Here is a 70185-nt window from a genome sequence, read left to right as displayed (position 1 = left end):
AGGTGTGCTACCTCCGCCTTACTGGTGGGAACGCGCAATATCCTGGCAAAACGTGACTTTCTTTGCAGCAGATGTTGAGATCACAAAGTACCATATAATGCAAAGAGGAAAAATTCTCAGATACCAAGTAAAACCACCGTAGACAGCAATCTGAAAATCAGAAGTCATCCTCAGCCATCCCTCTAGCCTTTAGGTAACAGGCTCTCCAATACCTGTAAAGTTTTAGAATCCACAGATTTTAGGTTTTCCACTGATACCTTCCTAGAGAAGCAAAGAATTAATCAAAAGTAATGTGTATGTAATATTTAAGGCTGAAATGAGAAAAGTAGGCTTGGACTCCACCAGAACCCTATATGGTTTGGTTCAGAACAAATGGAGACTTCAAAACCTCCTGTGCCCCCCTGACGGTGGCAGTCCCAGCATGGCCACCCTCTGGGGACTTTGCAAGGACTCGCTGCATCACCATAGGGCTGGGCCAGCGCGAATCCTAATTTAATCTTGCCACCTAGTGTCAGCATCCTTTTTTCACTACATCCATGTTTCCTCTGAAAGCTAATTTCTGAGAACTCTGCTCCCTACTGCATGGAAGCTGGTGAAAGAGAGAGTGTGTGTAAAAGAAGGGGGAGAGAGAGAGAGAGAGAGGAGAGATGGGTGGGGAGGAAGGTGAGAAGGTTCCAGGAACAGGGGAGGGCAAAAGAAGAAAGGAATGTGAGCTCCAAATCCTCTGTGCTTAGAGGCTGAGAGTAGATTTCAGTAAGAAATGAAATATCAGGAACCTTTTAATTAGAAAATGGAAGTGGGAAACAGGCTCATCTGAATGCCTGTTTAGAAAACTGGAAATAAAAAGTTTCACGTGCAAGAGCTTAAACCTTGGGGGGGGAAGATTTGCCCCCAAATCTTTAACAACCACCCCCCCCCTCAGTATCAAGTATTTGTTAAATTGACATGGCACAGATTTCTCGATTACAAGGGCAAAGCGGAACTGAAAGGCATCGTAAAATCCATCAGAATCCTGCCCAAAGCGTTCATTCTTTTCCAACTTAATTTATGCCATGCAATTCTGTATTGGGGAAATCAAGCAGAAAGCCCTTTTCTTGTCCTTCCTCCTCCTGCTCTTCTTTCCTCTACTTTTTTCTTCCTCTTCTCTCTCCATCTTCTTCTCCTTCTCCCCCCCCCCACGTTGGTCCCTCTCCCCCTCTCCCTTTCAAAGCTGAGCTAACGGGAGACTGTTTAACTTCAGTGTTTCTATAGGAGTCTGTTGTAGTTTAACTCCTGCACACCAGTAGCTGAGATGAACAAAGGAGAGACTCGAGGTCCAACTATTCATCCTTTCTTTGCACTTTAATTTTCATTGATTGGGAAGACAAGGGGAGCCCTTAGGGATTCAGGCTGAAGGGGGATGACACGCCTTTAGACGCCATCAGCCCCCTAGCCAGCCATCTGCTCCAAACCAAATGGCGTTTTTTCACTCCCTAACTGCATGTCTGTATACTCCGCAACTAAGCGCTCTGAACCCCCTAAATGCAGGAGGGAGCTTAAGCTAGGGTGTGTTAAATAGACTTGCCTCCGTGTTGGCTGTAGCAGCCAGATTCCCTCCTCCCCACACACCATAAATCCTCACCTTGCTCATTAGGAAAAAGCAGGAAACTTTCTTTTAAATACTTTTTGATGTCTCAGCAAATATACTGTACAAAGTGAGGCTCATTAGGGCTTAGAAGGCACCCAATATATCAGATATAGGAGTGGAGAGAGGGATTTGTCGCCTGGTGTTGGTGTTTTATTTTTGCCAGGCGTGCAGAGCTCATAGCCTGAAAGACCCAGTGCCCAGAGTAGACTCAGTTGTGTAATCAGAAGCATGGCCACAACAGCTACAGCTGAGTTCTCTGTTTGCTGGAGACCCTGATTATTTTATCCACCATTTTATTAGGCCATGTAGGAATAAAAACACACAACCATCATTTTATCAAATTAAATACACCCATTCTCAGCAGTGAGTGTGACCTGCTCCTGTGGTCACCCAAGCCTGTTTCCATCCTCTTTGCCCAAAGAAAGGTTGTGTTCCTGAGGTATGTGTGTGGTTCGAGGTTGTGGCTGGGGGGAGGGGGGTCTGGGCAGATTGCAATAAACAATGGCCAGAATAGGCTCCAGACTCTAAGCCAGCCCCAGGTTCAGTTTTCTGTGTAAACAAGTCTGGAGACTTGAGTGGGGTTTGTGTTTTCTTAGACCAACTGAATACTGTATACCCAACAGAGAGGTTCTCTTATTCCTAAGAAGAATTAAGGTCCTTGTTCAGAACAAGAAAATAAAAAAACTTCCAGGCAGCAAATCTGGTGTTGATCAAACATGCCAGCTTACTTGAAAAAGAAGAAGGGACCCTAAAGCAAGTTTATTAATTGGTGTTAGTGTCACATCTCCCACCAACACATCGGTCTGCCCGTTCTCCATTGGTCACAGATTTGGAATCCTGCAGCGAGTAAAGTGGTAAGGAACTGGCCCACTTGGTGTGCATATAGGAAGCTCTTACAGATACCTGCGGATAAAACCCCACTGGTACCGGCTGGCTATTAGGGATATTTCCTTACTTCTTAAGGACTGAACCCCAGAGGAACATTTACAAGACACACTGACTCGAATGAATACACGGTGTGTCAGCACCTGATTAACTTATGTACGGATCGCTCTATCGAAGATACATGCTAACCCCAAGCCGTCCATTCGTCCACGGCAGGAAAGCGGGACAGATCTAACCTCTGTTCAGACACCGAGGCTTCCCTCTTGCTGCGGATAAATGCTAGGCGGCACACCCATTATGGCCCCACAGCTCAACCTCCCCTGCCCTCCCTGGGGCATTTCCCTCGGAGGAGGGCCGGCCCCCAGGCACTCAGGACCGCGACTGGTGACCGGCAGGTTCGCGTGGGGTGGAGGGTGCGGGGGACCGGAGGACTGAGCCCAGGGAAGAATTTGTGGGCCTGATGCCTCCCCTCGGGTCTCCCTTCCACCCACCGGGCACAGACACCCACGGCGAGGGGAGGAAGCATGGCCCGGCCACGTGGTCTGGAGCGGGGACCCCGCGCCCTGGGGCGCAGCGCGGGCCTGGGTTGCGGAGGCATGCGCTGGTTTGCATGAGAAAGGCGGTCGCGTGGCTCAGCTGGCGGCGCGGAGGCCGCTCCTCCGACCCCGGGATCATCTGCCCGGCGGTCCGCGCTCATCTCCATGACAAAGCGCTGTTTACCTGGCGCGGCTCCGGGCGCCTTTGTCCGGATCGGATGACCGCGCAGCTGCTCCGCGCGCCGGCCGGAGCGGCCCCCGACTGAACGCACTGGGCCTGGCGCTCTGGAGGGCTGCCTGGAGGGGGTGCGGCACGGGTGGGCGTTCTGGAGGGCTGCCTGGAGGGGGCGGCGGTGGCAGGCAGGGCACTCGCCGCAGGGGCGTGCGCGCCGGGTTGGGAGGGCAAGTCGGCGGGTCACCCGGTGCCGCCGGGAGTGAGGCGGCGGCGGGGGGGGGGGTGTCCAGATCACCTGCACAGAGGCACGGCCGCACCTGGGAGTCTCAAGCTCGTGACCGTGTCAGACAATGAGGATGAGAAAGAAAGGGCGGCGAGGGAGACGCGGGCCCTCCCGAGGCCTCGTTCCGGGACGCGCCCCACCCGGCGGTCGCGGGCACCTGTCGCCGGTCCGGGCACCCGTCAATCAACCGGTCCGCGGGGCGGGGCGCGGGCCGGGCCGGAACCGCCTGGACGCCGCCCCGCCCCGCCCGCGTGTCCCCGCCGGACCCGAGCAGCCCTGCGCGACTGCGCCGTCCTCCCCTGCCTCCCACCTCCTTTCTGCGAGCATCTGCCCGCAGAGGAACAGATGTGGGCACCTGCGGTGACAGGCTGCATATGTTCCATCCTATTCACAGGCATTCAGACGTGGCTACAATGAGCGGCCTTTGTGCGCACAGTCACTAAATATATTAATCTGCACTCCCCAGAGCACCGGGCTGTTTAATTTTTCACTAGCAATAACATCTGATCTAATCCTTAAATCGGCTCCCAAAAGCCTGCCCTCCCGCCCTCCTTTTTTCCCTCTTTCTCCCCACCCCCCATCCCGAAAAACGTGTGAAGCTATTCAACCTTCCACCTGTTGCCTGCTGAACTGGGCGTGGGTTCCTGCAACATCTGATGTTGGTCGGGGCAGGGGGTGGAGGTGGGGGGCGACGGCGGGAGCGACCATGCAGGGACGCTTCTGGGCCACATGGGCACCGCGAGGGCATGTGTATCAGAAGGAAAATAAACACAACGTGCGAGGGTGGCTCCCGAATGTTGTGCAAACAAAGAACGATGATTATTAAACAGCTTCCAAAGCAGCCCTGCATACCCGTCCTCTCTGTGGAAACGCCTTAAAAATGTACAAGTTCCCATTTATCTTTTTGTTTATTAAACTCTGGTGGTTATTACAGACACCGCTCAATAGGCCACACAGCCAAAAGGTAACATAAATCTCAGATGTAAGACTGAGATTTTTTTTAGCAATTTTGTTGCATGACTCTTTTATCTTAGCATCTCGTATTCTGTTTTGGTTTGTTTTCAGCCACAATGAATCCCTTAGTGCCATTGTGGGTGTCACAATGCAGACGGACATCAGGCTGTGAATGAAGACAGAGGCAGTTTAAACAAACCAAGCTCTTTCTTTCCTTCCCATCCATTGTACTATGAAAGGACCTTCTGCATTCGGCTGCTAGGAGACGGCTTTGCAAAGCCCTTCTCCAATAAATGGGCTGGAGGGAAAGGGACCCCAATAAACAGCCTAAGTATTGGAGAAAAAAGGGGGACAAATTTGGGCAAGTGGTTTTTCACCTTCACATCAACATGTTTCCTAATCTCAAAATGTAGGACATACTTTCCAGCTTTTCAAGAGTTTCCTCCCTTTTTGCCATTTGAATTCTTACTCCCTCCCCTCCACCACCTCCCAGGAAACACAGAATGGGGACAGCGCTGGCTCACCATCAAAATCTGTTTTCAAAGTGGGTCTCTGTGTTAGGAAAATGGGGTAGGAGGTGCGGGGCTGTTTATCAGTCATCATCACTGATAACTAATGACTGTAAAGTGCTCTCAAAATGGATACAGGGTGGGGGGTGGAGTGTTGCTAAGGAGGTAGGGGCCTGGTTAAGAGTTTGTATACTTAAGGAACAATCATAAGCTATGATTTTTGTGGTGGTTGGAACTGTTCCTATTAACACTAGTAGGTTAACTGAAGCAATAAACACGGCTGTTTTCAGGTGAAGGGCCCAGCCTGAGGATGTTAGGAATGGTCCACAACCTGCACTTCTCAGGGGCCAGAAATGAGTGCTGGGCCACTACCCACCTGACCACACTCAAGGCAAGTAGGGAAACCACGGCTGGCTAATCTCAGTCACAGTTCACAGCTGGGGCCAGGGTCAGATCCAAAGCATGCGGCAACGAGAAGGCCAGTTCATTTACCTTTTATTCATCCATCCACCCGCTGCTCAAGGGGCTAGAGGTCCCAAGTGACATCAGACTGCTTCCTGCCACTAGGTGAGTTGTACAAGCAGAGAAGCGTTCCTTGGCCTTTTATTTTCAGAAAGAGTTTGTGTAGGACTAATACGTCTTTCTTCAGTGTTTGAACAGAATTCATCAGTGAGACCACTCGCACCTGGAGTTTTCTTTGTTGGAGGTTTTTACTTACAAATTCAACTTAAATACAGGGTTTAGGAAACACAGGGTTACTCAGATTTTCTGTTTCTTTGATCAGGTTTGGTAACTTGTATGGTTCAAGGAATTTCGTCTCACCTAAGGTTTTTTTTCATTTTTCAGTTTCATTAGGTAGAATTGTTACAGTTTGACTGCACATATACAATATATTGCATGAAAATGCATGTACACAATATACTGCACATATTTTTAAAATTTACATATATGCATTATTCATTGTTTCTAAGAACATTTAGAGCTTTAGCTTTTTAAACTTACATAGTTATCAAAGGAATAAAGCGAACCACAAAATAAGAAAAATTCAAAGATACATCATCTCACCTAAAGTTGTTCACATAGCTTCCTTTTAACTCCTTCAGTGTAAGTAAAATCTGTGATACGGTCTTCCATCCTCAGCATGCATAATCTCTGTCTCCAATCTTTTTATCATGCTCAACACAGCTATAGGGTTATCAGTTTAATTGATCTTACCAAAGAATAGTCTTCTTTCAAGAATCTCCATCCCCCACTTCCTGTTGTCTAACATCAGAAAATACTAATGTCATATAATTTATCTAGTTTCTAGTGGTTTCGAATGGAATGACAAGTTCTGGAGGAATTACTCTTTCATGGGCAGAAGCTGAAACAGGATAATTTTGGCTGCAAGTAATAGAAAACCCTAATTCAGTACTCTTAACTGTAAGGAAAAGACATCTTCTCAGGGAATGAGGAGACAGAGTGGTCTTACTGTTAATTTTGGCTCTACGGTTTCAAGGCACAAGGTGCCCTCCATCTTTATGCCCCAGCATTCCTGCCTTACTGGCCTTGAACATGGGTTAGCTCTCTCTAGTGACTGCATGAAGCCTGAAGGGCCCAAGAAGTCACAGACAGAAGGACGACCAGTAGAGGAAGAGGGGCAATTTCTCTACGTGACACTCTTCAGCAATAAAACAATTCTGTAATATTTAATGTGGATTAACCATGTAGAACTTAGTATGTTTTAATGGCTGTGGGTTTTTTCCTTTCCCAATTTTTGGGAAACACTTTCATCTCCCTTAATTCCCAACTTCTCCCTACTTTCAACTTACAGGTTTTTTTCCCCTTCCTTTCTTTTCTTTCCTGGTTTGCTCTTCTATATAAATCCTTCCTCCCCTGGTTTTGGATTCTGCCCCAAACTGATGAATCTGATGTGTACAATAGGCCACAAGAAGGTCTCTCTAGGTGGTGTGCAGCAGGAGGTGGGGAAGATGTGAATGGTCACACGTAAACTTCTTCGTTCCTTTTACACTGATTTCTATGTCCAACTTTGTTTTTAGTCTCCCAGGAAAGAGACCTGGGAGTAATCTTTGGCTTTTCCTTTCCTTCACTGTCATGTACTGCAGTAGTAAAAAAAATTTTAAGGAGCCTTTAGAATTTAGACAGACTTGAGTTTGAGTAACAGTTGTGCCATTTACTAGCACTTGTACTAGTTACTTAATCATTTTAAAACTTAAAATGAAAAATTTTACTTTTATCAAAGTAATATACTTACAGATTTAAAAAGTCAAATAGTACTGCTAGATTTATTTTAAAAAATAGCAATTGCCCACACCATGCTTTCAAACTCCCAATTCCTTCCTCTATGTTTAACTCTTAGCTACTTTCTTTGAAATTCGCTCTATTTTTTTTAAGAGTTTATAATGCTGTCTTTCTTTTCCAGTTGTGTATATTGTCTATGGCCTTCCTAACTCTAGAAGATGATATAACACTTCCACCTGATTTCCCAGACCCAGACAAGATCACCTCTCATTTTTCAAAAATAGTGATAGCATCTTTTGATTAAATTACTGTCCAGTATTTACTTTATTAAAATTATGGAGTCATTATTCACAGCTGAGGCATATGCTACAATTGTATTTTATTTTTTGTACAGTTTTGTCTTTACTAATTTATTGCTTATTTACTACATACCTATTACATACTGTCACCAAAGACATTGAAGATCTCCTTTTAAAATACTCAAACACATCAGGCATTCCATGGACTCACTTTTCCCTGGAGATGCATCTCCAGAAGGCCTCCGCCCCAAGCTAGTTGGTATCCTGCTTTCATCCTGGGACTTCTCACCTCTCTCTTCTCTTGGACTCCCTGCTGTCTGGGTCCTAAATATTCCTTTTACTTGACTTCTTAGTTTTGGAGAAGAATATCCTCCAGCAGACTTCTGAGATAAGTATTTTGTAGTTAATATTTTTCAGTTGTGTATCTGAAAAATATTTTTACTCTACCCTCACATTTAAAACTAATATTTTGATTTCATGTTAGAATTATTTTCTTCAGAATTTTGAAATTTAGTGCTCCACTGAACTCATTTTCCTGGAATTATATTGAGAATTTCCAGGCCATTCTGATTTCCAGTTCTTAAATGTGACCTTTTTCTCTATGGAAACTCTTTAAGATCCTTTCTCTATCCCTGGTATCCTGACACTTTGTGACAATGTGCCTTCATGTGGCTCTTCACAGGTTTGCTGTGCAGGGCATTTGGTGGGCCCTTTCCATGTGAGAACACATCTTTTAGATCTAGGAACTTTTCTTGAATTACTGCTTGAGTAATTTCCTCTTCATTTTCTCTGTTCTCTTCCCTGTAACTCTTATTTTTCAGATGTTCAACTTCTTAATCTTCTAATTTTCTTATGTTTCCTCTTTCTCCATTTCTTTTTCTTTTTGTTCTATTATCTGAGAGATATAATCAAATTTATCTTCTTTTATCAATTTTTAAGTTTAAGTTATTGCTTTTTCAATTTTCAAGAGCTTTATTTTCTGAATGTTCTTTTATATACCTATTTCTTCCTCTTTCACTGATATAATATGATCTTCAGAGACTGCAGATAATAAAGTTTTAATAACATTTTTTCCTCTTCTTAGTTTGTTTGTTTTATCCCTCGTCTTCCTCAAATGTCTGTTGATCCTTGGTCATCTGTGTCTATTTAGGAGGGAGCAGAAGTACTCACTGGAAGCTCTGTGGGGTGGAGCCAGGTGCCGTCCAGTGGCAGGCCAGCGGGGGCTCTGGTTGGCCTGCCCAGCTGCCTCCACAGTCTGGCGGGCAGTCTGTCACTGCTCTAAAGTCAGGTCCCTGGGTGCACCCTCACACCACCTGAATCCTGACTGTCATCTCTTTCCCAGCTTTGTTCCTTCCACCTGTTAGTCCTTCGTCTTCTAATCTTGTCTCAGATCCTACCCTCCTTCCAGGCTCAGCTCTCACATTGTCTCCTTGCTGCCTTCTTCATACACATGTTATAAACCTTACTCTCACTGGTTCTGTGATATTTAAGGCATGTTAGTCTGTCTCCCCAAACCCCACATGTGCTCAAGACTAGGGACCATTTCACATACTTGTTGGTCTGATCCTATGGCACCCAACGAGTATTAGGTACTGAGCAGTTTATTGATTTTAGAAAAAAAAATTACAGCAGGAAACGAAAGTCTTATATACAGAATGGAGCGATTCCTTCCCAAATTGTTTAATACACACAAATCGTGTCACTTCAGTTTGGCAATGCTTTTTGAGTGCTTGATCTGCAAGAGATTCTGAAGGAACAACATCTGGCCGTCTTACCTCCCTGATTAAAGCCTCTAGCTCCCTGCGGCTTCCAGCAGGCTTCCTGAGATATGTCTTGTGTAAAGGCAGGTTTTGAGACACATTTAAGCAACCCGATATTATTAATTGAAGTTTGTCAAATATTTACATTAAAAAGTAAGCTAGATTGGTCTCAGAGTTACTTTTCTGTTACCACACTTGGCTACCAAAATGTCCTCTTGGTTAGAAAAGGGTGGCTTTGTGGCTACAGGAATGGGAACCGTGCGTCACCTGAAGCCTCCCTTATCTCCCGCCCAAGGGAGCATGTCCTTAATGTGAACCTTACTGGTCTTAAAAGCAGCTGCAGAAACAAGGTCGAGACGGTGGCTTCCAGAGTCCGAACTCCTTAAGGGGAGTCGGAGACCCTGCATGATCGGGTGGCACGCGGCCTCGCTCCCTCCCCCGCCGCCGCTGCCAGTCCGCGGTTCCCACGCCGGGCTCCAGGCTGGCGGGCCCGCCCACTCACAACCGTGGGCTCCGGGCGGTCATCGCAGCCGTGCTAACGAGGCTCCTCGGTACCTCGTGCTCGCCGCTCCGCCGCGTTCTCGGCAAGCGCGGCCTGGGACGCGCCGTCGTAATTGCAACCGACAGACGACGAAGCCCCGGGTCGAGGCTGGATAACGCACCAAGGTCACTCGACTGGAAAGTGCCCCCGCTCAGCCCCCCACCGCCTGCCCTGCGGCAGGAACGCCCTTCGGGGACCGGGCTTCGGGACGAGCCCGCCGCGCCCGCTGGGCGCTCCTCGGCCGACCTCCGGGGTCAGGGTCCCTGCCCGCGCGCGCCCCGCTCACCGCCCGATCGCAGCTCCGGGCGCCTGCTGGAGCCGAGCCCCGCGCGACCCCGGCCTCAGTAGCAGCGCGCGGTTTCCCAGGCAACGGGCGCGGCACCTGAGGGAGCCGGCGCCCCCCGGCGCCTGCGCATCTCGTCCGCCGGCGCCTCCGGCCCAGGCAGCGCAGGCCCCGCCCCCAGCACGGGCCGGGCAGTCGCGCGAGCGGAAGCACCCGACCGGAAGCGGAAGTGCGCGGCGTCTGCGGCGGGCTGAGGGCGGCGCGGGCGAGTCTTCGGCTGGCCGTGCTGGCGCATCTCTAGGTAGGGCCGGGCCTCCGGGGCCAGGGCGTCCGGGCCCGCTCTCGGCCGTCGCCTCGGCGCGGCTGGCTGCGCTCGTGGTGCTGCGCCGTCGCGGTCCTGGGACGCGTCTCCCTGACTGCCCGACCCCGCAGCCCTGCTCCCTGCCCGCTCCGCCTGGCCAGACCGCACCCCACCTCCCCCGGCGAGAGATGTGCAGTTCCGGGACGGCCGCGCGGCTGCTCCGCCCGTCCCCGAGGAGGTGTCCTCCAACCCCTGCGCTTGCGTCTCCGAACTTGTCTCTGGGGGTGTCCTGAGCCGGGGCCCCAGCAACCCGCAAGCACTGGGCCCTCGGGGAAGGAGAGGCCGAGGGGGGTGGTGGTGACGTGAGGCTTACAGACGGGACGGTTTGTCCAAGTCAGCCGAGGAGGGGCCAGAAGTTCCTATACAGGAGGGGTATTCAAGCTGAGTTTCGGCTAAGCGGGAGTTGGGAGGTGCTGAGGGGCAGGAGGCCGTTCATTCCTACAGAGGGAACAGAAGGTTTAAGACGTACGGGTTTGAGGCAGTCTGACTTTCGGGGGAAAGTGTCGCTTAGAGATGAGGATGGCAGGAAGCTCAAGAGAACTGGGAGCGAGGATGTGATGCTCAGACGTGGATGTTAGAAGAGTCAGTCTGGCAGGTGTAGGGACGTCTTTTGGCTTGAGCATCTGAGTAGATAAGTCAGGGTGAGAAACACGGATGGGAGGCAGGTCTGCAGCATCTATTCCTCACCACTCACCTCCCACATGTGTCCTGCTACTTAGTCTACAGCTGTGTTCTGTGGTTCTTCCGTGTCCAGTGTCGTCCTTTTGTTTTGTCCTCTGTCTTTCCTGAACCGTGGCTTTCCATGTACATGTGCTCTTTGACCTGCCCAGGTTTGGACCTTGCTGTTTGGAGCTCTGCACCACCACAGCCCTCACACATTCTCTCTGTGTTGATTTCCCCATCACCCCATCTCTGCCCTAAGCTCTGCCATGGTGGTTCCCCCCACGGTACCATTCCTCCATCTGCATAACTCCAGTTGTGCACTGCTTACTGGTTGTGTTCATAGAAAACAGTGGAAACGCCTTGGCTGCGTTGGGTCCCGACTGCTCATCTCCACACATACCATTTCTTGACCACTTGACCTCCCAGTTTGTGTAGTTTCTAACCACTTAACCTGCCACTTCTGGCCCACAGTTTTCTCATCTGAACTGAGAAGACTACAGTAGGTGATGTCTGAGGTCACTTATAGTTTTTACTCTCTGGGTTCTGCCCCCTCCCTGAGCCTGCATCTGGGTGTCATTTATGGGGCAGGTTTACCGTAAAGCTAGGGAAGTTCAGGCTTCAGGGTCCTCACTTCCACAGGTGCCTTCCCAGGCACTGGGAAGGACTTCAGTGCCCTTATGTTTATTATTTTGTATTTTTTTAAAAAAGGGATTTTGAATTATTTAAGTTTCAAGCCCTGTGCTACTTGGATCCTATGAAATTGGCAGTTAGTCATATCCTGCTGTCTTGGTTTCTGGGTTCTTGTCCTTCAGCCTTTCCTCTTACCACCTCTGGCTCCTCCTCCTTGTTTGTACTTGTTATTGAGGGTTGAAGAGAAGACATGAGTGAATGGAGCTGGTCAGATTCCTGCTGTAACCTGGCTTTAGTTTTCTCTTGAGTCAGGAAGAGTCAGAGATTGGCAGCCCAGCCCAGTGGGCAGAGCCTTGCGACAGTGTGTGTTTGATTTGTTCACCACTGGGCATCTGCCTCCTTCAAGAAGAGGTGGGTAGTAAGGAAAGAAGGGAAGTCCACTTAACTGAGATCATAAAAGCAAGTCTTACCTCCATGGAAACTAGGGTCGTGGAAATTCATTCAGAGGAATTAATTGCACCCTTATTAGCTTGCAAGTCAGGCATCCTTTACACTATCAGTTATTTTCTCAGAGCTTTGTAACAGGTGTAAAAAACTTTTCATTTTCATTTGCTTTTAGAAGCAAATTCCTGTTTCTTTGTATGGTGTTCTGTGGGAAGAATCTTCAAAGAGATAAAACATGTTATCTAATGTTGAAATTAATTATGTAAGTATAGTAAGATATTTCTTAAGGATTTTATAGTAGTAGTTTAGAATTCACCAAATTGACAGGGAAATCATTTTATTTTTACAAATAAGGAAATCAGTGATGTGCAAAGAGAGTAAATGGTTTGTCTTCAGACAGTAAATCAAGGTCATTGTTAGTCAAAAAACCCCAGCTCCTAAGCACCTTTTTCCTTAAAAACAAGTATGACTCAAGTAAGGAGGAATCCATTTAAGAGAACTCCTACTGTAGAACACTTACTGTAACTTGGACCAAAGCTGTCCTTCCACATACCTGTCCAGCTGCACACCTGCGTGCATGCTGGAACCTGAAAGAACACACCAGAGGTGGGTGAGGTTCCCCTCAGTACTTTAGCTAAAGAGTTAACTCAGTACAGGTTCATGTACGTTATTGTGAGTCATATAAAATGGTTGCCAACCAGGACAACAGGACAGTGACTGAACAGCAGAGTTTTGTGGATAGTTTAGTTTTGGGTTTTTGCCCATTAAGCACCAGGATCTCCCATTTAAGATAGAAATCTTTCTAAAATAGAGCATTTCCCTGCTCTCTTAATAGAATGTGCTAGATATGATACGCTTTCCCTCACTGTCTCAAGCAAACATTTTAAACGTAGTTTGTTGTGTTGAGATGCAGACAGTGTCAGGGCTCGTTGAGGCATGTACAGCTGTTTCCCCCAGTATGGCCTCAGTTCTCCTGTCCCTTTGCTTCCCCCAGTCACCTGTCTCAGGTCTCACCCCTACCCCTGTCTGTCTGCCCACGCCTGCCTCCAGTGACTTCTTACTTTTCTTTACTGTGGACTTAGGAGCTAAATGTAGAACTATGTAGAAGAAGAATTTACAGATGATAAATTAGAGCCTAAGAAGTCTCTTGTGAATAGAATTTTTCAGCTTTAACTCATGAATTTTAAAATTTATATTGGAGTTTTGTTCTGTATTCTGGATACATGAGGCACACAGTTTTATAGGTCACAGGCATTTTCTTTTTCTTTGTTCGGTGGCAGTGGTTTTCATGCTGTGCTTCACTGCCCTGGAAGGGTTTGTAGAGCTGCACTGGGGCAGGGGAAGCCCAGGGCCCAGCCTTCAGGGTTGCTCCTTCGATCTGACAATCTTGTCAGGGCCCTTGGCCCAGGAGGAGGAGCACTCGGGGCTAAGACACCGCCTACAAGCCGGTTCTGCCTCACGATTAGGTCTTCCCAGCACACGTGCCGGCAGCTACCAGGTCACTCTGAAGTGCCCAGTGTTGAGGGTGGGGTCCCCTAGTGAGGGGAACTGGCTTTGGAGGCAGGTGGATTCAAGTCCAGGTTTTGCTGTTACTGCCTGAGACTGCAGGCAGGTGACCTAGCAGCACACGTGGCCGCCCAGCAGCCGGTTCTTCCTGCCTCCTTGGCTGGCAGGAGTGCCTCCCAGTGGAGTCTGAGCGAAACTGGATGATGTGCAGGGGGATGGGAGGGGGTGTCTGCTGCGGGGCTTGCAGAGTAAACTTAGTCTCAGGGTACAGCTCGGGGCATTGCGAAATGTGTATGCACACCCCAGGTGTCCTTTCCTGAGGGACCTTGAGCCTCCACTCCCTTGTTCAAGGTACATGTCTTGGGGACTTTGTCTTGTTCGTTGATGTGTCCACAGGGCCTGGAGCGCAGCAAACACTAGACGAATGTTTCCTAAGTGATTTTGGTCTCACGCCTTTGGCATAGCTGGGGCAGGGGGTGGCGGGGCATGTGGAAGAGGGGCTCTACCCTCCTTTAAAGGTCTTTTGTGGCAGAAAACAGGGCTTTGCGCCCCTCGTCTTGGGGCTCTTCCCACCATGCACCGTACACGGTTTCTGAATCTGGGTGTCAGTGGTCATGGTCAGACTGTGTTCTGGAGGATCCTCCAGGGTGCCTTGAGTCTGAGTGTCAGGACTGTCACAGGCGTTCTGTCTCTCGTTTGACTAAACTTCTTCGAAGTGGTAGTGTTAAAGAAAAACATGACTGACAACTTGCTGAGACAGTGAGAAAGACTTCATTCAAGACTTGCATGGGGAGATTGACAGCCTCCGGTAGAGTGAAGGTCAGTGAGAGTCAGGGTTGGGTGGGGATTACTCTGATCATCACGGCAATCAGATTTCAAGGGTGGGATTTTCTGTGAAACTGAGCAGGAATCTTGCTGAAATTGGTGGGGATGAACTTGGCATTCAAGGTGGAGGCCTGTGGGCAGGAGGGCCTAGGACCCTGACTAAAGTGTGGTCAAGGAGAGCATCTGGGTCAGTAGTCCCAGAGTCCTGTATGGAGGCCGTGTGGGGCCTGGGCACAGTCTGAGTGCGGCCACCCTTGGTTTACCGGCTCCCCTGGTTGGCTGCACATTCACGAGTTCCTGGTAGTTGTGAGCATGGCTGTGTCTGTGCACTGGCCCAGGACACGTGTTCATCTCTTGGAATTTTCAGTCCCTCTTGTCACCCTGCTGTGTTGAAAGGTCCCTGTAAGTTCCTGTTTTTAGGTGGGTTAGCAGAGAGGAGAGGAGAGAGTCCGTGCCAGCATATGTTACCCCTGAAAGAACAGTCACCGGAAACTCAGAAATGAAGCAAGGGAACAAGAGGACTGTGTGCTTGTTGCTGAATCCTGGGCCCTTGTTTAAGAGATTCACCCAGGATTATCCAGTTTTCTAACAGAGTGTACCTCCCTGTTCTACTTGCTATTTACTCTTGATTAGAGCCCAAGCACTGTGATACATGTTAATTTGTAGACTTTGTCTTGTGGAGACGAATTATTCCTGTCTGGTAAAGTTATATCCCAAGGTTATGGTTTTATTACTCTGTAAGACATTAACACGATTTGTCTCCAGTTTACAAAAGGTCATTTTGGTCAGCCAGCTCTTCACATGCGCTCTGGACCAGCTTCCCATCTTACAGCCCCCTCATTAACTTATGCTTGCTGAACGTTCTGCTTTGACACTGGTGGGGTGCTGGGTGTGCCTGAGGTGGCCACAACTGCTGGTACTGATTGTCCTGCAAACACTGCTCCCCAGGGGAGGTGTGCCCTGGGCTGGCCCTGGTCCACTGTCCCTGTGTCCAGAGTGACTCAGCCCTTCTCTCTGGTAGGCGATGTGCATATGTTTTTGCTGAAGCCTGCCTCTCTCCCTTTCTCCAGGGGTTTGTTGATTGAGAGATTGTGGTAAAGGACCTTCTGTCTGGGTTTCTCTTTGCCCTTCTCTCCACGTCCTCATTCCCTGGTAACTCAGTTGGCAGGGATGGGTCTGGTGTGAGGAGAGTGAGCCATTCCTGGGCGTGCGGCCACTGCCAGCGCTACAGGCCCCAGCCATACTTGTGTGCCTGCGGCTGTGCCTTCATGGGCCTCCTGCGCTGATGCCGCTTCCCATGCCAGTTTGTCAGCTCCTTGAGGGTAGACGGTTCTTGGTCCTCTTTCTTTGCCCGCAGTTGATTCCCAGTTTCTCTTTATACACCTGCCCTTTGATGCCTTCATTCACTCATAAATAACTTGCTGGGCCCCTCACATGCCAGACACTGTGCTGGGTGCTAGGACGTGACAGACAGTGGTGTCACCTGCCCTGAGTCCCACATCAAAGTGGGTGGCCCCCCCCAGACTGTATTTTGGACAGTAGGGCTCCTGCCTGAAGAGACATAACTTTTGTTTTCTTTCTGAACAATTATCTAGATAAGGAAAATTTCCTGTATAACTTGCAGCTGTGATAAGTGAAATATTATATAAGTATATAATTTTATAGTGTATGTTTATGTAATATATAATATATAACATATATGTGTTTGTGATCATCTTAAAAATTACCTTTAGAGAATGTAAAGCCTCAGTGTATGCTCTTGCACTAAAAGGCTTAAAAAGCCAGAGGAAAATTTAAAAAGGTAATGCCACAGATTTGTCTTTTTAAGCGTTTTATTTCACACCACACTAACTGCGTTGATGGTGGGCTGTGTGAGTATCTGGTGCTGTGAGGAGCTGAGATACCAGAAGGCATCCTCTGTTGCCCCGAGCTCCCAAATCTGTGCCTGTCCGAATTTTTCTTTGTAGATGCCATAGAAGAGGGCATTGTGACGTAACATTCCTGAGGTAATTTGTGATTCAGGCTGTGAGGAAATGGCAGTGTGAAAGGCAGGAAAAACAGTACATGTTTTAAAAATAGTGAGCTTTTCACTACTGGGGTAAGAAAAAGGAGGAAAAACATTTGAATAAAATCAAAGCGGAGGCTGAACCCAAATTCTTGCAAAATAAAGAGGAGAGTGTTTCAAGAAACTCAGTGTTGTCACTTGCAGTTTTAGTAGAAAAACGCTTGAAACAAAAATGTCTTTTTATCGTGAGGGAAGGCAGCCAACACAACTGTGGCAGAGCCGCTAGGCAAAACGGGCCCAGGTCTGCGGGGCTGGGCGTGCAGGCCGGCTCCGTGGTGGGAGGGCCCCGTGCGGAGAGGAGCAGGGCTCCACTCAGCACGGAAACAGTCAGGCTCTACGTGGCTGAGAGGTACCTTGAGTCCACTCAGCGTCCACAAACATTGCTGCTTTTTTTTTTAATCCATTTTGGTTTTTTGTCTTTTCTGACAACCCTTTGAGTTCTGACACATATCCCCTTTCCAAACCATGCCCAGAGGGCCCAACTGGAGAACGGCCTTATGGTTGAGAAGATCATGTTATGAAGTCCACTTTCTGCTTCAGAAACATACCTTCCTTGGTAATGTTCCCAAGATAAACCCAATACTAGTAATAGGCCTACAGTGGTTTGGGGGGTATGGATTTGTGTATTCCATTATATGTAATAATTTAATGAGCACACCTCTCTAAATTTCAACATAAATGCTCTTTATGTCCACTCAATTTTTATATTTTTTAAAAATTATTTTTGGCTGCCAAACAGATTTCAAAATCTACTATTAGGGGTCAGTGTCATTAACAGGGAGTACAGTCTTAAAAGGTAATCTGCAGGGGTGTCTTTGCTCGACCATAGTTTATTTACAATTTCTTCATTTGTGAAGTAGAGCTTATAGTTTTTTACCCACAGAGCTGTCTTAAAGATTGGAGATCGTGTGCATTGAGTGCCAGCTCTGTCTGGTAGGAAGTGGGCTCACTTGGCAGCTGGTGGCTGCCTTCAGTCTTCAGCCTGGGGAAGGCACCGTTCTTGCACTGCTGTTTGCATAATGGGGTTTTTTTGTTTTGTTGTAACAGAGGACATGAAGCCCTGATGACTCCTAAAGAAAATCAGAGTGAAAAGAATAGGCATTAAGATAAAGGCTTCTGATCACTGATGGATGTTATTACCTGTATTATGTCTTTTATTACACGTGAGGACATCTTCCTTATTGTATAAAGGACTCTGCCTAGATTTTCCCCAGATTTTCAATTGTAATTCTAAACTCTTGTTTATTTTTACATTTTAGAATGGGTGGTTTTCCATTCAAAGTCAGTGACCATCTCAAATGTTGTGGACATTTTCATGTAGTTTTCTTTTTAACACGTTTACTGAGATGTATTTGACACTCAGGAAAGAATACATATGTACAGTGAACAGTTTGAAATGTTTAGCACGTATTCACCCGTGAAACCATCCCCACGACGAAGGTAGCGAACATGTGTACCGCCCTGTCTCCACCAATTCCCTCCCGCCCTACCCGACAGCCCTGGTCTCTGCCCTGCAGTCAGCTCAGCGCTCAGTGAGGTGCACTTTACATGAATGGACTCATACAGCGTGCACTCCTTTTTCATCCGACTTCTTTCACTCAGCAAGGTTATTTTGAAAAACATCCATGTTGCATGTATCAATCTGTGTTTTAGTTTTGCTAAAATTAGCTTCAGTTTGAGCTCCTAGATGGGGAGTATTACTTCTTTGAAACTGTTAACCTGTTTTCGAATTTTGTTGAATGATAACCTCTGTGAAGCTCTTAAGAGAGTGCTGGGCCATGTTGTCCTGTGAAGTCCACTTAATCACCTCACATGTAGGTGACGTCCCTGGTGTGTGTCCACGGAAGACTTCAGGCTCCTGGCCAGCAGCGTACGCCATGACACGCTGGAGACAGAGACTGAATGTCAAATACTGTCTGGGATTTGCTTTGAAAGTTGCTGTAAGTGTCACGGTAACTCCATAATTACTAATTTACTTTCCTTTCCAGACCCTTCCAGGAGTTTCATTATGGGCGTGAGAGGCTTGCAGGGGTTTGTGGGAAGTAGCTGCCCACATGTCTGCACTGCGGTAAACTTCAAAGAGCTGGCGGAGCGCCACCGGAGCGAGCATCCCGGATGCACTCCCACCGTCGTGGTGGACGCCATGTGTTGCCTCAGATACTGGTACACGCCAGACTCTTGGATCTGTGGTGGCCAATGGCGAGAGTACTTTTCCTCTTTGCGAGAATTTGTGAAAACTTTTACAACTGCTGGCATCAAGTTGATATTCTTCTTTGATGGCATGGTGGAACAGAACAAGAGAGATGAGTGGGTGAAGCGAAGACTCAAGAACAACAGGGAGATAGCCAGGATTTTTCATTACGTCAAGTCCCACAAGGAGCAGCCTGGCAGGAACATGTTCTTTATCCCCTCGGGGCTGGCCATATTTACGCGGTTTGCTCTGAAGACCCTGGGTCAGGAGACTCTGTGTTCATTACAGGAGGCCGACTACGAGGTGGCTTCCTATGGCCTCCAGAACCACTGTCTCGGGATTCTTGGAGAGGACACAGACTACTTAATTTACAACACCTGTCCCTACTTCTCAATCAGCGAGCTGTGCCTGGAGAGCCTGGACACCATCATGCTGTGCCGGGAGAAGCTCTGCCAGAGCCTGGGGCTCAGCCTGTGCGACCTGCCTCTCCTGGCCTGCCTGCTGGGCAACGACATCATCCCGGAGGGCATGTTTGAAAGCTTTCGCTACAAGTGCTTGTCTTCCTACACCTCCGTCAGAGAGAACTTCGACAAAAAAGGTAACATCATCTTAGCTGTAGCAGACCACATATCTAAAGTTCTTCACTTGCATCAAGGTGAGAAAAAACTAGAAGAGATGTTACCTTTGGGACCAAATAGAGCTCTTTTCTACAAAGGAGTTGCATCGTATATTTTGCCAGGACAGAAATCTCCATGGTTTTTCCAGAAACCTAAAGGTGTAGTAACTTTGAACAAGCAGGTAGTATCCATGTGTACAGACCCTGACTCCAATCAGAAATTACTTATCGGTACAGACTCTGAATTTAACCTAGAAGCACCCATGTGTACAGACCCTGACTCCAAGCAGGAAGTTCTCATATGTACAGATCCTGAATCCACGCAAGAAGCTTCCATTTGTACACACCCTGAAATTAAACAAGAAGACCCCATGGATACGGAGCCTGAAATCAAGCAACAAGTAACCATGGTTTCAGATCCTGAAATCTTAAAGGTATGTAGGTGTGCCCACCCAAATCTGATAGATGCCATGATTGAAGACGTATCCATTGATGGATTTGTCAGTGAATATTTATTGACGACCTGCAAGGTTGAGACACTGTGGTAGACACAGAACAGAGCCCTGGGAATCTGGCCAGGAAGTATGACTTCATACTTGTGAAAACTCACCTGGTAAACTGTTCTGCATTGTTGCTGGATTGTTAAGGGGAGAGGGCTGTTGCTGTGGAGGGTGAGGTCACCATGGGCTGGGTTACAGAGAGACATTCCCAGAAGCTGGTGAGCTGGAGCCAGACCTCATGGGGCCTGAGATTTGCTTCAGAGGGCACAGGCTCAGGGCTGTGGGAACGCTGAAAGTGTGGCGTTTGGAACCTGTGTCACTGGGGACAAGGGCCAAACAGTAGGCGGGAGCATGGAGTCTGAAGGGTCAAGTAGGGAGAAAAAAATGGAAAAGACAGACCACGGCCAGATTGTGAACACTATTAAATGCCATGCTGGGAGTTTGGATATAATCCTGAAGGGAAGGTAGAGCCTCAGGTTTTGACGGAGCCCCTGCCGAATAGCCAGCTGTTGCGTGCAGGTTCCGGCTGGGTGCACTTCGTGTGTTGTCTCCTTTAACCTGCTCGCTGTCCTTGGGTTAGAGAGAAGGTGCGTGTCCACGTGACTGTCCATCTCAGCAAGTGCGCAGCCACTCATGACTTACCCACAGACTTTCCATTGTTCCTGGCTTTCATCTAGTTACCCAAATTACAAATCTAGGAACCATGTCTCCTGTCTTGTGGCTCTGATCTCTTCAGTGGCTCTTACACTTGTGTGGATTACTGTGGTCACCTCTGAGAGCTCTTCCTAAACAGGCTTTTGCCTTTTGCAGTCCGTCTGTCATGCTACATGCAGAATTCGAGCCCTTCATTTGCACTTCACAGCTCAGGAGGGAGTCCCCCATGGCAGCTGCCTGGCACTCCCTGCAGCCCCAGCTCTGTCTGCCCCTCACCTTGTCCAGGCCTTGCACGCACTCTCTTCCCCTCAGTGGCTTTCTGCCCCTCCTGCTGGTTAGTGCTAGCTGGCTCTTCTGTCACACACTCAGAGGAGCCCCGACTGCCCACCATGTGTGTCTGACATTTGCAGCACACCTCCCTGGAGCTTCATGTTTGATTCTTGTCTTTCCTGCTAGACTAGGGCCGCTCTGCAAGGCCGGACCTGTCTCTCCTTGTCACTGCCCAGCCCTGGTCCTGTCACACTGTCTGTCTTGTAGTGGCCGCAGGTTAGATCTCAGGGGGTGTTCCTGGCTCTGGCATCTTTAGATTCTCTTCTCAGTGACGTCCTCCCTCCCTTTGCACAGCTGCAAGTGTTCTTCTGTCTGAATTAGCCTTTCACCTCTTTGTTCCATACGTTGTAGCAGACGAGCCACTTAACTGACAGGAACTTGCAGAAGAGGTAGAATGTGACGCATGTTTTGAGAGAGTTACAGGTGAAAAAGTCTTATCAAGTGAAGAAATTATTCCACCTGGAAGCATTCTTAACTGCTTCTTAGGAGGAAAAGAGTCTGGGTGTGAAGGTGGAGGAAGGTTAGCAGTGGACCTCTGTGGGGACATCCTGACAGGTGGTAGGAAACAGCAGACAGGACAGTGGGGGAGGAGGGAGGAGGTGGGTGCCGGCAGAGACCCAGGGGTCGTCTTTGTAGGAGAGTGGAAAGGGGTGCAGAGAATGGATGGAGGAGGACCAGTCTGGACTTGGCCCACGTGTGTTCAGTGTTGCTGTGCAGGTGGGGGAGGAGCACTAGTTTAGTATTGACCGCGCAGAGACGGCTCTCCAGCAGCACAGCTTTCTGAAGAAGTTTGTAATCTTCAAAGGGCTTTCCTCACGTTGTCTCCTATAGGCATCACACAGTTCCATGCCCTTGTCTCCTCTCACATGAGGACAGAGGAGTGAAAAGATCAAGTGACATTGTCTGCAGTCCCACAACTAGTACTTGGCAGACCCCGGCTTTAAACCCAAGCCTCTGATGCTTTACAAGACCACAGCCGTCTTCCCTGCTGGCCCAGAAGTTTGCTGGCACGTGGAGAGGCAGCACGCCGTGTCAGCAGTCTGGGAGCAGGAGAGTGAAGACCACCCTGCCCCCAGGACTCGCAGCCTCTGTAGCCGTCTGCTTGAAGGACAGGCCGTGGAAGGGTGCCCCAGGCAGGGGGCACTGGCAGAGTTGGGGAGGCAGGCAGGGAGGCTCTGGCAACAGGTGGGCAGGGTCTGCTCTTCAGCCAGCCCAGGACTTACTGAACTCACAAACTCATCAGTCACTTGCCACATTCATAGCACCACACAGGCCCTCTCTGCTCATTTCTGGGCACTTCCTGTCTGGGCGCTTGCTCATGACCTCTGCCTGCATTAGCCATACCCACCCGCCGTCCCCACCTGGGCTGTTGTGCAGGTGGCCATCCCAGCTGTCTTGCCCAGGCTCCTGCAGGGGAAGTTCTGACAGGTTAGGTCCGACCACAGGGGTGGCACGTGTAGTTGGGAAGAGTTTAGGACTTAGTTTTCATGCTCATTAAGGAGCTATTGGCTGGCTTTAATTAAGCAGAGGTATGATGAGGTCAGGTGTTTGTATTTGAAATGTTGTGCGCACTGCAGAGAATGGGCTAATGGGGCTGTTGCAGAAACCCAGGTACAGACAGAGGAGCTGGGACCAGGAAAGTGGCGGCGGGACTAGAGCAGAAGCAGCAGACTCAAGCAGTGTTTCGGGAGTGACGCTGGTGCACAGCAAGCCTTGCTGTGGAGGTGAGCTCCCCTGTGCTCAGACCTGGGCCAGGGGGGCTGCCGTGAGCCGCACAGGAGGAGGAGGGCTTCCCAGGGACCACCTGATGGTTAGGGTTAGATGGGCCGGGTCTGCTGCTGGAGATGTGGGTGCCAAGAGGTAGAAGTCTCGGGAAGTCGTCTGCCGTCTGTGGAATGGGAGCCTCTCAAGCAGGAGAAATGATGCACTGAGGAGTGAGGGGCGGTCGGGGGGATGGGAGAACGAGGTGAGAAGCACCCCAACAAAAGCCCAAGAAGGCAGGTGCGAGACTGAAGAACCGAGCAGGGTGTCCAGTGCTGTGGAGGAACTGAGGCTGGACTGGGAGTGGGGCAGGAGGTGTGGGTGGCCTTGGAGAGCTGTTGTCGCCCGGGGGCCTGGAGGGGGTCAGGTGATAGGGGTTTCGGGAGCAGAGTCTGGGGATGAAAAGGCAGGAGCTGGGCTGGGGTTGCTCTTTCGGGGGGTTTGGCAGGAAGAGGCCGGCTGGGAAGAGGCTGTCTGTGGGGAAAGGAGGGCGGGCTGTGCCGGCGGCCGTGTGCTGTCCCAGGGTCCCATTTGCTGAACTTCGTGGTATCTTTGAGAGCAACTTTGGAATTTCTTAAGTTCCCCTTAAACTTTTCCTTTTAAATTTTTCTCCTTGGAGCCTTCTGGCCCCGTTAGTAGGTCACCATAATGTATGTATTTTGACCACACATGGTCTCCTTAGAAATCCTTAGGGGCGGAGCAGCGCCCGCAGCCGTTGGTGTCTCCTCCAGAGTTACAGGCTAGGATGCGTTGAATGCTCACTTTAAAATGTTCAGATGAGGCGAATATGTTAAGATTTTTCCAAGTGTAGATTTCTGTATAATACTTGCAGTTAAGCACAGAGGTAAAATGTGCTGAGATGACGAGCTAATTAATGAATTAAAACTAATTTTGCAGGACTTTTCTGAAAACCCAGTGTACACCAAGAAAAGAATGTTACATATCAAATTCTCTACAGTTGTCAAAATTGGAGATTTCTTGGTACAATTAATATAATTTATTGTAACTTTATAGATAAATTTGTCAAAACACCAATTCTTTTGAAACAGAGAATATGACATGTAAGAGGGAATAGGAAAATAAGTTAGAAGGTACTCTGCCCTGAGAGGGTCATGAAATACCTGACTGTATTGTTCCTGGCAGATTTTGCATCAAAAGGGGCATCGTGGAGAAATAGGGCACTTCTGGTGGTCTTTGCTGGGTTAGAGCTTCGAGTCAGAACTCTTAATGCTTACTGACCCCAAAGCTGCTGGTTTGTCTCTGTCCTGGTGTAAGTATTGGTGATGAGATAGACCCTCTGAGCAAACGCCTGTTGACCCTCAGTGTGCGCCAAGCCTCGTGTGTTAACTCATTCAGGCCTAGCAGTGTAGTGAGGCGGCACCTTAGGGGGAGAGAGGCGAAGGGACCAAGAACCGGGTGTGTGGTAACGAGTCGGCGTGGCTGGAGCGGCCTTGCTGTGGGGGAGTCACAGGACACTGGGGTTTTGATGCTCCAGGTTATCCTTGTAGTGCGTTTAAGTGCCTGTTGTGGTAGACTGATTTAAATTCTGAAGAGTAGTCCAGATGACTATTCCTGCAGTAGTAAGAATGTTCTTCACAGGAAAATAAAACCTGTAGCTCGGTGACTGTAGCCTTCTGATCTTAACTACTGATGGAATGAGAAGGTGGTTCAGTTTAAATCGTGCATCTGATGACCTGCTGCGTGCAGACAGGGTGCTGCATCCAGGGCAGAAAGAAATGAGTGCTCAGCGCGTGGATTTTGCTCAGTAAAAACTATTGAGGAAGTGAATGAATGTGATACAGTTTCTAATCCCAGGGGGTTTATGGTTTAATAGGAGAGGTGAGGCAGATAGCCAGTGCAAGGTATGTGTGAGTTGAGCCCCATCAACCAGGGAGGATGATAGGCTCTATGGAGAGGTTACCCTTCAGGTGAGCCCATGGGGCAGGGCTGTGAAGTGGCTGGTTGGAGAGGGATCCGTTTCCCAGAGCACAGGGAGGACTCTTGCGGACAGTGGAGGTTGGGTCCCTGAGAGTCTGTGAGGTGGAATCAGGTGGAATGATGTACGCGGGAAAGAGATGGAGGCCTTCGAGGGGGCCTTGGCTCTTAGGCTGAAGAATCTGTGGTAGCCCCTGGATGCTTTGAGGAGGGTAGTGACTGGACCTGTTTCCAGGAAGACAGGATATTGCTGGTGTGAGGTTGGGTTGGAGAGAGGAGAGGTGGGGTGAGGGCAGGGGTGCCGGGTGTGGCAGCGCTCCTGTCAGGTGGGCAGAGGACGAGGTGACAGCGGAAGTGAATATGACAGGTCTGGTGGGGGGGTGGAGATGGAAGAGGAATGAAAGGTTTTGAGCTAGCAGCCCAAGGAAAGGAATTACACGTGTCAGCTCAACGTCACGAATTTGAGGGACAGTCACTCAGATTCTGATTTTCTCTTGAAGGTCCCTCTTTTGTTTTCAAGGAGAAACCAGTTGCGTTTAAATTTTGGGCAGGTCGCCAGAGCACATCACGTCCAGGCGGAGAGCTACCTGGTGTACAACGTCCTGAGCAGCGGGGAGGTGGAGTGCGGGAACAGCCTGGAGGACGCGCTGGACCGCACCCTGCCCGGCCAGGCCCAGGTATACCGGCCTGTGCGGCAGCGCGTCTACTCCCTCCTACTGGGGGGCAGCCAAGGTGAGTTGGTGTCTCAAAGCCGCGTCTTGGAGCTGAATTCCAAGAACCCGCTGGACACGAGTGCAGTTAAATGAGGAGTTGTTGATCAGAATTTATTAAAAGAAGAGTGCATTGTTTCTGTAAGATGTTATGTTTTTATGCCTTAAAAGGAGTTGTGCTTTTTAAAAACTTTGAAAACCCTTTCCTCCTGTAGGAGTGTAGAGTTTATTATTAGAAGACAATGGCTAGTTACTCTCAAAATGTGATTTTCATAAGATGCTTGTATAAAGTCTAGTGCATCATATTTTAAAATATAAGCAAAATTTTCCTTTGGAGCTTTTGTAATTTTTTAAGTTTATGTTTTTCATTTGTATTTCTGTTGCACAGTAGGAACATGAGTATAGGGAGAGGGCTGTCCGTGCAGACCAGTGAAATGAGAGGACCTTCAACACCAAGAATAAAATTGATCAGACCCTGTGACCCCTGTTAGGAACAGTCTGGGGAATAGGGAGTGTTGAAGAGCACTCTGTGTACAGGCTCATGATGCTTAATGCATTAGTTCCCTCTTTTGTGCGGCCTTGCTGACCTGAGACAGGCCTGCTGGAGCATCGTAGGAGTAAAGAGCACATGATAAGAAATGGGCTTAGCACGACACCACCGTCAGGACAAGGGACAGAAGCAGTGAAGTCCTGGTGAAAGGTGGTCTGTGGCCCATTTGCCTACGCTCCATTATTTCCAAGCCTACCAATATTACTATTCATATTATTCTAGAAAGTAGACATTTCTGTAATCTGAAGGTGGTGATAGAACCATCAGATTGAAGTGTTTTGACCGTTGTTTTTCTTTGGGGCAGGGAGTGGCAGGCTCTCTGCACCCAGCTTTATTCGACACCCAGCACCCGCAGCATGTCCTGCCTCTCCCACGGGCTGTGGGCATCCAGACACGGTGTGGCCTGAGCAGGACACGAGAAAGATGTCTACACTGATTGAGAAGCAGTCAGGAACCTGTATGATAAACTTTGAAACCAAACGGGATTGAAGTAACTTTTTCGGTTTTGTTTTCTCATGTGGCTCTCTGCCCATATTCTTTCTTGTCATGAATGATGATATAGAATAATATTGGCCTGGAGTTGTTTCTAGAGTATTTTCTTAAATGAGGTTAAAATTTATAAACTTCACTAACTTAACTTCCATACTTTGCTAATGCAGTTTATTGACAGCCATAGAGATGACTTTATTAGGTAACTGCAATAACAGGAGAATTACTCAGACTGAACTTCTCTCACAACTGATCGTCACTTTCCTTTCTTCTTAACTTTCTGGCTTTCTACGTGAAGTTTATGTTATCTGGTGTGAAAATTAAAAGCTACCGCAGGCTTACTGACGATGAGGATAATAAAGCACATTGTGTGCTTTTTGCTTAGCTTGGCCCCATTCCACGTGCCCCTGGCAGTGAGGTGTGTGCAGTTGCTGGGCTCAGCGGTCCGTGCGCACCAGCCGTGAGTGCAGGGGGCTGCTCAGGCCTCCTGCTGACTGTCGGCCTGTTCGTGCCTCTTGAAAGGAGACTGTTGAAGTCTCTGGATGCTGTTGTGGACGTCTGTATTTATTCCTTCAGCTCTGTTAGTTTTTGCTTCAGGTATTTTTGAGGTTCTGTTGTCAGGTGCATGTACATTGAGACTTTCATGTTTCTTAATGAGTTGACTCCTTTAGCATTATGAGATTTCCTGTGTTAGAAAAATCTGGTCTTACTCCCTGTCGTTTTGTAGTTGTTTTGCCTAATACTGATAGACACACCCCAGTTTTTTGGTAATTGTGATGTGTCTTCTTTCTACCCTGTTACTTTTAAACTATTCCTTTATATTTAAAGTACACCCCTTTTAAGCAGCATAGCCAGTCTGTCAGCCTCTGTCTTTCAACTGGAGTACAAGGCCATCTATAGTTAATGTGCTTGTTGGCATGACTGGGTTAAAGTCTTCCATTTTGCTCTTTACTCTGCTCTTGCTTTTCCTTTATTTCATCCTTTTCTGACATCTTTTGGATTAATTGAGTAATTTTTAGTATTTTGTTTTTTATTGGATTATTGTTGGATGTGGATTATTAGATTTACCTGTTTCTGTTTGTTTGGCTTTTGCTTTTAGTGGTTGCTCTAGGGTTAGTAATACACATCTTTAACTTGTCACAGTTTGCTTTCAGATAGTTACGTGCACTGTGAAAGCCTTAGAACAGTGGACTTTTAGTCTCATCATTTTTGTTATTCTGTATATTTTTAAAACTTTTTATTTTGAAATAATTGTACACACACAGGAGTTGCAAAGATAGCATGTAGAGTTCCATGTACCTTTCACCCCCAAAGGTGACCTCTTACATGGTAGAGTGCAATATCAAAGCCCAGAGCTTGGCATTGGTCCAGTACTGTTAGCCAGACTACAGATACTCACTTTTCAGTGTTTCTTACACACATTCGTTTGTCTGTGTGGATAGTTCTCTGCAGTTCTGTGCCCTGTCAGGATACAGACTGGCCCCTCTCCACAGAGGAACTCCCTCAGCTGCCCCTTGGTATCCTTCCCTCTGTCCCTGTCCCCTGGTAACCACTGGTCTGTCCTCCAGCTCTACATTTTGATCATTTTGAGAATGTCACACAGATGGAAACCTAGTAGGTAACCTTTTGAGATTATGCATATGTTGAAAATCCCATAATACATGATCCTTATTTTTACTGTAAACCATGGATTGGCAGGCTTTGTGAAGGGCAGAGCTGTGAGGCCCCACCGTCTGCCCAGCCGCTGCGCTCTGCTGCCCTGGGGCCCCGCAGCCAGAGACGTCACGTCCAGAGGGGGTGACTGCGCCAGGGAAGCCTCACCTCGTTTTCCCATGTCATCAAATTCAAATTTTATGTTATCTTCCTGGGTCATAGAATATTCTTCTTTTGATAATTTTCCAATCATTTAAAATAATATGAAGAGCATTACTAGCCCTCAGATTTGGCCTGTGGGCTGTGATTTTCCAGCCCGTCCTCTGAACAGTCATTGTCTCTTGAAGGAACCAGCGGGCAAGGAAAGGTATGCTTGTGCCCCGTCTCTGCTGCTCGTCTCGCTTTGGGCAGACCCACGTTCCCTTTAGTACCACCCTTCTTCCCATAAGGAACCTGCATTTACTTTTTTCGTGGTGCTCATTTTAATTTCCTGAGAATATCGTAATTTCAGAAGTACAATTTTGCCGGATACAGAATTTTAGATATTTTTGTTTGGCACTTTGAAGATGCATTATGTTGTCTCTGGCTTGTGTTTCTTGTGAGGTGAGGCTGTTCCTTCTGAGGGTTGTTGCCTCAGGTCACGAGTGTGTGTCTCCTGCTGGCCTTGGGATTTCTTCTTAACCACTGGTTCTCAGCCACTGTCCAGGCTGAGCTCTGTGTTTATTCCACTTGCGACTCTTGAGCTCCTTGGGCCTGTGAGTGTATGTTCCCCACCGACTCTGAAGAAAGCTGAGCATCATTTCAGAAGCACTGTTTTCTGTCTCTTGCCTCCACCGTGGAGTCACACTTCACACTGTCCCTCAGGCATCAGGGCTCATTTTTAAGCCCCTTCTCTCTGGGCCTCATTCGGGCGTTCTTGTTGCTCCGTTTTCCGTTTCTGGAGCCTCCCTCTGTGGTTCTGATCTGCTACGAGCCCACCCAGTGAAACTCTCGTTCCAGATGCTGTGTTTTCAGCTTTCTTTTCCATCTTCCATGTCTTTCTTCCGTGTCTCCTCAGTGGTTGTTTGCCGGTCCTTGTCTGGTAACCCTGCACCACTGTCATTGCCGGGTCTGTGTTGGTCATTGACATTTCTCCTCATAATGGCTCCATGTGTCTCTGCTATTTTCACCCCAGTGTTTTTATTGTATTCTGGAAGATTTTGGATCTGTGAAGGGTCTTGACTTTGGTTCTTTCGGGTAGCTCATTTACCTGACCCTTCCAGGGCTCACCTGCAGCCTTGTCAGGTTGGGTCTGTGTGGACTTCCAGGAGGTGAAATGGCCCTGCTCTGAGGCTGGGCCTTTCCGGGCCGTCACCTGAGTGCAGCGTGTCATGAGGTCCTGCACACTGGCCGCTGGGGCCAAAGTTGAAGAGCCCAGTGCAGCTCCAGGCGTCGGTCCCTGGGGCTCCATAGGCCTTCCTTGCCTGGCCTCACCGAGTTCTGCTGTGGACCTCAGAGGCGCCCCTGCGGATTTCTGGAGCCCTTTCTCCCCCACGCCCGCGCTCTGGTTCTGCCTGCACCCGGCTGTCACAACAGCCTGGTCCTCCCGGAGGCTGTCTCGCTCCCCAGGGCCCTCCCTCCCCTGGGCTGCCGTCCACACGGGCCTCGGGGTAATAATTGTCCACAGGAAAAGGCAGTGGCTTTCAGTCTGTCCAGATCCAGAGTGGCTAACGTGAGAGGAGCCGCCCTGTCTCGGCCTTCCCGCCCCATGTGTATTCTGGGTGCTGGCGGAGTTGAGTGCGAGTTCCATTCTTGTTCCCTTTTTGGTGGCCATTTCTCCCCCTGGGAAGTCTCATCCTTTGTGTTTATGCATTTCTCTCCCATCACGTTTCTGTTCTCCTTTCCTGGAACTGCTGCAAGATGGTGTTGGGCTCCCTGCTGATGTGCTGTTTCTTCATCTCCTTCCTGGTTTGTTTTTCCTGCATTATGGGAACATTTCACCGCTTCATCCTCAGCTCTTGTGGAGAAGTGTCCCTCCTTCCTTCCTCTCCATCGAGGGCTGGATAAGTCTACTGCCTCTCTCCTCTTCCCCTGGGAGCCCCTCCCCGACGGCTGGATTCCCGCGGGAGGCTGGGCTCTGCTGCTGAGCCCCTCCCTCCTGGCTCTTGCTGCCTCTGCAGGTAGGAGGCCCTCGAAGCTGGGTTTGCCCCTTACACCCAGGCATTCTCACTCACTTGCGTTGCTTTAGAAAGTATGTCCATGTTAAGTACAGAATTTACTTTTCTGGCTCAGGCCACTCTTCTGATCAATCCTAGTCATCCCTCATGCCCTTAAAACCAACTCCCCCAAGTTCCTGTCTTACTCCCTCGTCAGAAGTGGCTTCCTCCCTGAGGCACCGTGTGCTTTTCATTCTCAGGCCTATTGCAGTTTGTCCTTGCACCCTGTTTATGTGGGCATTGTCCGGTGCCCTCCTCCCCCGAGGCTGTAAGCTGAGCAGGAGGGACTGCCACACACAGCAGATTTCTTGGTGTGAATTAGGTGATCAATATATGTGTGTTGAGTGTGAGTTTAAAGCATTACCTTTGCAAGAGTATTTGTATTTAGCAAAGCATTCCTTAGGGAAGGATTACTCTAATGGCTCAATTTCAGACATGGAGGGAGAGTGATGTCTCTCAGATCCCATTAGGTGAGCAGCTGTCTCCAAGCCCAGTCTGGCTGGCAGGTGGGAGCCCACTCGTTTGGAGTGAGATTTAGAATCAAAGGTGCCTTTTACTCTGTGGTCATGACTCTGAGCACCAGAGCTGTTTCTGTGGCACAGCTGCGGGCACTGGAGTTCTGAGCCAAAAGACACAGATTTGGGTAACTGATCTGTTGGATACTCCAGTTCATCTGAAACGCTGGGGGGTGCCTCTTGAGGGAGTGGTTGGTCGGCACCACTCCTGCGTGTATTTTGTATTGTAAATATGTGGTATTTAGATAGCTTGTCAGCATTGTGGCCAGAAGGGGAAGAAGCCCTGAAACGGCTTAGTCCTCAGCCATCCCTGGCTTCATACCCAGTTTTACCTCTGGTCTTAACTCTTGTCTCTGTGTCAGTCTCCATAAGGATAAGCTTAGCTGGAGTCACTATGAAGCCTTATACATTTCAGGAAGCAGAAGAAACTCAGAAAGATGCAAAAGGCAGACTCTTCTGTTCTCCCCCTTTTCATCTCACTAGGTAGCAGTCTTGGAGAAGAGCCCTAGGCAATGGCAGGTTTTAATACTTAGGGCTGTTTGGGCTAATTGTCCTCCTTTCCTGTCACCCCACCTCCAGTTGTCGCCCAGAGACATTCTAGGAGCCCCGTGGTTGCTGCAGGAGGCTGATGGTCTCGTGATGGGCAGTCGCCAGACTTCAGCTCATCCAAAGTCCTAGAGATTGACCTAAAAGGTGACTTTTTTTCTCAAATGTGTATACAAAAAGGAACGTTTGGGGAGTTTTTCTATTTTTTTTATGGACTAAGGTCACACATCATTATAGATTAAACCAGCAGTATGAAAAATACATTCCAGGCACATAAGGGCAAATATATATTTTTTAAAGCCTAGAGGATTGTTATCAAACTTGGAGATCCCAGTAATTGAGAGGGTAAAATCGACATTGGGCCTCCTCATTCTCTTTCCCCCTCCCATTGCTCACAGGCCCCCCAGATCATGTGAGAGGAGAGGGTACTTTTCTTTTGAGAGGTTGTGTATTGACATAATCAGTTTTTATGGGAGAGAGTTTGAAAATGTAGACAGTTCCACAGTTTTGCTTGCAGGGGAAAATGTCTTAGTTATATATAGAAGCTTTTATAATGCGGTGTAATGTGTCTGTCCTTTGGGAATAACAGAAGAATAATTTTGATTATGTTAGTTTTCTATTTTCCATATAAAATGTTATATATAGCATGAAGTAGAGAGTAAAAAAAAAAAAAACTAGTGAGGAACTTTTACTCGAGTTTTTACTTTGCTCTTTTGAACTACCAGCTCAGCAAATTGAAAATTCAGACGAGAAAATCAACCTTTTCTTTTAGGAACTTCTAAACTCAATTTCCTCTTCTCTGTTTCTTGATATGTAGGCATCTAAGACTATTTTATTATAATTTAGACAGACCAAATTATGGCAGATGTTTTCTGCTGTTGTTTCAAAGTGCATACCAGATTAAACCTCTGAGATGACGTGGCCCCCCAGAGAGTGGGCTGAATGCGCACTCACCTTTTTTCTAAGATTTCAGGCAGCACTTTGCACCTGGCTCTGGGACTTGGAGGGTGTTGGGGGGGCTCTGACTGTGTCTGTAGTAGGACAGTCGGTATTAACAGTGGAGGTGTTTCTGGCTGGATGTTTCGGTTTGGACAGGACTCACCCAGACTGCAGACTTACGCTTTGCAGTGCTGGCAGCCCTCCAGCTGCACTGCACTGCCCTGTTACCCTCTTGTGGCAGAAGAAGGAAGGGCCTGTTGAGGATCCCCATCACCTAGCAGCTCACTGGGCAAGGGCAGGATGCAGAAGAACCTGCAGACGCAGGTGCACACCCCTGGACCTGCCGTCCACCTCAGGGAAGTGTTCACTTTTGTCTTTCATTTCCTGTACCCTTCTCCACAATTCCAGATAAAAGTTTGTTTAGGGGACGAAAATTTAGATCAGTAGTTCTGATTTAACTTTTATCCTCTAGCCAGTTAATAGTATGTGAAAATTAATAGTTTCACGTTCACAGTTCCTTAAGTAAATAGCTGGAAGCACTGTGCCTTTAGCAACATAGCTCACTCTTGTTCTGAGACCTAGTGTGTGGTCAGCTAAACTAATCACACGGAAGTCAATCACTTTAAAAGCAAAAGTTTTCCTTCTTTCGTTGTTAAGAAATTCTTAGTAACTGATACGCACTTACCCTCACTGGTTTACATCATGGAGCAAAGAGGGGATGGGCTGTTGGTCTGGGCTCGGCCTCTGCTGAGCCTGACGCAGAAGCAGGTCCACTGACCCTGCCAAACTGGCCTCAATGAGCAGCTCTTTCCTCCTGGGGTGTAGCTGGACTACTGATACTGCACGGCCTTTCTCCTGGAATGTTGTCCGAAAAATGACTCCTTTGGGTCCTAACAAGAAAGGACACAATCAGAGACCTGTCTGGTGCTTTTAATAAAGGATGCCAGTGCCATCACGAACCTATCTTCACTTTCTTTGTGTGTTATTTAGGGTTAAAACTCTGAGATGTCAACTTGAACCTCTGTGTTGTGAACAGTTTTAGATGAAAGATGGTCACTTCCATGCAGTACGAAATGCAGTTTTGTAAATGTTTTAGTGATTTCCCAAGGATCAGTTGGCAGACTATGTTATGACAGAGGTTGAGTGTGAGTTACTAAAACCTAGTATGGTTTGTCTCTTGGTGTGAGAGATTGCACCCCTTTCTGAAGTAGCGGTTTAGGATAGCATTTGCTCCATGGGCTATTTTTTGATGTAATGGAAACCTAGGCCAAGAGGATTGCATTAGAAAGTGGGTTGTTCTGTTTTTAAGAACTGTAAGAATTCTTCTCAGATTTTCTTTGTTTTTTTAAACTTTTTTTGGATGTGTGAAATTTAGGCTAAGTTGAATTTGCTCATTAAACTTGTGGTTAATGAGTGTTGCCCTGGGCTCTGTGTTGGGTGAGAAGAACACAATCCTTGCTGTCAGGAGGTGGCAGTGGGAGGGCTGAGGGGAGACACGGCTTTGCAGTACTCTAGCCAGAGGACTGCAGTGGGGAAGTGTAGCATGCTGGGGCACTGGGGAGAACCTGATGCCTGAGCTGGGAGTGAGGAAAGGAGGGGTTCACCAAGTGCCTGTCAAGGGAAGTGGGCCTCGGGGAGAGGGGGAATTGGTGGAGAAGGGAGTGTAGACAGCTGGACAGGGAAGAGGGATGTGAGGACCCAGAGGGGCTTCAACAGAGTGGAGCCCGGCGTGTGAACTGGAGCCCAGGAAACGGATCAGATGTGCACTCTGGAGACTCTGGGGGACTGTGCTGTGGGTCACAGTGATGATCAGTGTGGGAGACTGTGCAGTGGGTGGGAACAAAGGCAGGTGCAGGGGCAAGCAGGGGGCGCTGAGGTCCACACTTTGTTCTGGTCCCTGGGCAGTTTTGGGGAACCTTGATTAGAAAGAGCGACCTGGTCAGATTTTCATTAAAAAAATAAAACCCCCAAAGGCCTCCATTTCCATGGAGAGTGGCTTGGATGGTGTGAGACTGAAGTTGAGGAGAGGTCAGGAACCTGATCTGACCCAGGCAGTGCCGGTGCGGAGAGGGGACCAGCAGCGAAGGTAGTGAGGGCCAGGGGAAGACCGGATCTAAAGGCTGGAGGGGCCTGTGCTGGCAGCTCCACGAGGCTCAGTGAGAGCGTTGGGTGGGCGAGGCTTCCGTCACCTCTGCTTTGCTGAGTAATAATCCAGCAGCATACAGAAAAGCCTTTGTTCTAGATTATTTCCACCAGTTTTCTGAATTACCTGACATAACAGTGATCTTGGTAGTTGCATAAAGTAGTGAATTCTCCCCAGTTCTCCCTCAGTGTTTTCTGGAATAGTGTGGGATGGGAGGGGGCAAGGGGGTGGTGGGACACTGCAGGAGCCATGTAGGTGGTGACCTCTCTGCTCCTGCTTGTTACTCACAGGTTACCCTGCCATTCCCCACCTGAGGTCGTTGTTTCCATTGGGATGAATGGATGACCCTTAGATCAGAGGGTAGGGGGCCACTGCTGGATGCCCGAGGCCCCTCAGTGACCATGGGTGTGAGAACTCACTGTGCCTACCAGCATGGAGTTGGGCCTGGCTGACGTGGGCCTGTTGCATTGTTAGCCTGGTGATGAATGAATTAGTACCCATGTCACTGATGCAGCTGTCTTTACTCAGGTGATGCCAGCACCTGTCCCACTGTCAAGGAGTGGTTTGTGTACTCTGGGAACCCACTGAGGCACCCGGACCTCGTCAGACCTCTGCAGATGAACATTCCAGGTACAGACAGCTTTGATGTAAATAAATTACTAATTTGCTCACCATATGGTACAAGTCCAGTAACTGATGACGATGAGAAGCATGCTTTTCTGGAACCGACAGATACTAACTTTCATTTCAACCCTGGGCCCAAGAGCAAGGTATTTAATACTGTTCTAAAACAGTGGAGGAAAAGACATTGCACAGACGTACCCGGCCAGTCCTCTGCGCTGCCCCGGCCCACTCCCGGGCTCTGCTCGCTGCTGGAGGTCCAGGCTGGGGCCGGGAGGCGGGGGGCGTGGTCAGGCCCCAGGACCAACGCCTGGTGTCAGTCAACGCCTGTGACTTAACAGGGCTGGGGTCTAGGTACTCTGCTTGAGTCAGTTCTCATTGTCCCCACCACTGGAAGTGGGTTTTAGTGGACTGGGCAGGGGAGGTAGAGGAAGGCCATTTTAACTGAACAAATAAGCTTTTTCACAGGAGGTATCCTAAAACACAAATTGGGAAGGAAAGAAAAACAAAGTTCTCCTAAAAGCTAGCCGAAGTAAATCCTTTCCTCCCATGAGTTCCTGGTGTCTGAAAAGGGTCAGGAATATTTGACCGTGGGGGTAGCATTCTGCGTACAGACAGCTGAAGAGGAGGAGGCTGGATTAGGGTTTATTTCAGAGAACAGACACTTTTCTAAAACGTTTATGCTCTTTTTTTGTGTGCGTTAAATTCTGTCCTGTCACTGTTGTCTCCATCACTCAAGCCTGTGATTTACCAAATAAGGATTTGAGCACTGCAAACACTTTCCTTATGTAAGTGGAATTCTGTAGGGAGAAAAGCTGAGGGGATATTTCCTTATTCTTTCAGTTGGTGAGTGCCATACTCAAACCTAAAAAAGGTGCTTTTCACAAAAACAAATTAAGATGAATTGACATTTGGCTTTATAGGGAGAAGGACTTGTAAAGGGTAGCCAAAATCACTTTCCTGAAACGTTTTGTTGTAAGTTTAATTTTCGTCTTGTAGGGTCTTTACAGAAATCACCTGGAAAGGGATTATGGTGGCTCTCTTCCTGGTTTGAATTATTGAGAATGTCTGGCTGTCCATCATCATGTTGTGAGGGAGTTTCAAGGCCCCTCTGTGATATTTCAGTAACCTCTGGAAGCCACTTTGCTGTCAGAGAGACTACTTCTGGGGCTTGCGAGCACTTTCTCTGGGGCCCTTCTGCGCTGCAGGTCTGTGCACACGGCGTGCCCGGATTGCACGTCAGGGCTCTGCTTCCAGAAGGAACTTGGGGAGCTCGACCCTCCACAGAGGGGGCACACCATCCCATCACTAGGAAACTGAGAATGTGATTTTGAACTTTTGTTGCAGATGATTCACATGAATGGCTCTGTTTATGCTTATGTTAATAATGATGCAGAATAGCGAGATCTTAGTATTTAAATGCTTTTCTGTATCCGTGGGGAAAAGTACCAAATGGTTTTTAGACTAAAATGGAAGAGGGACCATCCGAGTTCCTGTCACTGTCCCTGGCGTTGCCCTGACGAGGCAGGGTTAAAAACAGTGGGGCCCTGCTGCTGGGCCCTTGCCTTGCCCAGCGCCGGGATACCCTGAGATTCACAGGCCCCTCAGGCAGAGGTGCAGGGTGTCCCCGCTGCCGGGTGACAGCTGTCCTGTCCAAGCGAGACCAGCGGCAGTGCCGTCACTAGAGCTGAGGGTCACCCTAGGGGGCCCTGTCGGATCTTTCTTGTTCTCCTGAGGTGGTTTAATTACGCTGACCTCATGAATGTTAACGTTTTCAGGGAGTCCCAATGTAGTGGCCAGAGTGGCCTTTTCTTAAAAAAAGAAAGATTTTTCCCTCTTAACAGCACATATTATTTAATATTTGCTTTCTTAAATGGTAGGGAAAAAAAAATCACAGATGTTATTCACCAAAGTAGAAAGGAGATAGAAGGGGAGCCGAAAAATTATACAGATTACCTAAAAATTAGGAAGTGGAAAGAATTAAAATTGACCAGCCAGGGAGCAGAAAAATAAATTTCATTACTGGAATATTTTATTCAGGAAACTCATGTGTTCCATCTGCGTCCCCGTCTTTGTCTGTGTGTGTAGGGTGTCATACACACAGTCAGTTACACACATGCCTACGTAAGACACATTCATATCCGTACACACATTTGTGTATTATTATCAGTATTACGTTTACAATGTTATGGATGTTACATTTTACTTACGATATATCACGACGTTCCTGGTAACACAAGAGAGTTGTGCCTTGAGATTAGGTTTCCTTTCCCCACACCTAACCCTTGAGGGATCCCTGGGTTGTCCTTGTGTGTGTCTATTCAGCCTCTGTACCTGCAGCCCAGTCTCGTTCTCCTTCCTCACGGACGTTCCGCACTTTGTGGTGTGAGTCTTGGACCATACATACAGCAGGCATGCATTTGAAGTAGCTTTTTTCTTCAGAACTGGAGATTTTTCTTTAGACAAAGTGTGGATGACTTTTTCTCTTCACAGGGCCATTTTTAGTCATTATAAGCATATCCTTATTTTGGAAACCTAGGAAAGCTAACTGCACACATCCAATTGGTAATCTGTCCATCTAGCATGATTTTTAAAGGGTTGTTGAAGAATCAGTAAGTAAACTTGGCATTTCTTGGCTGTATGAGGTTGCTTGATGTACCCGATCTTGCAGGGCCTCTTAGAAGACTGTTTCACAGAGTGAAATGAGGTGGAGAGGTGCGTTTTATGACAAGGGGGTGCTGTACTTGGCTCAGTCCATCGTCTGCTGAACAGCTGCAGGGAAGATTTCTTGTTGCAGCTCCTCTTACGTGTTCTGTTGAAGGTTTCATCTTGAAGTTTCCTTGGGTGGTAAACAGAAGCCACCAGCCGCGCTGCAGCCAAGAGAATGAGTGCTTGGCAGGGAGCGCCCGCTTGATGTCGGGGATCGAGATGAATGGATTTAAAACCTCAGTTGTGTTTTTCTTTCATTTGTAAAAATAATTTGAAGCTTTATGACTGCTTTTTATAGCCAAGTTCACTGTATTTTGAATGCATTAAGTAGAAACAGTATAACATTGTCATTTTGGGAGCATGAATTAGCTCATCATGTAAGTGTAGAGTTTAATATATTGAGATGTTAATGAATTCTACTCCATTTACAGCTGAATGAATTTTTTGCTTCCTGTAAATAGGCTATTGAAGTTTATCCAACTAGAGTAAAGATTCAGTTTGCATGTGAGTAGTCAGGGTTTTTGATTTTGTTTTCTTTTTGTGAGGAATGCTCTGTAAAACAGAGAGTGCTAAGTAAATGTTCATTTAAATAGAACTTGTGAGTTAAAACCTTCACAAGTAAATTTGAGACATGATATATACAAGTTAATTTCCACAAGTGTCACTTCTCATGTCCTGAGAGTGGACACAAGCCAGATAGTATTATGGTGATTTTTTAAAATCTTTGTTTGTTTGTTTTTTGGGAGGAAATAATTGGGTTTATTTATTTAATTATTTAATTTTTTTTTAATGGAGACACCGGGGATGGAACCCAGGACTTTGTGCAGGCTAAGCACATGTTTTACCCCTCAGATTTATGGCTTTCTGACCCTAGGAATATGCAAGAAGAGTAACCCTGAGATAACTCTAAATACAGCTATTGCATGACCCATTTTCATATAAAAAGCACGTGGAAATGTTGTGGCTCAGAGTGTTGACGTGTCCTTATTCGTTGCTGTCTGTTCATAGCTGCGAACGCACACAGGGACCATCGCTTTGTTACTGATGAGATGTCCAGCAGCCTCCACCGTGGGATCGGATCCTCCCAGGCATCTCAGACAGTCTTCAGGGTTATCATTCGCAGAAAGGACCTCCTTCTCTGCCCTCTGCTCAGCCCTCCAGGAAAGCTCTGAGGCTTTCCTGTCCGTTGATACAAAAACCTTTGCCAAGTGACAGGTTTTTGAGGCTGATGTGTCTTAGATGCAGTGTAGTTTGTGACCTGAAGACCAGATCGCTGTTTTAGATCTCTGGGTGGTTCTCTGGAACATCTCAGCTGCCGTGGAGCTCTGGGTGGAGTGTAAGCAAGTGTGTGTGTGAGAGCCAGTGAGTTTGTGTGTGAGTATGAGAGTGTGTGTATGTGTGAGTGAGTGTGTGTGTGTGTGTATGTATGTGTGGCGGAGAGAGGGGAGCTCTCTTCCATACCAGGTAGTTTTAGCTGCTCTCGGCTGATCCTCCTTCCAATTCTAGTCAAAAGATGTTTCTTTTAGACTGAATTTGCTAATGATTTCCTTTGTGTTTGGTGAGCTCAGCCCTGTCAGATCACCACACCAGAGTTGAAAACTACTTTGCCTAGAGTGACTTTACCAGCAGAAGAGAACTAATCTAAATGGTCCTTCAAAGAAATTCACACCTGGGTCCCTGCTTAAAATGATGCCTGGAGATCTTGCCACTGGGAAGTTAGTCTCTGTGTGGCCAGGAAGAGCTGATGTTTTACTGCACTTAGGAAGAGAAACAGCTGTACAGTCAAGGCCTCGACGTAGAATCATCGGGGTGGTCTCCTTGTGTCCTAGCAACCTACTGATTGTGGCATAAAATGATGATACCTTCAGAATGTGTCATCTTCTGTCAGAGACCCTCGAGTTCTGGAGAGAGCTGTGGGACTGTCCTGTCTCCTACGTTAATACACAAATGGACATTAAGTACACCTTTCTTGACTAAATAAATTGATTGAATTTAGGATTAAAAAGACATGATTGTGGTGGTTTTCTGTAATCCGTTACACAGTTAGACTTTCTCAAGAACCAGTTCCTTTTTTACTGTTGTTATTTTTTGTCAATGTAAGTGATTTCTTAAGCTGTTTTGTTGAAGACTGTTGAGTGATGTTCCAACTCTGCCTGCATTGGAGTCACCTGGAGGGAACGTAAAACACAGTTTGCTCCCCTACCCACAGTTCATGATCCAGTGGGTCTGGGGAGGGGACCCAGAACTTTCATCTCAGACAAGTTCCCAGGTAACACTAGGCTGTTGGTCTGGTAAAAGATAGAGGGGAAAGAAAACTAAAAGCTGTGAGTCCACAAGCTGTTTACCAGCCCTTTTCATGCCTTTGCCGCAGCCTTGGCCTGCCGGGGCCTGGACCCCTCCCGCCGTGTGCAGGCCCTACAGGGACCACACCTGAAAATGCAGTCCACCCTTGGACAACATGGGTTTGAAATGCTTCGGTCCACTTATACATGGATTTTTTCATTAAAATATCTTTCCTTTTTGCTAGTTGAAGTCTTTTCAGGAACCCCCCTATAAACCGTAGCCTGGGAGACAGCCACTCAGTATCTCTGAGGAAACTGCTCCAGGGTGGGAGGAGCCAGTTTATGTATGATTGTCTCCCCAGGATTCCGTGGAGTAGAGCATACAGCCTGGTAAAGGTCACTGCCAGTCACAGAGAACAGATGTGTTGAGTTAAGGATCTGAGTGCTTTTCTTTGTGTGGAAAGATACAAGAATCTGGGTTCATTGAAATCCTTCCTGAGACAGACATCTAACCATCCCAGGGACCTGCCTGTCCAGAGTGCAGAGAGTTTCCTCCTGGGTTCATTGACTGCAGTGGCTCTCGGCTTAACCCCGGTAGTGCTGAGTGCTGAGCATAAGTGGGAGAGGGGTTAGTGCTGGGTCAGAGCCCACAGTGTGGGGTCAGAAGGACGAGGGTTTGAGTCCTGTTTTGTCCAGCTGTGCTAGCTCCCTGCCCTTGGGGGCATCACTTTTCAGTTCCTTTGGTTTTGAGGCAGAAATAGCAATGCCTGGGCTTTGAACTGCCTTGGGGGTCAGCACCCCAACCCCCGCATTGTTCAAGGGTCAGCTGTAGTATCATTCTCCGTTGTGGTAAAGAAGCCGTGCATCTGGGGTCTCCCTCCTCCTCCGCCTGTCACTCTCTGGGCCTCTCTGTCCCTATTTGTCCCCTCTTGCTCTGTGACTTCTCCTCTGTCCCATCTGATGCTCCCCCAGACTGCTCCCCACTGCAGCCTGCATCATCCTCCAGAGCACAGACTGGCCGTAGTATCTCTTGGGTCAACCACAGGTCTCTCCCCATCTCCACCAGGGTGGAGACCTTCCCCCTTCACTGAACCTAACTCCTGCTGGCTCTTCCATCTCTTCCCCTCCTCCTGGTGGTCCCTCCAGTTAGTGCCCATGTGCCCTGCCGGGTGGTGCACTCCCCAAGGCAGATGCCAAGTCCTGCTGGTGCCCACTCAGACCTTCAGCACCTGCCCTGAGGGCCAAGGTGGCGGCTCCTCCACAGTCGATGCTGCGTGCGTGTTGGACGTTTGGATGCGGGTTGGGGGAGGAAGGAGAGCGGGAGGGGTCTTACCAGGCACTCATCGATGCCCCTTTCAGCCCTAGCAGACATCCCCCTCGCTGAGCAGGGCCAGCCCAGGGGCTTCCATGGGCACCCTTGGCCCTGCCCGGCTCCACGTTACTTCTGGATCTCCGGGGCCCTCTGGCGAGACCCGCACAGCCCTATCAACGTGGGTGCAGGACCTTCACCCTCAAACTCTTCCAGAACAGTGATCTGGCTCTTCACATGGGGCTTCTCGGAACTCCCAGCCATCACAGCCGGTGGTGTTTTTCTTTCCTCTCTCTTTTAGTAGATGGAATCTTGGAAATAACTGACCTGGTGTTATCTGAGCCCGTTGCATCCAGTTTTGTCCCTGCTGGGAATGAAAGGCCACAGACACTGTCACTTTTTGTTCAAGAAATCGTGCACTTATCACGTCCACTATACATGGTTCTTAAGCATATTTCATGAATCTCAGGTTTTTGTATTAAACTCTTACATGTAAGCAAGCGGAACACAAGGCAGATCTTTGTGCAGGGCACTTTGAGGGGGCTTGACCCCTCTCAGCTGTGCTTGTGTTGCACGTGCTCTGAAGAAAGGCCTCGAGGCTGTGCTCTGAAGTGTGGCTTTGTCTGGGTGGTGAGCTTGTGGATTACTTACATTTTCTTCTTTATGCTATTCTATTGTTCTAAATTTTTTTACAATGCATAACTTTTATAGTCAGAAAAACTGTTTTTCAACTACTTTATTTGAAATAATTGTGACTGTGAAATGTTCGTTACTTACTTCAGGTCAGGGGTTGGCAGACTCCTGCAAGGGGCAGGCAGTGTATGTTCTGGGCTTTGGGGGCAGTGTGGTCTCTACAGGCAGCTACTGAGCTCTGCACTTGGAGCCCACAAGGGCACAGATGTGCACAGATGGACGTGGTTGACGGCGGGGATCCAGGAAGACTATTTAGGGACGTTGAAATTGGAGCTTCATACAGTTTTCTCAGATTGTGAAATACTATCTTTCTTTTGATATTTTAACCAGTTACAAATGTGAAAATCATTTAGTTTGTAGGCTGTACAAAAATAGACAGTGAACAGGACTTTGAAGTTTGCAGACCCTGCAAGGTGATTATTTTCCTGAAAAGTGTGTTTCTAAGAAGTCATAGCTGACGCTGTGATTCTCTTGGAATAATATCTCTATCTTAATAAGTAGGGCCATGATTTTTTGCTTGTTTATTTTCTTTCTTCCAAGAGAAAAAATGATTTAATAAGTAATGAAAAAGTTCTTTTGGGTGGAGGGAACATTTCAGCCATATCAGAAATGCAGGTGACTTTTGACTTTTGTTTCACTTCTGATGGTAGGAAACACACAGCTGAGAAAATTAAGTGACGTTGTGTGAAAGGTAAGAAAAAAAGGAAGAACTTATTTGCTTGAGTCACTAAATTCTGACGCCATTTGATTCGTGAGTTTTGTTTCCTGAGTAAACACAGGGGACGTTTAGACCCCACCATCCTCACACCTCACATGCGTTACAGCCGGGACCCCATGGACAGCTGCGCTGCTGTTTGTGGTGGGACCCGGCCCCGCCTGGCAGTGGCTCCCCCTGGGCGGGAGGTACAGACTCATGCTGCCGTTCGTGGTGACTTAGGTCCCTGAGCAAGGGGTTTTTCTTTCCTTTGATTTTAATAATTAAACATACATAAAATATAGAAATGAAGCACCAAACATCGTATTTTAGGAATTTCTGTTGTTGAGTAGTTCCCAGGGTATGCTTTACAAAATGTGGGGCCCATGATGCCCTGCTCACCTGAATCTCTAGGTTGCTCAGTACAGACTCCTGGGCACCTCATTTAGCAAAGCAGGATTTGTGCAGATGGAACCAAGGAGAATGTATTTTTTTCAGTCTCTGCAGCTGCTGCTTTTGCGCACTGAAGTTTGGAAACCACTAGTCTAGGGAACTAGCAGAGAGCAAGCTAGCAGGGCCCCGGTGGTGTTTCTGCCCGCGCTTGGTCAGGACTGTGTTCGTCCCACACCCTGAGTCAGCACCTTTGGAACTTACTCAGCACAGCATTCTTAACAACACAGGGTGCAGTACAGGTAGGGAAAAGCCCTAGTTTCCCCCAAAACACAGCCATTTTAAACAAGAGGAAGGTTTTCAGTGAACTACACGTGTGCTGACCTATTAGGGTTTCTGTCTATTTAAACCAGGAAGTGTTCATGTTTACTTTCCAGATAATTTAAGCTTTAAAGCCTGAGGATGTCAGGGAAGGAAGACGTTAGTGCCCAGTATTCCCTATTGTGTTTCTACAGAAGCATGTTGTAACTTGCTAGTGCAAAGAATAATGGTAAATGGACTTTTTTTTTTTTTTTTTTTTAACTAGGGGGAACGCCTAGCTTGAAACTATTGTGGCTGAGCACAGAGCCAGGAATACAAGTCCGGCGCCTGGACGCGCTCCTGGCTTGTTTCGACCTTTCGTCCTTGAAGGAAGAGCTGCAGGCGTTGGAGAGCCCCTTCCAGGCTCTGTGCTGCCTCCTGATCTACCTCTTTGTGCAGGTACCCTCAGCTCCGCTGTGGCCGTTGCGCTCCACCCTCGCTGCTGGTCGCAGCGCTCTGGGCCACAGCCTCCTCTGCCTGGTGTCTGTCTGGAGTGAGAACGGCACGCGCATGAGAAGCCCTGTCAGCTCCCAGGCTGGGCTCCACACTCAGTGTCTGGGAGGCCCAAGGAGTCGGCCGGCGCCGGGGCGTGTTGTGCAGAGCCGCACGTGTCCGCGCTTGCCGGGTCTTTTGGACTGTGGGCTGTTCTCGTGGCCCTGCGTGGGTGGCGGTCACTGCTCTGGGTCCACGGCCTGGCGATCCTGGCTGCACTTGCAGATCACGACCTTGCTTCCTGGTCACGATGCTCACATTTGTAGATTGCTTTGCTTTTCCCTGAAATAGGTATAGCTGTCACCTGTTCCTGGGTAGCAGCTACTTCAGGGTAAAAATGGGGTAGAGCAGGGACAGGCCCCCAGACAGGTTAGATCCTGGCTGCACTGTGTCCGAGGGCCAGCAGCCCAGGTTGGGGAAGCAAGGTTCCAGCGGACAAGCTTCCTGATCATGATGCGATTGTTTTTATCGAGAATAAGCGTTTTAGCCATTTTTATCATCCAGGAAGAATCGAAATTTTTACCCATGGGTTTGTTGTTTTCCTGATGTTTTTTCCCTGAAACCTTGACTTGCCACAGAATGTGTCCCTCTATAAAAAGTTCTTGTATCCTTAAGGTGATGGTGGCAATATTTAGCAAGTGGGTACCACTTTTTCTGGCTGGCAGAATTTGGTGGCTGAGCCAGAAAGTGGTGGGAGGTGGCCTGGGCCTGGCGCTGCCTGTGCTCCCCAGCCTCCTTTCTGGTTTGTCTCTCTCTCCATGTCTCTGTCTCCTTGTTTCTCACTCACACTTTGATTCCACAGAGGGTGGGAGAGACTCGTGTTTTGGGAATCTTGGTTTCCTTCAGCTGGGGCCCGAGGATGCAGGTTCACTGCTGGGCGGCCAGGGTGGGTGTTTCCTCCAGCTCTGACCACCCAGCTCGGGCAGCTGTGGGTGCACTCCATCTGCAAAGCCCCGAGTTGTCAGCTCTGGAAATTTGTGTCAAAAAGTGATCATTGTGTTGCTCAGACTTGGCCGTAGCTCAGGATCCCTCTAGGCTCTGCCTTGCTAGTGAGTAACCAGGCTCCCCTGTCCAGCTGGGCCCGGGGCATCATGGAGACCTTCCCACTGGGGCCTGTGGACAGTGGGAGAAAAGACCCTGCTCACCTCCGCTGGCGTCTCTTCTGCTGCCCAGGGCGGTGTATGTGTGTGTGTGTGTGTCCGTCCCTGTAGTCAGTTGGAGTGCGGGGCTCCCCCCTGCTGACACCGGCGCTCTCCCTTGCAGGTGGACGCGCTCTGCCTGGAGGACCTGCATGCCTTCATTGCGCAGGCCCTGTGCCTCCAAGAAAAGTCCACTGCACAGCTCATGGACTTGCAGGTACTGACCGTTGCATGTCTGTGGACAGCCGCCCGACCTGGGCAGCACTCCTGTTAGCCTTTTGTAAAATTTGGTGACAAGACCAAGCAGGTATGTTTAGCCATGACGCTGCTTGCTGTAGGGGAGCGTGAGCCAGTGCCCTGCAGGTGGGGGCAGCCGTGAGGGGCCGGTGGCGGGCCCCTCCTGGAGCAGCTGGCTCATGTGCCAGCAGGCGCTGCCTTCTCCCACTTTGGGAAACTTTAGTTCCTAATACTGTCCTTGGAGTCTGGTAACTCCAAGAGGACACTTTACTTGATCCCTTAGAAGCGTTATTAACCTCGGGAGATACACGCCTTTTCCTGGTGGTGGTAATTCCGGCTCAGGCGCGTCCTGCCTGCCTGTCCTGTCCATGGGCCTCATCCCCAGGCCCCCGCGTCCTCTGCCAGCACCGGTGAGTCGGGTGTGCGGGAGGCAGTGCCCGGTCATGGAGGTAGCGTACCTCACCTGCCGCCCACATCCTGTGCATTTGTTCAGATGCTGCTGTTCATGAGTATTTATTCCTTTAATTTCACAGAGTGGCCTGTTCACAGCTAAAGTCAGCAACCCTTCTCTGCATCCACAGGCTTCTAGATCCAATAGTCGTTTCCTAGTGGGAAACCCCAAGGCCAGGTCAGCTGTTGATGGAGACTTAAGATTTTTCTTTTTAAGTGTCCTGGATAATGATAGTGAATTTTATCCTCAGCTTTCAGTTAATTGAAGTAGTATTTACTTGTCTTCCTAGTGAAAAAAATGAGTAAGTGTGCTGCATGATCTTGAACAAGTTCTCGGGCACACACAGCAGAACCCAACTTCTCTCTTGCGTAAAATGAAGTGGACGCCACATGGGGTTGCTGCCAGGCTGGGGTGCAGAGCCGAGGGGAGTTCTTTGTTGACACTGAGTGCATGACCCCACCCACCTGGCTGTTGGCCGAGCCCCGTGGGCTCAGGGCCCCGACACCTGCTTTGCGAGCACACCCCCATTCCCAGGAGCAGGCCTCTGGGAAGGGCTCTGCAGAGCCCGCACTCAGGACTACAGTGCATCTGGACACGCCCGGTCCTCCCCGCCCTGGCTTTTCCAGCACAGGGCGCTGCAGCATCCCCGTCACTGGCTCCCCCGGGTGCTGACCTGGGCCTGGCTTCTGAGAAGCCCTAGTCCAGACCCTGTCCTCATCAGGAGTGAAGGGGCCACGAGGCTGCTGCTTGCTGCTGCTCACCGGACACTTCTTAAAGCCCTCTTAGCTTGTTACCCTGCGTTATTTTTCTAGTCGCAACCACTCAAATACAGCTTTAAAATGGTACTTGTTTTTACATATTTACTCAATATCCAGGTGATTAGACTCGATTTGTGAAGATTATATCACAGGTTGATATATATACACATTGATTCACAGACATGGAGTCTGCTGTGTATGCAGTTGGGGGATACAGACAGGGACCCTTACTCAGCTATAATCATATTAAAAAAAAAAAAAACAAGGAAAACAGTATTACTTCTAGTGAAAAACCAAAGACAGGCTTCTTTCTCAGGCAGAGAAGACAGTGGTGCAGGTGCCGAGAGCATGGTGGGGCCAGGCCGTCAGCCTGTCAGTCACTGCCCTGCAGTGTTCACTCTGTCCCCGAATGTGGGCCATGTACTTGCTGGTTTTCCTGTCACACTGTGACTGTCCGTGTGCTCTCACCTTACATGTCTGGAGGACGTGGTCTGTTCACCTGACTAAATTGCCCCCGTGGGCACGTGAAGACACACGTGCACACACACAGGTGCAGGTGTGGGGGTGTGGTTAGGAGGGAGAGTCAGCTAAGCGACAGACTGAACTGTGTAGTGAACAAGTAACTTGAGCAGCCCCTCCAAGCAGCTTTAAGGGGGAGGGTGGCTTCTTCCGCTGTTCTGTCTGCGTGATTTAAGGCAGGGCTGCCTGGGGTGGAGGAATGACCACGTGTGATGTAGCACATGGCATGATGTGTGTGTTCTGGTGGACGCTCACCCTGACCCTTCGCTGACTCCTGCCCGTTGGAGTACGTGAGGGGGCCCCAGGCCCCCGGGAGTCCTGGTCATGACTGTCCTTCGAGTAGTAGCTCCTAACTTGGGCACACTGTGCACTGTCTGGGAATGTGAAAGGGGTGGAGACAGCTACGTTGCTTACCCCAGTGTTTTGTCAGACTTGGGCAGGTGTCCCGAGTATTTTGTGAAGTCTTGTAGACAACATAAGGTGTTGCATTGTCATGCTGTCGCTGAGCCAAGTAGGGTGGACCCAGACCTGGCGTCCATGTCCAGACCGTGTGCTCGCAGTGTCTCCCCCTCCCCAGGGTGCACAGTGGTTTACACTTGTGCCCTCTCTTCTTTTGGGAAGAGCCGAAGAACCAACTGTGGCTTTCTTTGCCCATCAGTGTATCTCTGCTGCGTCAGGTCCCTAAAACTGACAAAACCATAAACCATCATCCACCCACTGCTTGGACTCCAGCCTCCTGGATGGAGGTTCCCAACTGCTGGAACGTTCTGGACTCATCTCTTCTGCACGATGGGCTCAGGGACCCCTGTTTGAGCCACCCGAGGCTTGGCTTGCAGGAGGTGGCTGCCACTATTTCTGACACTACCGCCACTCATTGGAAAGTTCTTGGTCATTTTTGATGGGGAATTAAGAGGAGAAGGAAAGTTCTGTTCTGAAGTTCCCCCCATAGCACATTAGAAAGGGGTCTACTGTAAGCATTCTGTTGTACGTCCTGTCCTGCAGGGACTTTCCGAGGTTTGCCGGGCACGTGCCCGTTGGGGCTTGCTCATGGCTGTACACTGCCTGTCACCTGTAGGGCGCCAGGTGCTGGTTAGAGATCGAGTGCTTGGTAAGTCTCAGTATGAAGAGTTTGTCCGCTGGAGCTGAACGCCCGGAACCTCCAGGGCAGTTCAGTCAAAGCCCCTGTGTCTTGGGCTCAGACACCAGAACATCTTGGAGCCATGTTAAAAAGCCAAGGCTCTTCCTCCACTAAGGGTCCCCCAGCTTCATACTGTCCCCCCACAGCCCCGTGTCCCTGAAGGGAAGTATGGGCACTTGGGTATAAGAGCACATCGAAGGACCGCTACTGAGTGTTGCCCTGGCAGGTGAGTCCCTGCTTTCCAATCCAACACTGTTAAGTCCCATAGGGTAAATGAAATACTCTGAGGACGCATTGCAGTCAAATCCAACAGCATGTCAAAATAGAGCCGAGAATCGCAGCCACAGAAATAGGGGATTTCATAAATGTGTGCTCAAAGAGATGGTTAGAAAATTACCTCCATTATTAGGCAACTCAAAAAGTCGATGAATGAATGAATAAGAGAAATCGAGTCTGTTGAAAGCCTTAGTAGACTTTAAGTTGTTGTGTAAACATAGAAGATATGTGCTCCACAGACACGTTAATTAGATAAACAAGGTGCCAGAGAAGCAGGTAAGAACCTGGTTTCCTCTTTTTCCTTATTTTTATTCTCTCTTGTGGACTTACCTTTCAGGTGCTTCTCCCAGGCAGAGTATTGTTGAGTGCCTTTGGGAAGGAAGTGGGGTTTGCGAAGGGTCCCTATTTGAGGACTCAGGGTGCCTGGAACCAAGAGCCCAGTAAACCCCCTGCCAGGATTTGGCAGCACCGCCTGGTTTCACCCACCGTCCCCCTGGTTGTAAGTGCACATGGTCTCTGTAGGTGAGCAGGAGCCTCCTCAAAGCTGGACAGTGGAGAACCTGGAGGACACGGGGAGGGCAGACCGCCGGGGGTAGACTAGACGCTGCCTCGTCGCAGGCCTCACCACGTCTGGTTTCCACGCAGGATGCGATGCTGCACAGAAATGGGAGGTTCAGAAGGTAGAGCTGGTGAAGCTGCCAGGCTGCAGAAGAGTATTGGATTTGGTTCCAGCCAGCAGTGTCTTCCAGGCCACGTGCACACCTGATGAAGACAGGGTGGGTCTGGGGGGTGTGACTCACAGAGGCAGGGCTGGGGCCAGACAGCTTTTTCAGCAAGTGGAGGTTTTCCTCTGAGAAGCACGGTGTCAGAGAAGCAGGGACCAGTGAGCCGTGCAGCGCACCATGAGACGGCTCAGAGCGCTGCAGCCAGGAGAGGCTCGGCCCCGTGGTTGCTGGTCTCTGCCCTCAGGAACCATGTCTAACAAACTCCCCAGAGGCTGTTGGACTCCTGCCCGACTCGGGAGGGCTGGGGAGCGGCTGGGTGCTGGTAAAGATTTATTTAGGATACACTTATTAATGCAGTCCGGTCGTCAAAATACCTGCCCTGTGTATCAGATCTCACAAAAGCCTAAGGAGAAGTCGGAGAGGAAGTGTGGCACGTGTCGTGTGATGAAGTTTTGACTGCCCTTTGTCCCCGCTTGCTGGTAGGAAGCCTCTAGACCCTTGGAATGCCTGGAGTCATGGGAGCCGGCACACGGTGGGCCCCTTGGATCCTCTGTCCCGGCTTGTGCAGGCCGTCTCCCTGGGCTCACCCTGCACGATGGTGCCTGCCTGCAACCGAAGTCCCTCTGGCCTTTCAGAAACTCAGGGGTTTGGCTTTGTTGACTGGTGAGCAGTGGTGCGTTCCCAGTGCTCTCCTCGCCGTGTTGGGGTTTCCACCTCGTCCCAGGGCGGCTGCCCTGGTGAGGCGGAGTCTGACACGGAGTCATTGGCTGGAGCTTTGGCTTCCACGTGGGCGTAGCTCGTTGCGCCTTCCTCCCACGTGCGTGCCGCGCAGCTGAGCTGCTTACCGGCAAACGCTTCCTGTGAGGCTCTGCGACGCTGGAACTGCTTTTTCTAGTTTCTGTGTCCCCATCAGGTGCTCGTCACCGCTGCCTCTCCTCATCTTCTTTCCAGAACACCTTAAATCCTGTTTCCAAAGGACAGGCCACTTTTGTTCATTTCTTTTACTGGTGAGGCCATCCCTCCCAGCCGCGTGGAGTTAATCCGCGCTCAGCAGCGGTTCTGGGCCCAGAGCCAGGGTCAGCCTTCGGCCATGCTGGTTTGGGGTCCCAGGTTACCCACTAAATGCCAGTTCTTAGGGGAAGGGGAAGAGCTGCTCTGTGACTTTCTCTGTCGCTGAAAGGTAACCTTGGCCCCCAGGTCTCAGGTCTGAGCTATGCAGCCTAGGCAGGTGCCTGCCTCCTCACGGAGCCCCAGCGCTTTACTAGCAGCTTTCTCTGTTCCGTCAGGAATTTGGAGGTTGGTCTTGGTCACCAGACTTTGCACGAGCCCCCAGTTTTTCCCACTCTGTTTCAACAGTTCTCCAGCCAGTTTGGTGCAATCTTCTTCCTTAATAGACTTCCTTCCTTCCTAAATATAATACATTTTTCTAAAATGTATTATAATCAGAAAAATGAAGTCACAAGGCAAACATGGCTGAGAAATACTCTTAAACATATTCTGGGAAATAAAATGTTGCAGCCACAACACTTTTCAGATGTTACCTTCTGGCTCCCAGACCTTGGGAAGCGCAGGAGAAGGCGTGGGCACACTGGCTCTTCCTGGATGTCAGTGTGCCATCAAGAAGGGTGTGTGCGCAGTTGCAATGCCGCTGAATGGCCAGGTGACTTGGGCCCAGCCTGGTACCAGCCGTGCCACCCACATGCCCCTTTGTCCCGCAGCTCTCCTGGGCTGTGTGCCCCCTGAGTGTGGAGCAGGGCAAAGAGCCATACGCAGGAGACAGTAATGTCTGTGTCAGTGTTCCTAAGATGGCATGACGGGGCTGCATGTCCCACCAGACGCTCGTCCCCGAGATCTGCGCCCTGCAGCCACTGCTCACCCACTTTGGGTGTGGTTACACATTTAATTCTTCGGGTGGAGCAGTGAAGAGGTAAGTTGTCTGTAAACTGAAACGGGAGCATGACAGCTTCCTGTGCCTTGTAGCTCAGGTGAGCCTGAGACGTCGGTGTGTTAGGGGAGCAGGTGGCCCCATTGGACCCCAGTTTCACCACTTACTTGCCAGGGAAGATTGCGTTTATCCCAGTCAGTACCCCCTGCTCACTGATAGTACCAGGGGTTGACAAATTCTGACGTGGAATAGGATCACTTTTTGTGATGTTTGTGGTTGAACTGTTGATGCTTTGTTTTTACTAAAAAAATTACAAAGTAACTGGATTTAGCACATTCTAATCTCTGAGAATGAATACTGTCACTTGTGTTTCAAGAACCAGCTTCCCAGCTTAAATGGCAGTGACGTCCTCTCCCTGGCCCTTAGTGCCCAGGGGCACACCCGGGTGTGAAAGGGCATCGCTGGCCTGTGGACAGTATCACTTTGCCTTCCCTGAGGAACTTTATCCTGTCTTTGCCTTAGCAATAGTAACGTCCTATTTCAAGCAGTTAGAGAGCTTTGCATTTGAAAGGCTCTTGAGGATACCAGCAGATCAGGGTTGGTGTAGGCCTGTCTTTGTTTCATTATACTTTAATTCCTTGAGGGTAGGACCTACGCCTTTGCAGTGGGTGCAGAACTCGTTAGCACTGGTGGTTAAACGGAGCCAGACGAGGTAGGTAAGACCCACAGAAGCCATATGACTTGCTCACAGCCTCTTGGCTGGATGGGGAAAGCGGTGGGACCCCTGGCCTGGGCTCCTTCTGACACTCCTGAGCTGGGGGTTCAAGTACTAATAGGAAGTCAGTGTGCTCTGTGGCTGCTGCAGTGACTGCGTTCCAGGTGGAGTTCTGCTGTTTCAGCGTCACTCCAACAAGAGCTTTTTGTGCACACGGCGTGTGGACAGCAGGGTCCCAAGAGGCAGGAGCCTCGTGACTGTCCCTTCTGAAACGGAAGCTGGCAGAGCACAGCTCTCAGGATTGTTTGTTGTCCTTAACGACAGGCATCTTGGGCCAGCCGTATCATGGCCTGCTTCTGCTTACAGAGAGAGGTCCCGAGGTGTGTGGAGTCAGAAACCTGCCCAGAGGGACAGCAAGTGAGTGAATAATGCGGGAGGATGGTGACCATGTCCTTGTGATGAGTGCACAGTATGAGACGGAGTCAGCATGTTTTCTTACAAAGAACTTCTGCCCGTTCACTCACTGAGCAGCAGCACCTGACAGAGGAAAATACAGTGTGTGTTGCCTTCTGATATTTAATCAGCAAACCCATTCATTCTGTAAAAGTGTGGCGTGCAGGAAGCAGGTAGGGGCGCACAGGTGAGCAGAGGCCGTAAGGCCGAGAAGAGCCGCCGTGTCCCGGGAGGGTGAGTTCAGCAGGTGAGGAGGTGGGGCGGCAGCTCAGGCATCACAGGACGTGGAGGTACACGGAGGGCACCTGTTCTGGCCCAGCAGACGTCTGCTCCTGGACTGAGCTGTCATGGCGGGTGGAATTTAATGAGTCAGAGGAAGAGCAGGGTCAGGATGGAGAGTGTTTCAAAAGAAGGAGCAAAGAAACTAGTTGGGTGACCAAAGAACTAAAAAGCTTGCCGCCAGGTTTAGAGCAGGGGTAGTTGGCTCTGGTCACAGGGGCTGCGGCGGCCACACCAGGGAGCTGGACTGTCCTGTGTGGTGGGTGCCCGGGGGCCATGTAGGACGGTGCTTGCTGGCCAGCCGTGGGGACAGGTGGTAGGTTCGAGGAGGAGCCTGTTGCAGGGATGTAGGGCTGCAGTGAACTGACATGGGGCTGTGGAACGAAGACTGAAGTAGGGAGAGGGCTGGCAGGAAAGGTTGGCTTGGGCTCGAGAGTGATTCGGAGGGAGGCAGGGACTGGGGGTGACACCTGTCTTCATGGTCTGGGCTTGGGGAGGATCGATCATGAGACCTCTGTTTTTGGACAGTTGGAATACAGTATGTGAAGTCCCGTGGTCAGCCTGAGGGTTCCTGAGGATGGCCTACTTGGGGACCAGCAGAGAGAGCTTGGGAAGAAGGTGGCAGGCAGTGGTCAGAGATCCCCGGGGGCCATTGTGGCTGCTTATGCACCCGCGCTCTTCAGGCTGCATGGGCCAGAGTGGGCCAGAACCAAGTGGTCTGGTCAGCAGGCAGCGCTGCAGCACCTGGACCACAGTGGATGAGATCGGACCCTTGACCTGAACCTCGAGCTTCATAGTCAGCTCCAGTAGAGCACCAAATTAAGTGAAAATGGGACACTGTAGAACTTTGGGGAAAAAAGACAATCTTTGGAGTCTAGGGCTAGGCAAAGAGTTCATGGATTTCACACCAAAAAGCATGATCCATAAAATAAAAAGTAAGTGCAATTTCATCAAAACTTAAAGCTTTCAGTCTGTAAAGGTGAGGAAAAGACAAACTATGGACTGGGAGAAAATATTTGCAAACACATGTCTGACAAAGGTGTTCTACCTGGAAAACATAAGGAATCTCAAAACCCACTAGTGAAAACAAGCCACGGAGAAAGTAGACAAAAGACACGTAAAGTCACTTCACTAAAGAAGACATTTGGAATACACAAGGCATGTGAAAGTTGGTGCAACACCATTAGCCGTTAGGGGACACAGATTGAAGCCAGGACGATGGGTCACTGCATTCGTGACAGGACAGCTCAAAGCCAGGACCAGAGGGATGTCCTTAATCTGATGAAGAGAGTCTGCTGCCAGTGGGAGTGCGTCAGGCACCTTCGTTCTCCGCTGCAGCAAACTGGAAGACAGGTAAACGGTCAGCACGGACAGGGGACGTGGGCGTGTTGTGGAAAATCCAGACCCACAGGGCAGCCGCTAGAATTACTGAGCAAGTGTGACAGGTTGGACGCAGTCAGCACACTCGACCCAGGTGTGTTCTGCAAAAACAGCAGCAAAGAAAAATGGCCCCACATTTTTACACTTATACTAACATCAAAGGAAAACATGAAATACTTAGGGAAAAACAGCAGTTGGTCAGAATCTGCATATTGGCAGTGACAAAACGTTACTGAAAGAGTGAACTCCTGGGTGGGAAGACCGCTGTCTAAGGAGCCAGTTGTCCCCAGAGTGATTTATAGACTCGTCACGTCCCCAGTCAGCGAGAGGTAAGGGAGGCTCTCGACCTGGAGGAGCCCCAGCGAAGCCAGACTGCAGGGTCTGTTCTAGCCCAGAGTGTCTGGAGATTCACAAGCGAGCACGCTGTTTACAGTTGGAGGGGCTGGTTGGTGCTACCTTTTGGGGCGATGGGTGTGACAGTTTGGGCCAGAGGGACTTCTGCGATGCTGGTGACATCTGCTTTCTGGCTCGGGTTGGTTGCTTGATCTGTGAAAATTCAGGCGGTCCACATGGGGCCTGTGCTTTTGAGGGATGGTATACTTCATTTAAAATTTACTTTAAAATAGACAGGTATAGCAGAGATGAGCAGAAATCACCTCCATTACAGGCAAATGTACTTAGAGAGTTGCACCCCGGCACTCAGGAAACGTACAGCATCTGTGCCAGTTCACCTGAGCTTGGCAGCCGTGGTGGGAGGCACTGAACCGGGGCTGTGGCGTCACCCAACTCACAGGGCTGCAGTGCTCTTGAGGCTGGGGCAGTTTGCAGAGGAGAACTGAGCTGGCGAAAGTAGGGCATTTCAGGCCACAGCCATCCAGTGCTGGACAGGGGATCTGTGCTGACCAGCACGTGGCCACTCGTGGCCCCTGACCCTTGAAGTGAGGCTGATGCATCTGAGAAGCAGAGTGTTTCGTTTTACTTCACTGAGATTCAAACATCACACGGGGCCCCTGGCTGCTGGCGTGGACTGTGCAGTTCTGGATGGACAGAACCACAGTGCCTGGGTGCAGTGGGCAGGGGCTTGGCCCCCAGGACATGGGGAGAGGAGAGAAGGTGCTGCAGATGGGGTCGAGGGCGTTAGCTCTGGGGGATCCCAGTTCATGATCAGTTCCTTAAAATGATGATCCCATTTCTTTTCTTTAAATAAGTGTGGCAAAACCTGACTTAAAAAGGGATAAAACATCAGCCCCTTTTTCTGATTTATTTCAACTTGATAAACGATTGGACATAATGATGTTTGAAATTGCTGCTGTTTACTCTGAGCAGCACAGACATGTCCGACACTGACAAGAGTGAGCTGAGCTTACCTTGTTAGCGCCACGTGGACACCCGTGGTGCCAGCTCTCTTGTGTGGTCAGCACAGGCCTGGAATTCCAGAAACACAGGTGGCAGAGGGCGACGGTGCCTGCACCTTCCCTCCCGACCAGGAGCCCCTCTGCGTCCAAGGCCAGGAGGGATGTTAGACAGCAAAAACAACGGTTTTGTGTGGGAGTGACCTTCGTAACTTGTGAGAAGTATCAGCCCATCAACCCTATGAGATAATAAGCCATTTTATTTTTGAACTATAGACATGCAGGTAAAATGATATTTCTAATAATTAATGCTCACAATTAGAACTGAGTGTGATTTTAAAACATACAGTGACTCGGTCGTATCTAAAATGGCCCTGTCTTGGCTTCTCTTCGTTTGCCTTTGCTGTTAAAAGAAGTTTCTCAGAGGACGGCTGGCCCAAGGCTGCAGCCCCGTCACCTTCCTGGTGGGTCAGGTCAGGTCGTTGGCCTTTGCAGCTCTGAGGGCGTCTGTACAGAGCAGGCCCCACCTCGAGGGCAGTTGTGCCCCGTGTCCATCCGGCGCCCCATGCGCACAACACCGCCTCACACCTTCTGTGTCTGATCTCCACAGCTGGACCACGTTGACCCCAGGGCTGTGCAGCTGGGCTCCCTGCTGGTCCGTGGCCTCACCACCCTGGTGCTGGTCAACAGCGCCTGCGGCTTCCCCTGGACAGCAGCCGACTTCATGCCCTGGAACCTGTTTGATGGGAAGCTTTTTCATCAGAAGTACCTCCAGTCTGAGAAAGGGCATGCTGTGGCGGTTCTCGTAGAACAAAACGTGAGTTCACGGCTTTCTCCCATTGAGAAGTAACTGGTAGGTTTGAAGTCAATTGCTCAGATGCGTCATGAAATCTCAAGAGTCCCTGGCGGGAGGTCAGTAGGGCCCGCAGTGCTGTCTGTCTCCCCGGTGACTTTCCTTCAGGAACAAACAGCAGAATCCCCTCTGAGGGGCCGCACATCCCAGGCTCTGAGGTTGACACAGAAAACAGTCAGACTCCGGCAGCCTTCCCAGTTGTGGGGTGTGCTCTCCTGGGAAGCCAGAAACATGCCACCGTTGCCTTGGGCCTCAGGGTCCACGTGGCCGAAGCTTCTGCTGAAACTTGTGCTGAGGGGTGAAGGCATCCCACCCCTTCTAACACGTTTTTCGTTTTCAAGTGCTTTTGCTGCTTTTACCCTTTTTGAATTAAGAGTGAACACTACCTGCAGAGGTGCCTCTGCAGACGTCAGACTAATCCGATAGGAGTGGTGGTGATTTATTATGTGAAAATACTCCCTGAAGGCTTACACTTTAGTTAGGGTCATTGGCTGCTGCTCTGGCGTTGTAAGTACAGTTGCTACATGACTCCTGGAAGATTTCCAAGTCAAGCTACGGCCAAGCTCATTTGGAATGTGTGTTAATACCCACAGGACCCTGTGTCAGTGAGGCTGGCTGGTCTGTGAGGGTGCAGCATCCATGCCGTCACGTCAGATAGAACACATCTGCCGTGTGTTGCTGGTGCTGCACACGCACACGCGCACACACACACACACACACACACACACACACACACACACACACACAGTCCCAGGTGCCACAGGAATCTGAGTATTCAGAATTTAGCAGCAGCCACAGTCATAGTGAGGAAACGGTCCTGCAGGTGTGGCTTGTTACCGTAGAACTGAGGAAGGTCACGGCAGGCCACAGCCTGTCCATCACCAGTCACGACCACCCACCGTGTCTTGACCAAGTACAGGTGATCGCAGGGTCACACTTACTGGTTAGGACAAGGTGGGGCGACAGGGTGGAGTTTTCAGTGGTAAAAACGGAGCTGAGAGGGAGGGTGGGTCTCGTTGTCTGTGACACTGCTGTTTCCGCGTCACGTCTCACAGCTGAGAAGAGCCGAAGTGGTCACGCATCACAGGCAGAGAAGCTTCAGGTAAGGCCATGCGGTGGGGGCGTGGATGTCGTGACAGAGCCCAAAGGCCCCTTTGGAAGTGGCTGTCTCACCTGCAGAGGACAGAGGGGGTGTCAGTGCTCCTGGCCCTCAGCCGGGCACGCAGAAGAGCAACGGTCCTCGAGGACCTCGAGTTAGGCTGGGCCGCGATCACGTGTGTGGCTGCATCTCCCAACTGCCAGCGTGTCTGACACCCTCTGGCCATCTGGTCTGTTCGCAGAGGTCCCGGCTCACCACGTTCCACACCCTGAAGTCGATCGTGTGCAAGGCCTGCGTGAAGGAGGACAGACCGGTCGTCAGCAGGCGGCACTGGCGTGCACACCACTCAGGTGGGCGCCCCCCCATCCCGGCCCCATGCAGCTTCTCGGCAAAGAACGCCAAGAAGAGGCTGAATTGGGAAGAAGAAACAAAATTACGATTTTAGCCTGCTACCCAGCAGTTTAAATTCTGGTCCTGTTAGGAGACAGTTTTCAGAGGGCTCATCTGTTAAGAGTTAAGAACTCTACTCTGGGGGCGTGACCTCTCCAGGAGTCCCGGAGGTGCACACGCCCCTCGTGATGGCCCTTTACTTGACAAAGTTTTGGGTTTATTTGTTCTTACAGTAAAAGTGTACGAGAGAAACTTGGAATATAAAGGAAATAATTAGAAAGGAAACATAAATAACCGTTAATTCTGTGCCCTGCAGGTAGCAGTGACAGATAACACGTTTTGCGTGGACGTCTGTGCGCTTGTCCCGTTGTGATCACGCCCTGCGCCGTGTCTGCGTTCTCCTCGGCTGAGGCCGCGGACCCAGCATAACTGGCCACACGCGGAGCCCCCGGCTCTGCCGCTCTGCCGCTCTGCGCTTGCCTCGTGGCCCGGCCTCAGGCTCCGGCTCTCCTCTTCACACGTGATGCGTCTCTGTGCGTTGTTTCCTTAGAATTGAGCCTCCTCATTTACAGAATTGCGGATCGAAACCTAATTGGATTTTAGATAAATGTTGCAACTTGTTTTCTAAGAACAGGTGGTCACTTCATACCTTCACCAGCAGGATTTAGTTTCTGTGTCATGCCATCCTTGACAGTGTTTAAGTTTGTTTTTAAACTGCTTTGATGGATGAAACAGCATTTGGGTGCTCTTTGGTTTTCAGTTGGACATCTTGTTGAACAGCTTATTTTGTTAATAAGTTCATTTTGATTGTTTTTTCGTGTCCTCATTCTTTAGGGTCTATACCTGCAGCTGTAGCAGCCCCACTTTTTAGTTGATAGGATGAGAGAATCACCCCAAGTCCGCACCCCAGGAGCTCTGCTGGGCACCAGCCCCGCGTGGTTCATTCCGAGGAGCTTTATGTCATGAGGTCTGTCAGGCACTGGGGTCATGTGCAGCCCCTGCCAGTCAGTGCCGTGTGTGGGTCTGAGTAGAGAGAGTTCGGCCTCCTCCCTGCTCCTCAGAGCGACAGGCTCCTTCCTGGACCTGGCCCTTTCTCCATCCTCTGCTTCCTTCCACCACCTGGAAACGACAGCATTTGAGACCCCAGAGCAAAAGTCTGTTCCTTACAGGTGAAATGGGTGGTTCCGGAATCTGTTGGTGGCTTGTCAGGCAGGCCATTTGCCCTGTGAGCGCCATGCCCCAGGGTCCCTGTCACTAACGAGGCTGCCAGCAGAGCAGTGGCCAGCCGGCCGGCTGGAAGCAGGCAGACGGCAGCGTGCAGGCTATTTTAAGCTGCAGTGGTAGCTGGGATTTGAATGCCTGAGCCTCTTTCTGCATTTCTCAGCAGGCACTTGGGCTTAAGAGGACTGTGTGTGTGAGTTTTGTGGAAAGCCCTAAGAGAGCCTGCAGTTCCCAGCTGCCGCGCGGCAGTGCGGCGCCGCCGTCCTGCTGCTCCCAGTGGCGACGGGAAGCCGTGTGGCCCTTTCTGATGAAGGGTGCGTGCAGTTGTGTGCAGGCATGTGCAGGCCGGGTTACGGGAAGCTGCTTCAGCAGATGTGACGAGTCAGTGTGCTTGATCTGGGGACTGCCCTTATTTTGTCCTCAGAGCCCCCATTTCCTTGGCAGATACAGCTTGAGGGTCCGTGGTCCCCTCCCCTGGGCCCCACCCCCGGCAGGTTCTCGGTGGCAGTCCTCAGCCTCGAACCCCAGCCCCGTGTCCTGTGGCTGCACCTTCCCCACATCTCTGAGCTGGGCAGGGCTGTGGGGTGTGGCTGGGGTCCATACCTGGCCTCTCCTGTCCACGTGGGTGTGTCCCCAGCACCGAGCCGACCGCTGTGAACTGCAGCAGCTCAGAACAGCTGAGGTCTGAGCCGGTGGGGTGCTGCGCACAGGTGCTGGGGGCACCTCCGAGACTTGGCCACCCACCCCGGGTCTGAGTTCCCTGCGCCTGTGTGGACTCGGAGTCCTGGGGGTGACCAGGCGGCCCTGCAAGCCGGCGCTGAGGGGCAGAGATGTGGGCGCTGTCCTGGCAGGCAGATCATGGAAGTTTGGTTCTCCTGAGGCTTTGAGCACTTGGAGAATTTGGGTTTGCAGTGGTGAGGAAGGAAAGGGCTGAAGCTGCAGCAGGGAAGTGGTGTTTCTGGAAGACAGCTGGTGGTTGGATACAGGGGGTCTGGAGGGAGCAGGAGAAGAGGCTGGGAGGCAGGTAGGGGTGAGACGGTGGAGGCTTGTGAGTCTTCACTTTTTTAGCCGCAGCAGATTGGGGAGCTTTTGCAGATGTCTGAAGTGACATGACCCAAAATATGCTTTTAGGGAAGCGTCTGCAGACAGTACGGGGAGGCCTGGAGCCCCAGCGGCAGCTTGCAGGCCTCGCAGCCCAGGTGACGGTGAGGGAGCCACTGGGGGTCCCAGCCGCGCTGCCCCCGCTCCCGGAACTCGTCCCAGGCACGTTAAGCAGCCCCCCTCCCACAGCCAGCAGAGTGTGCGCTGAGGGCAGGGGCCATGGGGCCGGATCGTGGGCAGCTGCTTCCCGTGGCTGCAGAGCGCTGGTTCCCCCCTGCGGCCTGGTGGCCTTGGCTGTCATTCTTTATGGAGCAGCATGAAATACCAGGATGTTTTTTAAAATCACATTTAGATACGTACGTAGACTTGCTTGTGCTGAACTTTAATAGAGACAAACAGAAGATATCAGGGTTTAGGAGTTTCGGAGAGGAGATTTAGGTTGAGACAGTTCTGTGTTCAGTTCAAGGACAGCGTGGCCAGGCTGGCCGGGTCCCAGAGCCCCGGATGCTGGTGTCCTGACCTCCAGCTGTGTGTGCCCCACACCCAGGCCGCCGTTCGCCTGGGAGGCAGAGACAGCTGCTTGTCCCACTGCGGGGGATGTGACAGAGTGCCTGCCCATCACCAGCACCCTCTCCTGACCCAACCTGGCCCTGGCGTGGTGACCCAGGAATCTGCGTTTTTCACGGGCTTTTCTTGTGATTTTTAAGGACACCAGAAGTTTGATAGCTGCCGGGCCAGGACCGCATTGCTCCACTCTCAGACGTAACGCGGGGTTAGGCATCTAATGTGCACATCACATGTCCCCACAGGGCGGTGGGGACGGCAGGGCTCCAGCTCCCACAGGACGAGCTCCGGGCACAGCCGGTCTGGCCAAGGACAGCACTGGAGAGACCAGGGGCCAGGTAAGAGGTCAGCAGGGTGGCACCGCCCACGGTGGGGGGTGGGGTGGGAGGGTGGTTGAGTGCTACACTTTGCTGGAGACTGACTGCTCTGTGTCTGTTTTGGAAACAGGTTGTGTGTTTACATGTAAACGAACAGATAAATGCACTGGTACAGGTCACTGCTCTGCCTGCTTGGTGCTAGTCCACCTCTGCTCCTTGCGCTCGGTTCGTTCCTCTCAGTCTGTTCATCTATCCAAGACCCAGTTTCTTACAATTTTCTCAAAGGAATACTTGTAGAGGCTGCCTACACATGCGTCGTCCCAGTAAAGTGGTGTCCCACCAGCGGGAGCATTGTCATAGTTTCTGTGACTTGGCTCACATACCTAAGAGCCTTGCAGTGTGATCTGGGAAATCAGATGAATCCTTTACTTCTTACATGTGTAATGCAGATACCTGGTTTTAACACACAAAGCTGAATTTTGTGTGTAGTGATTTACATTTTAAATACACAGGAAAAGTCACATTGGTATTTAAGTTCAAATTTCTCACAGTTCTGAGAGCCAGACTGTATAAGCTTTTATTTTTTTTATTATTTATTTTTTAATTATATTGCTTTTTTTTTTTCCTTTTTTTTTTTAAGGGGGAGGTAATTAAGTTTATTTATTTTTTTAAGGGAGGTAACTGGGGATTGAACCCAGGACCTCGTGCATGCTAAGCATGTGCTCTATCACTGAGCTCTACCCTCCCCTCAGACTGTATAAGCTTTTAAATTACCTAAGATTTATGATTTTATCCTTCCAAAAGCAAACATGCCTTTAATTTAGTTTTTCTTCTACTTTGGCAACCTCTGGAACGCACAGAGATCTCACAGATTGCCCTACGCAGACGCTTTGCTTTAATCGGATGGTGTTTCTGTGAGTGGCACTGCGGCTGCCCTGCGTCAGGTTGCTGCATGGTGCTCGAGTCGGGCTGTGTGGGGACTGCTCGCCTGGTGGGGGTCTGAGTATTTTCTCTTGTTCTTGGTGGGATCTGCACACGTAGCAGATGTCGGGAGGGTGCCGTACGGTTCTGTGAGGCCAAAGTTTATGATGACTGTTCTTGAAATGCTCGTCCCCAGGGCGGGTGGGGGGGAGCTGCCACACTTAGTTCACAGTTGCTTCCAGTGTTCTTTTGAAGCAGCTCTACTCTGCGGGTACCTCCCCTCCCAGATCACACTGTATCTGAAGCTTCCAGATAAAACTAACATTCTGCTCTCTGACTCTCTGGTCCAGAGCACGCCCAGGGCTACTCCCACTCCACTGCCAGCAAAGTCATCTGAGTAGTTACATGTGCAGCGTAGCCCAGAGCAGGAAAAGTGCCTCTTTTCCATTGTTTCAAGTGTATTTGAGATAAATTTAAGTTTAGAAACGACTGCAGCTTATAGGACTAAACCACAGACAGGGCACCCAGAAAATGATAGACTGATGTGGATTCACCACGCGTCAGAGGTGCCCAGCGATGTGCGGTCTCTGCGCGGCCAAGAGCGTGCAGTCTGGGCAGGGGCAGGTGAGGGGTACTGCTGTGCTGGACACTGAGCAACCAGGCTGCGCTGCGCACTGCCCACATCGGGGAGGAGGGCTGCTGCAGCGCCCACCTGTGTAGTTGCAGGTGTTCCCATGAGAAGTGTGTGTTTCCTACACGCATATGCACGTAAAATGTGTTGTTGGGTCGGGACATACGTTTTCAGGTCAGGAAATCCACTTTCTGTTTCCTGCTGTGAATTATGTCATCTTTAGTTGGCCAGAACATTTTTTTGCTGGGTTTTGTCTACTTCTGAACTCGTTTTAGTATTTTTTGGAGATATTGAAGGAGTCCAAGTAGCAAGTTGTCACTATTTCCAGGACAGAGTTAATAGGCAGAATTCTTCGTGTTAGTGAAAAACTAAAAATGCCTCAGAATGAGAGTTGCTGCCAAAACATTGGGAGGATTCCCAGGGCCACCCTGGGCTGGTGAGAGGCGGTGGGGGGAGCCTGCTCCACTTGGGTAGGGGGAACTGGGGTGGAGCCCCTGACCAGCAGGGTGTGAACCTCCACTCACCGGGGGTAGGGGGTGAGGAGGAAGACTTCAAGGCTTCCGGAGCTTTTAAAATGCTGGCCAGCAGCTAAAGTGAGGACATTTAACCTCTCCCTGCAGTTGGTGAGAAATGACGTGTGACATTCCACAGTCAGTAGCTACAAATTTGCCTGTGATTTCTTCAGGTTTCACTTCTCTGGTAATTCTGTCGGAGGCCTGGGCTGTTGTAAAGCTACCTCTGATCATCTGTGATAACAAGGCAGGGCCACCGCTGTGACCTGCCTGTCATCCCCCCCCCCCCCCCCGTCCCAGGGGTGTGAGGGCAGGCCGCATCACCCCTTTGTAGGAGGTGTTGGACCTTCAACGTGAAAAGCCATCACCACCTGTGTTACTTGTGGGACGGCTCTCTCCTGACTCTCTGCCTGTCACTCCCACCCAGCGGGAGGCAGAAAGTGGGCGGCTGCCCTCGGGCTCAGTTCTGGAGAGAGCCACACGCCGTGTTTTCCATCCTTGGCAGAATGTCCCTGGTGGGCCATGTGCACCTGAGGGCCCACTTCCAGACGCCAGTGGCAGGGCTGACCGTTGATATTCAGTGCTGGTGGTCGGGGCTGGAGTCCGAGGAGCGGCTTTGACAGCCCCTTGCACTGGTAGTGCTGCCTGTCTGCTCAGTGAGCACATCGTACTCTGAGGGAAGTCATGAGATAGCCCTGTAATGCCAGGTGGCCACAACCGAAAAGAGGAAGAGTTCTGGCCCCACATACAGCTCAGATGTTGTTCTTTTTTGTTTTTTTTTTTAATGCTTTTCAGAATTTGTTTTTATTACTTTTAATAATTTAATACAGCTGCATTATTACTTATCTACCACCCTCGTAATACTATGTTCTGTTATCTTTTTCTAATTGAATTCAGTTACAGTGTGTCGGTTTCTGGTGTACAGCACAGCGTTCCAGTCACGCATATACACACATGCATTTGTTTTCTTGTTCAGATGTTGTTCTTGCGCACGTGTAGAAGTGTGCCGTTTCCTTCTGTTTGAACTTTATAGAGACTTAGTTTCTGTTTTCATGTCTGTCTGGTACAGGAAGTAGACAGCATGAGCCTGACCAGTGGAGAAGATACTAGTCATCTTCTGGGTGAGTTCACCACTTACATCTTCAGATCGGTTTTATTAAAGATGGTGGTAAAATGTCTGCATTCATATCAAGTGCCAAGCACTAAAAGAATTCAAACGTGAAATGTTCCCAACATTGAGTAAGTTAACAGTTTTCATGAGCTTGCTTCCTCCAGAAAAGGTGCAGAGTCCAGCTTTCACGCCCAGCACCTCCTTCAGGGGGAGTACTCAGAACCTGCCTGTCTTCTCTGAGATTCCAGACCCAGCATCACATGAAAAGGAAAACGCCCTTTTCAGTCGCTTCCCTCGTCACATAAAAAAGCTTTTGTTAGCTTATTTTCAGCAGTTGTGCCTGATTCCATGGCTCCAGACAGTCATTGTGAACACCCTCATACCTGTCTCTTCACCTGTGGACACAGGCATGGTTGGTTTTTGTTAATGAGTTGGAATCTTACTGTACCCTGTTTTTTTAACTTTAACGCTATATTGTGAGGATGTTTCCCAGATCATCTAGTCTTTCAAGACATGGTATCTAATGGCTACATCATGTTCCTAAGATTGTTTTCTAATATCAGATCTAACCAAAAGCAAAGTTGCCAACAGTGTGTCTTCCTGGTCCTCAGAAGTCTATGTGTCGAGAAAGAGATGACGACTTTCTCCTCACCTTCCTGCTGGGAGAGGTAGCTCAGCATGGGACCGTGGCAGTGTGCGGCTCACGGTTCTGTTTCTGCTGTGTCGTCCTTTTCATCCTGTGTTTGCAGGCTCAGCTTAGACTTGGTCACAGCAGTGCGTGCGAAGACCCCAGGCACCTGACAGGACACCCACAGGACGTGTGGAGAGATGGCAGTGGCTGAGTCGGGACGCCCCACGTACTGTGCCACTGACGGACGGGCACTCGCTGCTCTTTGTGTGTGAGCATGGAGGGGCTCTTGCTGTTGAAAAATACTTTAAGTGAATCCAAGTTCAGAGCAACCCCTTTCATAGAAGAATTTGCAGATAACCCAAGAATTGAGTTTTAAGCCCCAAATTGCTCTGAGCTCAACCTCCAGGGTGTTGGTAGTGGAAGAAAATCTAGGTTAAGTTTGGAAGACTGGCCCTCCATTCCCAGCTGCCTCCTTCAGGCCTGGAGAGCTGGTGTGACTAGCAGGTCCCCTGCGGGGCCACACTCCATGACTAAGGATAGCCCAGCACTCAGAAATGCTCACTGGTGTTCACAGGACGAGTCCTTCCAGTTCATGTCCTTAAAAACAGGGTAAGCCCTGAGCGTATGCAGCCCAGTTTGTCTCTCCACATAGTGCGGTACCCTGACTGACAGCTGGTGGCTCCTGGCTTTGTCATGTTTTAAAACCCCATCTAGTATTTACCAAAACAGGGATACAGTCTCCTAATACTTTAATAAACTTGTGGCTCTTACATTTGAAGTATCCTCGCTACTCTCTGCAGCTCCTCCTGAAGGACATTGTGTATCTAGTTACTTTCCACGCAGCCTGTAGGACCTACACCCTTGTTTCCCAGCTTTGGAAATAGATTTTTTTCATTCCACTTATATGAGTGTTTCCTATCTAAATTTTAACATTCTATTCCTGTCATTTTTGCCAGCTTGAGACTACTACTGCTTCTTGAAGTTTCATTTCTTTGCTGTTTATTTGTATAACTTTGAAATAAATTTCTCATGCCTTAAAGACTGAAAGAGTAGACGTCAATGAATATTGTTTTCCCTCTTCATAATATGTAAATTCTAACTTGTCAGTAAAATATTTGTCACCAGTTAGCAAACTTAAGTAAGCCATCGAGTGGTATAATCTGTATTATATGTGAAAAACCAATGCAGTGATTTTTTTGTAATTCTGATGTTCTGTAAATTACCTTTGCAACCAAGTCTTCTGATGAAATTTCCACATATTAGTTTAGAAATGAAAATAAACGGTATGTTTATTACTCATAACTAAATATAATTTCACATTTCTTTCATTGTTTGGAAGACATTTCATCATCCAACATATTGGGATCTTTCTGAAGAAAAAGAATTTTGAATTTTGTCTGATGATTTTTCTGCATCTATTGAGATGACCGTACGATTTTTATTCTTTATTTTGTTAACGTGCTGCATCACACTGACTGATTTCAGGATGTTGAACTGTCCTTGCATCCCTGGAGTAAATCCCAACTGATCATGGTGTGTGATTTTTTTAATGTATTGTTGAATTTGGCTTGCTCATATTTTGTTCAGGATTTTTGCATCTATGTTCGTTAAGGATATTGGCCTGTAATTTTCTTTTTCTTGTGATGTCCTTGTCTGGTTTTGGGACCAGGGTAATGCTGGCCTTGTAAGTGCATTTGGAAGTGTTCCTTTTCCTTCCATGTTTTGGAAGAGTTTGAGAAAGATTGGCACTAATTCTTCTCTAAACGTTTAGTAGAATTCACCCGTGCAAGAGCTTTTGTTGGGAGGTTTTTGATTACTGACTCAATCTCCTTTCTCATTGATTGGTTTGTTCAGATTTTCTGTTTCATCATGATTTAGCCTTGGTAAATTTTAAGTTCCCAGGAATATACCCATTTTACCTGGGTTATCTAATTGTATAATTATTCACTGTAGTCACTTACAACCCCTTTTATTTCTGTAGTATCAGTTATATCTCATTCTTCTCTGTAATTTTTTCTGAGCCATTTCTCTTTTGGTTGGTCTACCTAAAGGGTTGTCAGTTTTGTTTATCTTTTTAAAAAAAAAGTTTCATTGCTCTTTTTTAAATTGAATTTCTCGTCTCTAGTTCATTTATTTCTGCTCTAATCTTTTATTACTTCCTTCTGCTATCTTTAGGCTTAGTATATTCTTTTCCTAGTTCCTTGAAATGTAAAGTTAGGTGGTTTATTTGAGATCTTTCTATTTTTCTATAAACTTTTCTCTTAGAACGGCTTTTGTTGCATCCCATACCATACGTTTTTGTATGTTGTAAATTGCCATTTCCATTTTTGTTTGCCTGAAGATGCTTTTTGATTTTCTTTTTGGTTTCTTCCTTGACGCATTGGTTGTTCAAAAGTGTGTTAATTTCCACAGATTTGTGACTTTTCCAAGTTTCCTTCTCTTACTGATTTCTAGTTTCATATCACTGTGATCAGAAAATATGCTTGATGCAACTTTAGTTGTCTTAAGTTTTTAACACTTCTTTTGTCGCCTAACATGTGCTCCATCCTGGAGAGTATTCTGTGTATTGTGCTCTTGTCGGATGGAATGCGCTGCGGGTCCACCTGGTGTAAAGTGTAGTTCGAGTTCGGCGTTTCTTTGCTGACGCCCCCCCTTCTACTTTCCTGTTGCTGTCTCTTTCTCCCTTTATTTCTATTAGTGTTTTCTTTATACATTTACATTTACACATTTGTGTTTATATCTACTTATATATGTATCTTTTAATATCCTTTCATGATAAAAACTTTCAAAAAATTAAACGTAGGAGGAACATACCTCAACATAATGAAGGCCACATATGGCAGGCCCGCAGCTAGTATCATACATAACAATGAAATGTTGAAAGCTTTCCCTCTAAGGCCAGGAACAAGATGAGGGTGCCCACTCTCACTACTTCTTTGCAGCATAGCACTGGAAATTCTAGCCAGAGCAGTTAGGCAAGAATAAGAGGCATCCACATTGGAAAAGAAAAGGTAATACCTGTTTGCAGGTGACCTGATCTCATGTATAGAAAATCCTAAAGACTCCACCAAGAAACTAATAAACGTTAGAACTAATAAATGAATTTAGTAAAGCTGTAGGATACAAAATTAAAACAAAAATCAGTTGCGTTTCTAAACACTTATAAGAGTATCCAAAAAAGAAATCAAGAAAACAATCCTATTTATAATATCACCAAAAAGAATAAAATACTTAGAAATAAAGTTAATCAAAGAAGTGGGACATCTGTATACCAAAAACTTATAAAACACTGATAGGTGAAATTGAAGAAGACACAAATAAATGGAAAGGTATCATGTGTTCATGGGTTGAAAGAAGAATATTGTTAAAATGTCCATTCTACCCAAAGTGATTTACAGATTTAATACAATCCCTGTCAGAATTCCAATGGCATTTTTATAGACATAAACAATCTTAAAATTTGTGGAACCTCAAAATACCTCAGATAGTCAAAACAATCTTGAGAAAGAAGAATAAAGCTTGGAGGATCACATCTCCTGGTTTCAAACTACCTTACAAAGCTAAAGTAACCAAAACAATACAGTGTTGGCATAAAAGCAGACACATAGATCAGTAGAACAGAATAGAGAGCCCAGAAATAAACCGTCATGTATATGTGGGCTGCTGATCTTCAGCAAGGGCTCTGGGGATACACAGAGGGGAAGGATGGTCTTTTCAATAAATGATTTTGGGAAGACTAGATATCCACATACAAAGTAATGAAATTGGACCTTTATACCACAGACAAAAATCAACCCCAAATGGGTTAAAGATGTAAATATAAGACATAAAATTGAAAAACTCCTTGAAGAAAATATAGAGAATAACCTCCCTGACATTCATCTTGGCAGTGATTTTTGTTTGGATATGATGCCAAAGCATGGGAAGCTGAAGTAAAAATAAGTGGCAATACATTAAACTAAAAACCTTCCTCACAGCAGAGGAAATAATGGGGGAAAAAAGGTAACCTACAGAATGGGAGAAGATATATGCAAACCGTATACGATAAGGGGTTAACATCTAAAATATATCAGGAGCTCTTAAAACTAAGTAGCAAAACAAATAACCCCAGTGAAAAATGGACAAAGGAACTGAATAGACATTCTCCAAAGAAGATGAATGGCCAGTAGACACATGAAAAGATGCTCAGCGGTGAAAAACTCAAAAGCTTCCCACTAAAATCTGGGACAAGACAAGGATGCCCACTATCACCACTCCTATTCAACATAGTCCTGGAAGTCCTAGCCACAGCAGTCAGGCAAGAGAAAGAAATAAAAGGGATCCAAATTGGAAAAGAAGAGGTAAAAGTGTCATTATATGCTGATGACATGTTACTATATATAGAAAACCCTAAAAGGTCCACACAAAAGCTACTAGAGCTGATTGAAGAATTCAGCAAGGTAGCAGGTTACAAAATTAACGTTCAAAAATCAGTTGCATTTCTTTACACTAACGATAAATCAACAGAAAAAGAAAGTAAAGAAACAATCCCCTTTAAAATAGCACCCAAAGTAATAAAATATCTGGGAATAAATCTAACCAAGGAGGTGAAAGAATTATACACAGAAAACTATAAACCATTGATGAAGGAAATTAAAGAAGACTTTAAAAAATGGAAAGATATTCCATGCTCTTGGATTGGAAGAATCAATATTGTTAAAATGGTCACACTGCCCAAGGCAATCTACAGATTTAATGCAATCCCTATCCAATTACCCAGGACATATTTCACAGAACTAGAACACATCATAATAAAATTCATATGGAACCATCAAAGACCTAGAATTGCCAAAGCATTACTGAAGAGAAGGAAAGAGGCTGGAGGAATTACTCTCCCAGACTTCAGACAATACTATAGAGCTACAGTCATCAAGACAGCATGGTATTGGTACCAAAACAGACATATAGACCAATGGAACAGAATAGAGAGCCCAGAAATGAACCCACAAACTTTTGGTCAACTCATCTTTGACAAAGGAGGCAAGAATATACATTGGAATAAAGACAGTCTCTTCAGCAAATGGTGCTGGGAATACTGGACAGCAGCATGTAAAACAATGAAGCTAGAACACTCCCTTACACCACATACAAAAATCAACTCAAAATGGATTAAAGACTTAAACATAAGACAAGATACAATAAACCTCCTAGAGGAAAACATAGGCAAAACATTATCTGACATACACTTCAAAAATTTTCTCCTAGAAGAAATAAAAGCAAGAATAAACAAATGGGACCTAATGAAACTTACAAGCTTCTGCACAGCAAAGGAAACCAGAAGTAAAACAAGAAGAAAACCTACAGAATGGGAGAAAATTTTTGCAAGTGAAACCGACAAAGGCTTGATCTCCAGAATATGTAAGCAGCTCATACGACTCAATAAGAAAAAAATAAACAACCCAATCCAAAAATGGGCAGAAGACCTAAACAAGCAATTCTCCAAGGAAGACATACAAATGATCGATAGGCACATGAAAAAATGCTCAATATCCCTAATTATCAGAGAAATGCAAATCAAAACTACAATGAGGTATCACCTCACACCAGTCAGAATGGCCGTCATTCAAAAATCCACAAATGACAAATGCTGGAGAGGCTGTGGGGAAAGGGGAACCCTCCTACAT

General features: G+C 48.7%; 1 protein-coding gene across 10 annotated transcripts; it reads left to right on the top strand.

Annotated features, from left to right (window-relative positions):
• Positions 1-10319: 10319 nt before the first annotated feature.
• FAM120B (family with sequence similarity 120 member B) lies at positions 10320-65561 on the top strand. 10 transcript variants are annotated; one of them, XR_010381170.1, is made up of 12 exons: positions 10322-10394; positions 18576-19828; positions 25126-25306; positions 34843-34944; positions 43599-43771; positions 45128-45220; positions 55782-55988; positions 57080-57126; positions 57365-57473; positions 57830-58046; positions 60543-60737; positions 63850-63901. XR_010381170.1 is itself a non-coding variant. In XM_031456761.2 (11 exons), exons 2-10 carry the CDS (start codon positions 18596-18598, stop codon positions 63888-63890), a joined length of 2232 nt encoding a protein of 743 aa, XP_031312621.1. In that variant the 5' UTR covers positions 10322-10394; positions 18576-18595; the 3' UTR covers positions 63891-63901; positions 64641-65561. The 10 variants fall into 10 exon arrangements, 6 of the variants coding, with proteins under 6 accessions (XP_031312622.1, XP_031312621.1, XP_031312620.1 ...); XR_010381169.1 differs by lacking the exon at positions 57080-57126; XR_004138475.2 differs by lacking the exon at positions 57080-57126 and having other exon boundaries at positions 60645-60737; positions 63850-63872.
• Positions 65562-70185: the final 4624 nt, after the last annotated feature.

Source organism: Camelus dromedarius, chromosome 6 (assembly GCF_036321535.1).
Source record: "Camelus dromedarius isolate mCamDro1 chromosome 6, mCamDro1.pat, whole genome shotgun sequence".
NCBI lineage: Eukaryota > Metazoa > Chordata > Mammalia > Artiodactyla > Camelidae > Camelus > Camelus dromedarius.
Note: the sequence above shows the minus strand (reverse complement) of the source record. Positions and strands in the feature narration are given on the sequence as shown.

Excerpts from the sequence above, each read along its gene's own strand:
- FAM120B (XM_031456761.2), top strand. The coding sequence starts at position 18,596 with ATGGGCGTGAGAGGCTTGCAGGGGTTTGTGGGAAGTAGCTGCCCACAT. Across the intron at positions 43,772-45,127 it reads TGATCTACCTCTTTGTGCAG|GTGGACGCGCTCTGCCTGGA; the intron begins GTACCCTCAGCT and ends TCTCCCTTGCAG. Across the intron at positions 45,221-55,781 it reads CACAGCTCATGGACTTGCAG|CTGGACCACGTTGACCCCAG; the intron begins GTACTGACCGTT and ends TGATCTCCACAG.